Below are 72,089 nucleotides of genomic sequence, written 5' to 3' on the forward strand. Positions count from 1 at the left end.
ACGTAAGGACAGAATGGAACCCCAACCACTCGCCTACACAGCGGGATTTTCGACCATCGCTGGGTGGTAGTCGCACCTTAGTATCTTTATGAACTTTTTAATACTATTTGGTTCCTTTAGATGAGATTTACGTGGGGGAATGTGATGGAACGCAAACTTTAGGGTGGAAGGAGACTTGACAACTCTAACCTCTTTTGCCTTATCAGCAACACAAAGGCTTCCAAATTAAGCAATTCGACGGTGCATGCATGCATTATAACGCCCTTTTGATGTCTAAATTCGGTTGCTTCCCCTATATCCACTCTCCCTTCCCCTTTACTGTCACTTTCCCATGCTGTTCCACTGAGAGCTAGGCTCCTACAGATCTTTGGGACCAAGGTTGTCTAGGGGTCTGTAAGGTGTGGCCAGATCTAGCTTTATACTGTTCCGGACTAAGTATACTGTCACGTTGGGCCCACTGGATAGGACTAAGAAAAATGATTAAATGATACAGGGCAAGGGTTAATTACACATGAAAATTTCACCTGCTAACGTGATGTTAGAATAGCACTTCATGACTTAACCACCATATGTTGCGAGAGCTCCTCCATATTGCAACTAGTTTCATATCTACCATGTCAAAACTTGAACCTTGCTTTTGCACTGATTAACTATGCTTGATCTGAGAGAATATTTTATACCCGAAGCTACAGGTTTAGCCTATGCATTTTAGCTTACCAACTATAAGAATTACCTACGTTGACTATTATTGAGGATTCAGACTTGCTTAAATCTGAAACTAAACTGCAAATATATTGAGAAGGTCTAAATTCCAATAGCTAGATTCAGGACCTTTGCATGTAAGTAGTGCAACATACATGAGAAGCCTGAGGGATGGATGTAATCTGGATCTAATTCAATATCGACAAATGCACAACTATCTTATTGATGCACTTCTTTTGTTTCCTTGTTTAAGAGAGGAAAAAAATAGAATGAGGATGGATGCATCATTGAAAGAGAATTTGCTTACTACATGGCCCACCTCAGGGGACAAGCAATTATATTGAAAGGATAGTCTGGGAGTCTGCTTTATAATATATATAGTAGAGATACTCATATGCTTAGGATGTTTGATTTTGTGAATAATTATTCACTTGATTGAGCCGACCCAAATTTTGCACACGTATCACCATTGTTGCAGATGGTGCATGATATGATGAGAATGATCATAACAGTGGAAGGTCAGTCGTGCACCCGATGATATTTACAGTCCCAATCTTGAGTCAAGCCCAACAAGCTCACCTCAGCAAATACCTTGCAAGGAAAAATTATGGCAGAAGATAGCGATTTCTTGACAGTGCCTTTGAACAACATCCAAAAGAACAAATTCGTCCTTGAAAGAAATGGGACTTGGCATGTACGTTTTTGAAATTTCTCGTCTCAAAATTCTTTTTTTTCTGCCAAGACTTTTTTTGTCTTGAAAGTTAAGCTCTCCTACACAATCAAACAGGGGAGGAGAGGGTCACTTTCTCTTTCTCCTCTCGCTTCTCTGCTCCATTGCATAGTTGAAGAAAGTGCTAAAATCTATCACGCCCAAAGAGATATTTTCTTATTTTCATCTCTGTCCTTGTCCGGTTCACCTCACCTTTTGGAATTACAAGAGTGGAATCATCTTCTAAATTGAACCATTTTGGTTTTCCAGTAATTTTCTTTTGAAACCACCAACAATGACTAACAGACTTTCTTTGGAAGTTCATATAAATGAACCTTAGTTCTAAGCTGTGGCACTAAATTGACAAACTCATACGAATGGTACTAAAAAAATGAAGGGGGCTAAGTCTTCTCCAGCGCTGACTTATATTCTTCTCATGTCAGTTTAATGACCTTTCTTGATTATTTGGCAAAAATTTAAAACAAAATCTCCTAGCCAATTCAATCATCCTCGATCCAGTACAAGAAAACCCCTTCATTGCCATACCAAATTTGCATCAGGTTCTAATGCTGCGTGATTGCAAAGAACCACCCATTATTTTAGCAGGAAGAAAGCACTTTAACATGTTCCATAAAGCTTATTGATACGGACAAAAAAATGAGAACCAATGGTTTTAATAGCAAGGCAGGCTACAAAGCGGCCTGCTCATGCCCAGCATACAAGCACTCATCATGCCAAACATTTAAGCATTGATCCAAACAAGGAGTTCCTGAAATTCCTTTGTATGGCATATATTAATTGAAGTGTAACGTCGGTCAATGGTTGGTAGAAGCTTGGCCTTCAACTTCACAGCCTTTCAATTATTCTTCTGTCGGGAGCATTATTCAGATTGATTGTCTGACTTTTCCTGTAGATGAGATTGATGCAGGGGCCAATGTAATGCCGTCCAACTCCGGCCAAATAAGATCATTCAGAAGCATCTGTCAGTTGATTGCAGCATTCATCCACCGCAATATTCATACAACCTAACTCAAATGATTGCTGAAAATCCTCCACAGCGATGCAAAGTGCCGTTCCAACCATGAGCAGAACCACATCTTTTTATTCAACTTCCGACATGTTTTGACAGCAACCTACTTTTGCAATCATAACCCACTGCCCATGCACCCAGACACATGAAAGATGGAATCCCAGGTTCATGCCAAACCACACTAGGAAAACACAAAATAGACCGACTACCAATCAGTTTCCATGCTTCAAGTTCTTGGCTTGTACCTTGTACTGAAGAATCTAGATGGAAGGAAATAATATAATGCTTTTAAATATATTTTTAATAATAAGGCCTCCAAACATCAGATGGTATGAGGCTGCATTCTTGATGTGTTTAGTAGCTTTTATTTACGTACTGTTGCCACAAAAAATATCATCCCAACATTGTATTTGTACTGTCTAATTCTTCCATTCCTATTTATTTGAGCTCCTTTAATAATCTTGATGAAGTAGGTGGAGCTCAACTCTTTTTCTCACAAAAACTAATATGGTGGGAAGCAAACCTGGCTCAATAATTAGGAGATGACCACAAAACTAACAACAGATCAAGATGTCTGGAGGAATTGACAACATATTTTGGTATGTCATATATAAAAATGTCAGTCATGAAAACCAGGCCTGACTAGAAAAAAGTTTGAGTTTGCTATCTTACCCCAGCATCCAGCACACAACTAAAATAAAAGGTTTTGGAATATAAAGAACAAGCAACGGAAAACAAAAAGGCTCCTGGATTTCACAAAAACATCCAACATCAAGTTTCCTTGGATGGGGCCTTCTTAGCAGCCTCAGCTGCAGCTTTCTCCGCTTCAATTTCAGCAACAATCGCATCAATTTCAGCTTCATCAAGTTGACGAAGACCTGTCTCTCTTGTCATCACAGCAATTTCTATGTTCTTTCCTCCACTCTCAACAACCTTGAAAAAATAAAATAAAATAAAGATGTTGTATATTGTTACCAAACATAGGTAAAGATGAGAAATATAACGGCAACATATAACTGACACGGAAAGTTAATTTAAAATATATGCTGCATATAACATTTTACACAATACTCTCAAGGAAGGAGTCAAAATTAGCAAATATGAGAGGTGCAATATGGGCAACGGTCATGTTAGGGAGCCTTGGGAGAATGCATCGCATGGTTTTGGTAAAAGATGATATAACTGAAACAAGATAGATGGTTATTTTAATTAGTAGTAACATTAAGGATTTAGAGAACAAAGTGGAAAAGCTTGTAAGGGAAGATACTGATGCATGCCTACCACTGCTCATTTGATTAGAAAAAATGCATCAAGACATGATAATTTTACCATCACAGCTCAGTATATTTAGTCAGCTTCAATGAGATTTTGATTATAGAAAAGGTGATGCACAAAATTGCACAATTATGGACCTGAAATATTCGACTAAACTATCCAAGCTCTCAATCATGCCATTATCATGTTATCATGATCATCTTCGAAACCATTAATAAGCATAATCAGAAAAGCAATAACTGTTATTTGCCCAGCCCAGTCTTCGGTTGGATTTTTTTTCTTCCTAACATATATTCGAAAACCATTAACAGCAACTAGTTTAGAGCATGTCAGAATGAGAATGTTGTTTTGGGTGCAAGCCATGGGCCAAAGACAATAATATGAAGATTCTTAGAGATTAATATGAGTTTATCATAAAAAGAGAATAATGACTACTTTCCATTTATGACTGATGCAAGGCATATCCCTCTGTCCTTGCTGCAAATAAAGTGAAAACTGAATTCAATTGGAGATTTAGTCATGGTTGTCATTCATGAAGACTCAATGTTATATATCAGAAGACAATGTGGAATAGAATCAAGGATTAAGTCTTGGAGGCAAAGGATCAAAATCCAGTTGAAGTTTTCTGTTTTTCGAAAAAAAAAAAAAGGGTGCAACTAAAACAAGAAACAAATCATAATGATATTTTAGTTCACAATGGAGAGGCACGTGGAAGAGTTAAGAGTGGATGAAACCTTGCAAATGCTTTCTGGTGTTGTGTGATCATATGTGCATGAGACATGGAAAAAAAAAAAGCAAAATAATGTTCTATTAGTCCTAGCTAGGCACCCATAAGGGCCCATGTGTTCAGAATGACCATCATGAATTTGAATATTAACTTGCTGGGAGAAGAAACACAAAAAAAAAAATGCCAGACAAAAAAAGTACATCAAAGGGCCTTGTTGTAACAGTATCAGAAAATAAAATGCAGTACTACTTGAGGTTGGCCTGCAAAGGTGCAGGTGGACCTTAGGATCAAGAAAAATCGGATTTTGGATGAAAAAAATTATCTTGCCATCCTCTTAAGGGGAAGAAAAAGGACAAAACACATTTTTCAGTGATTAAAAAGTATAAGGATAAAATTTTCTTTTTGGCTCATAAGAGGAATGAGTCTTAGGTAAATGAATCCAGGGTTGATCAGGTGACCACTGAAGGTAGAGTGTCAAGTGATTTGAAAAAATAAAAATAAATAAATAAATGAATAATCAGACCTTTGGGAACAAACTATGCAGGGGTATGCATACTATGCAGAAAATAAGAACAGTAGGAACAAAAAAAGAAAGAAAAAGATACTTAAAAAAGGAGAGTAATAGGAAATCATCAAGCTGTATTTAGTTATGCGATACGAAAAGGTAGATGGCTCCCTAATCCTTAGCAGCCCTCCACGGTGAAGCTATTCATGGGTTAAGTCTGAATGCTGTACTTAGTTTGGTTGGAATTTTGTAATTCCTATAACCACTGCAAGACAGCTTTGACGTTGTCTGGTTAAAATGAGGAACCAGATAAGAAATATGTGGTTAAAAGAAGAAAGGCAAAAGGATCATTCACTTGCAAAAGGTTCATCCACTTCTTCCCCAAGTGTCCCAATCAGCTAGCAACTTTTGCCAACAAATTCAATCTCATCAACAATGCTAGCCTAGAGCAAATGACGAACGAGATTGTATGCTTCCAAACTTGAAGAAAATGATGAAGAAAATACACCCATGAGGATGATAAATTACATCATTGCATCATTCTTTGTCTCCATTACCATTGGCGTGCCAAAAAAATTTAAAAAAAAAGGAAGAATGGCAGCGTAGTAGGACATCACAAAATAGAGCCCAGTGCAGCAACCAAAATTGTACTAATTTGATTAACTCAGGAAGCTGCACCAATGCTGTGTTGAATACCAACAAACTCAAGTTGAAAAATAAGCCACATCAGCTCTTCTCCAAAGGTACTAGCTAGAATTCCTTACCTTCATTGGTGAAGGAATGCTTCCTTGGAGGATGGGATCAAAGGTCAATAATAAATAATAGCTGAAACCTAAAATCCATATGATGTCTAGGCAATTTGGTTTCTACTAAAGCATGTTGGTAGTAGTTTTGATGCACTTACCACCCACGTATATGGCTTGGCATTTGGCTCTTGTTGGATACATCTTTTACGGCAAATGGTGGGAGAGCATCTTCATTTCCAATGATAGATATGTAGGGACTCTTTACCATGACAAGAGCAATTGGAAGAGACATGTCAAGAACTCTAGTTATTGTTCCTTAACTTCATAGTCGAACTCCAAATTCACCAAAAGACAATATGACTTGACATTTCAGAAAAAAGACCTTTTGGAGCATCATCAAATTCCTCAACACTTGGAAGATACGTCCAATCAAGACTGACTACAAATAGTAAAGCAGAATACAGCGAGAAGATTGATGCAGCAAGAACCACTACAATAATGAAATTTTACGAAGATGAAACACTGTTTGGAACCTGCTAGCCCAAACCAACTCATGTTGGTGGCTGGGTCACAAGCCTGCATTTCAACTGCAGTTTACCTTTGGAGCAATCAGGCTAACATATTCACAAATAGATATTTCTCAAACCCTCGATGTTCCATATGTTATCCCCTTTGATGCCTCACATGCCGCTCCTCTTCCCACACCTTGCAGCAGCCCCTCTCTTTACTCTCGATCCACTGGATGCCGGCGGGCAGTGGCTAATCACCTTTACAGTGCCAGAGGATTGCAGGTTGCATAGTCCAAACAAAAGAAAAGGAGGAAGAAGAGGAGGACAGAGGAGGAGAGTGAAGCAACCAACGAGGAAGAAGGTCCCAGATGTGGAATCAAACAACACCTAGTGATGATGAATGGATAGAGTTTTGGAAACTTGAGAACTAGGGCTTATTAAACTTTCTCCCTCCATTCATTGATTTATATTTCATCATCTCCACTTTCAACCCAGTCAGGTGGAAACCAGGACAATTCATTCAGGTTGTTCAATTGGATGACCCCCTGGTCGAACAAGTTTCTGGGAACCCACCAAAGGCTACATGTGACAGATCTAGCAGGTAGACCCAGTCATCTTGTTCAGGTCTCCAAATGATAAGATGCAGTACACATTGATATGGCATGTCAAGAAATAGGTGAAAAGCAAAAAAATATGAATTTTTGAGGATTTCATGTTGGATTTCAACATATCGCCATTTCAGCCTAACTCAGAAACTCTGAACAAAGAATGAGACTATGTTCATAGTGAAACGTATGACCCATAGCGAATAAGCACAAGGTAAATATGACTGACTGAAGTTTTGGGGCTGCATGCAACACATTGCTAGACTTCATTTCATGATTATGTAGCATCGGATAGATCCTCAATCTCATGTTATGAATGCCATGCTAAGAATTTTAAGCCTAACTAAATTTCAAATTGGGCATAGGCTGATGAAAAGCAAAACTGATATAACCAGCTCAACCAAAACATGAATAAATATATATTAAATATGCATAAATACCATAAATATTATATGTTTATACATTTAAACATCATTATACTAGATACCACAATGTTATTTGACTAATGGATAAAATAACATAATCCCTCATAAACCATCCTAATCCAACAAATTAACCTCCCTTTCTGCATCCTATCCCACCACCACCACAAACCCCATTTAGCCCCATCTTTCTATGGGCCCCACTTTCACTTGTCCCACTCTCTCCCCCCTCCCCCACCCTATGATTGTGTCATTGCTGCCACTACCTTCTCCCCTCTCTTCATTTTTTCTCCAACCTCGAACCTACAAGATTGACTTCCAATGATAGATCAAGCATGTAGGGCCCCATCCCCCACTCTCTTATGTTGCAACTAGTACTCATCACCGACACCACTTGCCACATCAACACTCATACATTCATACTCCTCATCTACCTCCCCCTTTCTTTTAACTTGTCAACATTAACATTCATACCCCTGATCTAGTCCTTCATTCTCTCCCCCTCTCTTTGTATCTCTCCATGGGGACCATAGAAAGGACCAACCTATTTGCCAGGTTGATTGGGTCAGGTCAAGTTGATCTTCATCCTAAATATTGAGAGCATACCAAGCTCAGGCTAGAGAATCTAGACCCAACCAAGCCAATCCAAGCTTGAACCATCCAACAAGTCCATCATAGCAAGTAGGCCTGGCCTGAATATATCTCAACCCAATCAACACTAATGTCTGATTGCGAGTTGAAGTAGCACAAAAACTGCTTGATATAGGAAAGGTGGTGGCGTACTGTACATGCTGTGTGCAATTTACTTCAAAGTAAAGTGGGACAATAGACTTTAAGTATGATTTAGATAATTTAGTTTAAGAAAAGCATGGAACACATAGTCACCTTTAGAATGTGTCATGCATCATGTAGTGGAGAGAACGAAGAAAGTAGTAGGAAGGAGCAGGAACCCTAATATTCAAATTTAGTCCAATGCTCAAGGTAGAGGGATGCCTTTTTGTTGTTCAAACCATCAAAGAGACATCATAATTGACATGTTGTAATTAGGATAACCAACAACTAAGTTTCCATTCATTGATTAAATAAATAATCCATCATCAACTCAAAGTTTTCACAGGCAAAAGGAAGGCTTGCCGTACCAGTACCTACCACCTTGTACTCGGTGTACCATTCCATGCCAACACGAAACCGAGATTCCATATGGAGGGCGTCCTAAGTCTCACTATGCCGAGCAGATTCCTGTACTAAATATATACCAACATGTACCAACATGATACAGTAGGGGGTTTGGTACCAATATTGCAAATCTTGGACACAAGGCACACCAAAATGGCAACATCTCTAAGAGACTAGATGGCAAGTGCAAGGCACAACACACAGCACATGCCTTGACCAAGTGAGGTGCAAAAATATCAAAACATCGATGAACATAAAAATAATAGTGAATACATGATTTTAAACATATTTAACAACAAATTATCAATTTACGAATAAAATACAAATAAAAGAAGCATTAAAATTAGGATTTATACACAAATTAGATTAATTTCTAATACCAAAAACATCAATCTCACTTTTGATGAGCATGGAGGAGGGGGGAGGAGGAGGAAGAAGAAGAACAAAAGCTGCTATCCTCTGTCCTGCTTCTGATGGACAAAAACATGGCTACTGCAGCAGCTGAAGAAGATAAGGAGGAGGATTAAGAGCAGCAGCACGAGCACCACCAGCAGGGCCAACAGTGAAGCAGGTATCTCCTATTTCTGATGGATCCACAACAGCAAAGAAGAAGAAGAAGAAGAAAAAGAAGAAAAGCAGGAGTAGGAACACCAGCAGCAAAGAAGATGAAAAATAAAAGAAAATGAAGAAGAGAAAGAAGCAAAGTTGTCCCTATTTCTGAAGGATTGCATATAGAAGAAGGAGAAGAAGAAGAGAAGGATGGCCAGTAGAAACATCGGCAGAAAGGAAGAAGAAGAAAAAGAAAAGAAGATACAGAAGAAGATGAAGAAGCAGGGACATCCTAATTTCTAATGGATCAGCACACAAAGAAAGGATGAGGAGGAGGAGAAGAACAAGAAGTTAGAAGAACAAGAAGGTAGAAGAAGAAGAAGAAAAAGAAGGAAAAAGAAGAAAAAAAGGATGGCCAGCAGCAGCAGAAAAGAAGATAAAGAAGAAGATGAAGAAGCAGGGGCGTCCCCTGTTTTTGATGGACTGACATGGAAGGAGGAGGAGAGATGGATGGAGACTTATCGCGAAAGAAGCATCTGCGCAAATCCCTCCTTTCTTTATTCCTGTGTTTTGCCCTTTGTTTTAACACATCAGCAGGTGTACATCAATGACCAAATGTTAATTTAGATGCCCACATCTTCTAGGATTTGGCAAGGCACACCTCAACGTGCATCTGCCCTTCGAAAAAGGTGCATGCCTTGATGTGCATCTGCGCTTCGGAAAAGGTGCATGCCTTTAACACCTTTCCAGAACCCAATTAAAGGGGCCCCACCTCAGAAGAAGTGAAGCACTGGGGTGGGCTTCGCCTGCACCTTGCACCACGGCTCATCTTTCAAAACACTGTCATAACCTTGGATCTTTGATGCATAACACCTCTAAAATAAGTGTAATTAAAAGCTAAGGTTGCGTTGGCATCACTTCCAGTTTTCAGCTTTCATGAAAACTAAAACCAATTTTTTCTTTTTCTTTTTTTTTTTGAAAACTGAAACCTAAAACTTGTTTGGTGATCACTTGCGTTTGGTGGCAACGGCAGCGGCTGGCTGCAGCAACAGTGGTGCTGGCAGCCAGCAATGATGACAATGGTGGTAGTTGATGGCTGGTGGATGTCTGGCAGCAGCTAGTGGGTGACAGAGAGCGGCAAAGTGCCGCTAGGTGTGCTGGCTACATTGGCGACAAAGGCAACGATGGTGACCTTGTGTGGTTTTTGCTTTCAAATAAAAAAAAAAAAGTGACCCAGATTTTTTTTTTTTTTTGTTTAAGTAATTTCTAGAAACTAAGAAAGAGTTTCAAAAAGCAAAAAAAAATGGAAACTGGGTTACCAAATGCCATTTATGCCTCAGTTTCTGTATTTTTGGAAACAAAAACTAAAATCGAGAAACTGGTGGCGCTGCCAAGTGGGGCCTAAGTTACTCAAGCAAGGTTCAGGTGTAGGTCAAAGAAGTGATTTAGGAGTGAAATTCCAAATAAATTCTGAAGTTAGTCGATAAGCATAATAACCTAGGGACTAAGCTTAGGAGTACAGCACTATATGCAACAATTATTGTTAGGTGTGCACATTAGGGGCAGAATGCCTATAAGTTAAATTTTCATAAAAATGTTTTTATTTGTCTTTGATGCCAAATGCTTGAGATGCTTATTCATCTCCATACTCTTATAAATTCTCAACATAGGAATTTTGAACTTCAGCTGATGATGGGGACTTCTCTTCATAAGGATAACTTTGCTTCATGTCTATCAGTGCAAAAAGCCTACCAAAGTTCTCATGGAGCTCTGCAATGCATGTATTATAACTCAAAAAAAAAAAAAAAAAGAAAAAGAAAAACAATGACTTTGATCTTTGTTGCTATATCTACATACTCTTATATAGCTGCATTGAATGGAAGACAAAGAAATTTTCACTTAGACAACAATTGGTGCAATTCAATTATTTGTAACTATAGCTGAATACCAGTTAATGCAAACCATAACAGTTATATATTTGAAACGGTTCCAATGAAATTAATGGATAAGAGTAAAGTAAACCATAAACATAAAATAAGAAGCAAAAGAATATATTGAATACACCACTGCTAAACTACATAACTAGAAAAGGCTCTAAGTCATGCAATATATGAAACTCTGTTGACCTAGTCCATGTTTATTATAAAGAGCTTACAATGTCATAAGTTCTATTCAATTTTTTCCATAATCTTAAAATCATCGAGTCAATGATCTTCCATAAACAGATTCAACATAAGCTCAATTCAATTTTTTTAATGCAACATCAGAGTCATGATCCTGCAAGTGCCACTAGTATACTCAAAAGACAGCAAGCAAACTGCTCAAAATGCAAAAACTCTAAAATAAGCACTTCAATCTGGCAAGTTCACTGCCCTATTCAATATTTAAAACTCTTAACTCGGATGTCAAATTCCGCAAGTATTTTTGTATACTAATCAGAAGACATAATTGACTTCAGTATTTCATAATGGCCACTCTCAGATTTTAAACTATTTGCATAATTTACAAGGGAACAATCCAAAACAATGACTCACAACATCCATGTTGGGCAACATCACCTCCATGCTTTCCCATTCAAATTTCTTCAAATATTGGCAAATTAAGCAAATTGATAACTGAAATTCAAAGCTCTATTCCACATCTTCCCCCTTTGCACTTTCAATTTTTCAATTTAAGTAAAATAAGCATTTGCTCTTCAACTCTGACAATATATTGTTCTCATTTGCATCTTTTTTCTAGACAAAAGTTCCAGTACTTTTCATAGCCAACCACTCTAGTACAAATGATATTACCGAAGAACCATCTAGAATTATTTTCAAATACCAAAACTTTCAAACTTATACTAGCAACACCAAGATTAAGCATGTTTTGAGCATGATCTAAAAACTGTATCAAGTCCGAATAACCATACATCAACATTCATATATAAGGCCTCTATGTAGAAGTTTATCCACCTTTTATGATCCGCCAGAAAACTGAAAACAGGTTCAATCTTCTATTCAGATGTAGGACTGCTAAAATACACTTGAAATACAAAAGCCAATACAAAATTGGTTATAGGCCACTAACCTCTTCATTTGCTTTAGGGTTCAGTATTCCAAACAATAGTAGGCAGCATTCTTTATAATAATTTACTCAGTTTCTCATGCAGATAAAAAAAAAATGTAAAAAGCCAAAAGTACTTAATCTTCCCAATGTGAAGAGTAATTTGTGACATTTTCTCATCAAGCACTAATTCGTAAATTTTTTATTTTCCAAAACCTAAACAAGGAAACATCAAAAGCTTATGAATGACATTTTCTTGAGGCACATCCTATAGAGCATTGAATCTATGTTAATCAAACACAAAGAATTTATTAAAACTTAGCTGTCTCCATTTGACAAGATTTCAAGGAACTAAAGTGAAATTCTAGAAGGCCAATTTGATGCATTACATGCAACCCTCCCTTGCTTCAATGAAAAAAGCACTGGTAACCTTCAATAAGCTTAAGGCAAAATCCCATCCTCTAATTTGAGGATAAAAGATGTATTTCTATGTTACAGGAACCTACTACAGTTTTGGCATAGAGATTGCTCATAGTAAGATTACTAATTTGTAATAGTAATGCATAGTCCTATTATCAAGGACCCAAAGGAACTACTGTGACTAGCAATGGTTTCAGTTCACATGCGCCTCTCATTTTCACAACCATAACCATCAAGCCTTATCCCAACTATTCGCGATTTAAGTTACAAATGGTCATGTGTCAAGAATCCCTAATTAGGGCCACATATGATGCTATTTTAAACTTTTTTTAATATTCTTTCTCACAACTTCCATCAATGTTAACCTAGACCTTCCCCTCCTCCAACATCTTCAGTATGAATTAAAGTACTCTTCTAACTCGAGCCCCATAAATTTTCATTGGTCATGCCTATCCATCCCAATTGACTCTCTATCACTTTATTCTAATTCATACAACTCGAATAAGAAATCTAATGTGCTCATTTCTGAAACTATCTGAGAATTCTTAATTAAGGCCACATATGACGTTATTTTAAACTTTTTCCATATTCTTTTTCATAACTTCCATTTATGTTAACCTTAGACATTCCCCTCCTTCAACATCTTCAGCAAAAGTACCTCCTCTAATTGCAGCCCCATAAATTTTCATTGGTCATGCCTATACTCATTTTGCAACTCAGCTTGTCTACTTTACAATACTCCCATCTTAAAATTCTTATTGCTACCATGATCTCAAATCCCGATAGGGCATCCGGCGATACACCGGAACGGAGTACTATCCAGAGCATCAAGGCAAGACCATCCCATCATTGTCCCAATATCCTGATTGGCATGTCTTAGGACATCCTCTGTTCTAAGTATCAAAACGAGATGGGATGGCAGCATATCCCGTTTCACGGACAAACTGCGACAGCCCCATCCCACAAGATTTAAAACTTTGATTATTACTACACTCGACTTGTTTATCCTGAACCCTTTTTGTTGCCCGACATTGTAAGTGATACAACATTGTAAACTTTATTGTTTTTTTACAAAGATTCTTCTTTAAGTCATCAAGGAATACATCGATCACATAAAACACCAAAGCATGTCTCCATCCAACTAGCTTTAATTCGTATGCATACATCTTCATACATCCCCCACTATTTTTACACAATAGATCCCAAATCATAAAACATGTCATTTTGTGGGATCTATTGTCCAACAGTCTTAAGTGGCATCTTATCTTCACAAAAATTACATTCCATGTCCTCTATTTTTCTATTGATTTTTAAGCCATTAATCTCTAAAGCTTTCTTCCATATATCTAATTTAGCATACTGTTAAATCACCTTTTATTTTCAATGTTCCAAATTATAGTTGACGAAATATATACTTAACTGAGGAGAAATAAGAGGCCACAAATTAAAGTAGGAAAGCATTGATACCAAACATGAACACCACTTGGGTTTGAAATATTTAGCATTAAATGATAACATACAGCAAACTAATGCCTGATAAATAATCCTAGATTTTGGGTGCAAATGTCTCAAAAGACAGATCTCTCCGCAGGTAGCAAATAGAATTCAGTATAACTTGATGCGTTCTTGTTATCACTAAAATAATTCAAAGTCATCAAGTGCCCTTAATCACCTATCAGTAATGCCTAATGCCAGAATATGGTTTCTATTCTTGGAGGGAAGCGTGTCGAGAGCAATTAGGAACTTGAAAAGAGGAAGAAATAGACCAAAAGAATCTGTTAACGCACCTTCCATCAAGATAACAAAATGTTTGATCAAATATTACTATGCAGACATGTTTAAGCAATTCAAAGAGGGAAAATCTGACCATTCAAAGCAAAAGAAGATCCAATAAACACAGCAAATGCCACTACTTTACCTCAAGCAGTGCTCGGATTGCCAGCTTCACTGTCTCCTGCCCAGAAGTCTCCTTGTAATTCTTCTCCAAGAACTCCCTCATAGAGTTGGAGTTCCTCCCGGTGGCATTGGCCTTCCAGGCTGAGAAGGTACCCGAGGGATCCGTCTGGTAGAGGGCGGGCACCCCGGTGTAGGGATCGAAGCCGATGATGAGGGTTGAGAGGCCGAAGGGCCTTACACCGCCACTCTGGGTGAACTTCTGCTGCAGCCCAGCGATGTAGCGGGTGATGTACTCGACGGTGACGGGGTCTTCCACCGTGAGGCGGTGGCTCTGGCACTCGATGCGGGCCCGGTTGATGAGCACCCGGGCGTCGGCCTTGAGTCCAGCGCAGGCCAACGCGATGTGGTTGTCCAGGCTCACGATCTTCCTCACCGATCTGTAAGAAGAAGAGGAAAAGTAGATCAAAACCAAAACCCTAACCCTAACTCCAACCCTGAGGGAAGAATAGGTTTTGAGAAATGGGGAGGGACCTGGAATCTTGGAGCTTGGGGGTGGCCTTCTTCTCGACGCCGAGAACGATGGCGTCGGTGCCGCGGACGCCCACGGCTGCGTTGCCCTTGCGGACGGCCTCGAGGGCGTATTCCACCTGGAAGAGGTGACCGTCAGGAGAGAAGACAGTGATGGCGCGGTCATATCTGGCCATGGCGATGGTGATGCCTTCTCTTCTTCTTCTCCCCTAGCGTTTCTTTGGGTACCTTAAAGATGATTCTTTAAGTCGGTTTCGTTCTCTCTCTGTTACCTCTGAGCTCCGATATTGGTGGCGGCTGGCGGTGGAACTAAAAAGAGAGACGACGGTAGAGCAGGCTTGGGGAGGAAGGCAAAAGGGGCTGACCGGCGAGATGTACGGCGAGACCCTGAATCAATGATATATACCGGAATGCCAAACCCGATATCTCATATGTCCGTAACGGCCGATATCCCATGGAAGCAGGCCTCCCGAGCCGTTGTTCGGTATTCAAAAAACAGTAACCTAGTTATTTTTTTAAAAAAAAAAACCAAAAATGGCAACCTAGCTCTAAGTTGCCTGGAGCTTCATCTCTTTAGTTTCAATTCTCAACCCTTGGATCAATGTTCTCGAGACTGTTCGTTATATTTTTCTTATCGTGCGTATTTTATGTCTATTTTAATCATTTTTTTAATGTCTGGTAGTAATTATTTTTATTAATTTATAAAAAATATTTCTTAAAAATGGTGTAAAATACTAGAAGGATGATACAATATCATCTCCTCTACATTTGTTTCCATTGTTTTGATCTGATAGCTATGTTTTTGTGTTGCTTTTATTCAAATATATATCTCTAGCATCGTTCTAATTAATTAAAGCTTTTCAAAGTTGAAGCTTTTATTAGAATTATACCTCATTTTTTTCTATTTACAACTTTTGCATTCTCAATAGTCAAATTTATCTTTTTCATTTCCAATGCACGAGCATCCAATATAAAAGTATACTAGTTTTTTATCCCACACATTGCTGATTATAAAATCACATCATTAATTATATGATAAAAAATAATTTATTAAAAAATATTCTAGATTAATAGTAAGAGCATGTCCATTCGAAGATCAATAACAGCATATTTTAATCACCTAATTAAATAGACATAAGTAGATTTCAATGCCATCCATTAATGACATAATACTTGCATTTAATACTGAAAACATTGTTAGATAGGAGAATCCTGATATGTAGCACATGAAAAATTAATTTTGATCTACATGGCATTTATGGATGAAAATTTATTGCTGACATGGATAACTTATTTGACTACTTCATTTTCTCTCACTTTCTACTTTCATATATATATATATATATATATATATATATATATATATATATATATATATTATATTACATCTATTTATTATGGATAAAATAAACTGCATTTTTGACTAGTGCAAGCACATCTGTATTTCATGACGAATAAAAAATTAAAAAAAAATTATGTAATAAACAAGACTATTTCCCTATAAACAAAATTGGTGAATCTTCGAGCAACTATACCTCGTAAATGACAAGGGACTACGCTTGTGCCTTCATCAAATCATTAAACTACTCGATTGTCAAGTTGATGGCCTTCTTAATAATATATTGTGATAGGTGAAATAGGCCTACACTAACTCCAAAGATTTTATGGGCAATTCCACTACAGCTCAATTTAAAATAGTGGTTTGATCTTAGGGTAATTTTAAAAGCAAGTCAAGCTTGAACCAAAATGCCGGTTGAAGACATGCTTTTTAACATTGCCAGTCGAGCTCAATCTTGTTATTAAGCGTATGCTTGTGACCAGAGAGTTCAAACTCTCACATCAAGCATATTTGACATCATTTTGAAATTGAAGTTTATATCCATGTTATTTATGAGATAGATAACATTTAGCATTTTTTCAGAGTCCTTCACCTAAGGCATCCATCGACATTATGAAGTACTGAGCTACCCATCATTCTATGCATGTGCTCACCTCTTAAGAAAAATTACATCCTAACTAGGTTTCTCCTTTTACAAAAATAGGAGTATGTAGCTGATGATGGAAGTATCATCGTTATGGACTTGTTTGGTTGACGAAAAGTAAAAGGAAGAAGAAATATTTTTTAAAATATATAAAAAAAATTTTATTTGGTTGAAGTTTTAAAAAAAGAGAGAGTGGAAAAAATATTTTTCATAGGAAGTCACTTTTTATATTTCATGAAAAATAAAAATTTATGGAGAAGATGGGTTTTGACACTTCCCGTAACATGAGAAGTGGTGGGATTTTTTTTTTTAAATATCCTTTTAAGATCCATAGCTAAAATTTAGTAAAATATCAATGGATGGTTAGGATGAAATACTGAATAGTAATATAATATTATATTAATATTATTCTAATATTTATATAAATATAATATTAATATTTATTATATTTTAATATTACATTAATATAATATTTTTATTAATGTTAATATAATATTTATATTAATATAATATAATATTTATATCTATATTAATAAATTTATTATATTAAAATATTTATATTATATTAATATAATATTAAAATATTCATATTATATTAATATGATATTAATATTATATTAGCATAATAAATTATTATGATCTAATATTATATTATAATATATTATATTATATTTATATTAATATAAATATAATATTTATATTTATATGAAGTTTATGAGAAAAAATATATGGTTTTATATCTACTAAAGGTATAATAGATATTTTATATAATTTTTTTAGAAAAATAAATACTCGTCCAAACATAAGCTATTTTATAATAAGTTACATTCTTATGGTCAACCAAACATACCAAAATCCTATTCTTAGAAAGTAATTTTCTGAAAAATTATTTCTTAGGAAGAAAAATTTTTCCTGCAAACCGAACGAGTCCTATATGATATTGTAAACATTGTTTTCTTTCACATAACTATGGTCATCCATTAGGATGACATTGTGGTTAAGAGGCCCCTTTAGCTTGGGCCATCTCAAATCCAAGCCCATACTAAGCTAAAATCCGAATCGGAACCCTCATAAATCTTGATCGGAGAAATTCTTTATCCACTATTTTCGGTGGAAAAAAAATACATCGCTTCACTGAATTGAACCATATAGTGCAATTAAATTTTTTCAATATACAAAAAATTATAATAATCAATAAGATACCATATAAAGATATAAAAAATTATATATTCTTCAGAATATCATAAAATAAAAAAAAATGACTATCATTATTTTTTAATATCTTATATAATTTTCTATGAATCTTATGACACTCTGAATAACATTATGGTATTATGTTGCTTGGTCTGGTATCCGACGATATTTTATTATTATGATATTTTATTATTATTTATAATATTATGATTAAATAAGAAAAAAATAAAATAAAAGATGATCACTTGAAAAAAAATATTTTTTATCATAAAATATTTAAAAAAAGATTATATTAATATTTACTCCATGCTACGTGGTTGATCCGATGAAGTGGTGCCCAACCTATGCGATGGATCTCAAAGCACCGCCAAAGTCGGCAAACGGCGGCTCCGTTTGTTCTCACCAAACGCTATCCTGTCCCCACTCGAGGCCCCACCTTCATCTCCTTCTCTCTCCCTCCCGTGCCTAGGTTAGCTCCGGCCAAAGCTTTACCTCCTCCGGCCGAGAAGTAAACTGGACGGGCATCTACTTCCACATCGGCGGGTGCTTACACCCCTGCCCGCCCCCGATCCCATTCATCTTAAGACCCCATCAAATCCGGAGCCTTCCAGCATAAAGGGCAAGGGCGGAGGCCGGAGCCTGTCACCACAGAATGCTACCAGAGGCCGTGCGATTGGGATCGGAGCGACCTCCATCACGCCGTCGGACGAGCCACGGAGGACGATGACAGGGTTGAAGGGAAGGAGTGGTTGTCGCCAGGAGCAGCGGATCTTTGTGTCGGCGGGAAGGGTCTCAACCTCCTGGAGGAATAATGGCGTTCTCTAGCCACAGCGTCACCGGCAGCTGGGAGTGGCGCAGATCTAACCGGAGCCAATCTAGGTTATGGGAGGGGAGTCTCTGCAGCTGGAGGTAATCTCCGTTAGTTTCCTCAAAGTTGACTCGTTTGACTCGCTAGTCACCTGCAAAGCGAGAGACGTGGCACGTAAAGAGAAGGCCTTCGTACGATGCATTATAGATGGGCCATCTAAAGAATATTTTTTTATTCGGGACATACCATGGTGCTATCGGCATTGCGAATAATAACTTCGCCAGGAGCTCCCACCCCCATCCGGTCTTCCTCGGAGCTCTTTCCATCTCCATTCTTGTGCCATTCCCTTGGGTACCAATACTAACCCCATCTTCCTCCCTGCTTAAGTTCTATTCTAAGGGACTCGATAGAACTTGAAACGAGGAATCTTTATATGGCTACGAGTACCTGTTGGATTATGAAGTTCAGTTTCCACATTATGATTTTTTTTTTTTTTTGGGCATTATTAGAGTAGATATGGATCACCTTCCCACTTGTAAGCCAGTTTATATCGTGTTTTCTTTTATCTCGAGATTAGATTTATCTTCCGTGACAACGGAACAAACAATTAAGCTGTAGGGAATATAATTTTTCAGAAAATTTATTCTTCTAGATTTTGGATTTTCTGTACCATGTCATTATCAACAATATCAAGACTATTATTATTTATTTAGAAGTTCATATATATGGAGTTTTGCGTTCAAAAGGGTTGATTGCTTTGTTAAAGAGACTGATCAAATCTGATGCAACATTCAAAGAAGCACGAGAAGAAGAAATAAGCGAATTGGCTGGTAGTGTTTCAGTAGCATTGCTAAGTACAATCTTATGAACAATATCTGAGTGTGTCAGCAAGAACCAACCATCAAGATGCCAATCTTTTACCACAGTTCCTCAACTGTAGGCATCAAAATTAGAAATTTTAAGTCACAAGAGTTCAGCGTGTAAGTTCTGCAGCCGTGCTTCTAATGTAATTGCTTGTAACTTTCTGAGATATTACTTGTTGCTGAAGGAATTTATGATGCTTTAAAAAATGTGGTCCTGAATAATTGAAAGCTTAAACATTTCTTTATAATGACAAATTCACTGTCAAACATCTCTCTTAGTCAGGGAGAGAATGGTAGATACCATCAGCTTGCTGTCAATTGGTTTTGTCAGATATGCATCCATCCCTACTTCCAAGCATTTGGCTTCATCAGATGACATTGCATGTGCTGTCACTGCAACAATTGGGATATGCAAACCAGTTCCTGCCTCGATATTTCTAATTGTTTTTGTTGCTTCATAGCCATCCAGCTTGGGCATCTGCAATTCTCATTGACAAAACCAAAGTTTATAATCTGCACTCCGTTACCAGCAGAAGAAATTAATTTAAGTATCTACATTTTTTGTGCTCTCAGCATCTGGACTTTTTGTTTTAAACAGTACCATATGTTCTTTTCCATTTTTAGAAGTACAGAAGCAAAGTTGATTGGTTCACATGACTAGAAGAGGAAATCACATTATTGGATCTTTTTACTCTGTTTCCAAAAAACACAAGCACACAAAACTCTTTTGTTCTCTCGAAGGATCTTATTTTTGATTCACATGTATAATCTTTCTTGAGGATTCCAGAAAGAGCAATATTAGAACTGAATATTGCTTTATTGTGAAGAACTGAAGATAGGATAATAGACATACCTTTTACATCTACAAACAAAAATATGAATTAGAAACTGGCTGGCTGTCTTTTGAAGATATTATTGGGAGAGTGTGATCTACCTTTTAGCTAGCTGCTTTAGGTATTAAGATTCCTAATGGATATTTGAAATTTTGACATGATAAATTTATCCCTTCTAGTATTCTTTGTCCTAGAGGGGCTATATCTTAAAGAAGGAAATGTAAAATTCATAATAACTGTTATCACATCACACAAACAAAGACAATATACAGAGTGATTTACAATCCCAAATTATTTAACTTATGGATTACCACGATTAGATCTCTGATCTTATCTGACTCTGGTATTAGCTCACAAGCAATTTCAATTTCTAGAGCACTTGTTTTTTGCGACATAGGGAGGGCTACAAAAAAGGGCTAAAACAAAACGGAAATGTTCAATCAATAATTCAGATGCTATAAATCTGAGAAAAGAGAAAAAAGCCAATAGGGAAAATTAAATAGAAAAATAGAAAGGTAATCAAGCAATCACATTTATAACCTAGGAAAAATAGAAAGCTAATAGAAAGGAAGGTTTTGAATGTGTAACATAATGCTTATCATGAGAATGATACCTGACAATCCATTAGAACCAGATCGAATGATGTATATTTTTGCAGTTCACTCAGTCCTTCGGCTACATCATCTTGATGAGTTGAATTTTGTCTTTTATTCTCTTCGGCACATAACATGCATTTTATAGCATCTACTGCCTGCATTCCATCACCTACAGCTATAACTTTGGCTCCTTTTTTCTCCAACATGGTCGTTGCAACTCTCTGTAGTATTGGGTTATCTTCGGCAAGCAGTATACATAAGCCTCCAAGAGGATTTTGGTCTGGCACTAGTGAACTTAAAGCTACACAGTCATTCTTATGCACACTATAATGCATATCTTGATTTTCAAGGAGCCTTGAACCTCTATAAGCAAGTTCGACTGACCTTTCTGTGCTCAGTTGTTTTTCCATTCCTTCGGCATGGGTATTACCTGGTGATGCCATGCTTGTTTTTGCAATCATTTTCTGTTTGATGTCTCCTTTGTTGTACAAAGTAGGCTTGACATTCCATTGGTATTCTTGCTCTATCACACTTTCTCCTCCATCATGCGGCTGATTCAACTTAAGAAAGGCATCTTCATTCCCAACCACTGCTTGGGGTTTTATGTCTTGCAAGTTATCTGTTATTGAACTGATCATGTTCTTTTTATTGTCTTTGTTATACCCATACCGACATGAATAATCCATGATTATGCCTCCATGCTTGTCAGTTTCAGTGAAATCTTTTGACATATTTATTAAGTTCTCTGTTTCCAACAAAATGTTGGGTTTTTTTATAATTTTATCCAGGGGAACTCTTTGAGTAGATATTTTTTGTGAATTAGAATAGGAAGGTTGATGGGATTCTGGATTTCTTTCTGTTATTTCTTCTTCACTGTAAAATGTATTAATTTTTGAATCTCGGTTATCCATATCTGATATGTCAGAAACATCTGAACTGATAGCATCAAAATGAATGGAATCCAAATCATGGCTTTCATGCAAGTCTTCGTCCATGCTTGAGTTTAGCTGATTACTACCTTTTTCGTTTTCAAAGTTTCCCTCATTTACAATGGCATGCAAGATATTGGTCATCTTGGTCTTGTATAATGGTTTGTTTATCATCAAAAAGTGCCCTTTCCGTCGCAGCTCCACCTTGATGGCGTTGGAGGTATCATGGCTTAACATCCATGCAAATTTTGCTTTTCCACGGTATTGATCTAAGAAGATCAGCTGCTGCTTCCATATGTTTGTACTTTGGTCGAGCAGTGATATGTCCACCACGATGAGGATATCTAGACCTCCCATTTTGTGAATACTGTTTTCCCTGGGAACAACTCTAATTCTGCTCAAGTTTATTGGTTCACTTGTTGACCACTGCATATTTTCCTGGAAAACTTGCTGAAGGATTTGTGTCAGTCCATTCCATTCAGATGCTTCCCATGTGAAAAACCCCTTTTCCCTCAACCACTGGGACATAATAGATCTGCTTTGCTTGCCATGTAATGCAAGCAAGACCTGCACAGTAACTTTTAGAGTTACTTTCAAAATGCTGGTTACATTGGGGACAACCTGGGATATATTGAATGTAGTTCCTGTAAATATTGTGGGGAATTTGCCTCTGTTGTATACTGTCATTAAAACTTTTGGAGCCAAAGAATATTTTTTCCTAAAAGCAACTTTTGATGTGTCCTAAAATAATGATTTTTTTTGTGAGTTAGATATTACAGTTCATTATTTTAGAGTTCTGCACATTTGCTTATGCTTTAGAAATTCATGAATCCATCAAATCATGAAATTGAAAATTCTACTTCCACTGGAATTTTAGTTCATGATTTTCTCCTCCCTCCTCCCAATCATCTTATAATTTTCTATTTTAGACTTTTCTCATTTGGACAACCAAACAGGTCCAAAAATAATTGACTTTCGAAATCTGAAAATTTTGAATTAGAAAGATCAAATCATCAGTTTAAAATTTAAAACCTCCAAACGCACCCTAAAATGTTCATTTTAAAACACAAGAAAAAGTAGATGGACGGTTCCATATGCATCTTCATCATCTTATGTCTACGTTACTATATATGTTGTATGTGCTTCCAATATTTACATCTTTTTGTCCAGAATCCAGTCATTCTTGTCTACCTCTATTTTCAGAATTGGCATATTCTTTTTACTCTTTCCTTCTTTCGCTTCTGAAACTTCACCTATAGATAACAAAAGGACTCCTAGCTAGCTATTTTGCTTTTGTGCTGTTGACACTGACCTTTTGTTTGTGACTTCTATTTTTGACCAGGCTTCGTGGTTATGATTATGGATGCAGTATGGTCTTTTAACTGTTTGTGAATGCTGCCCAAAGGAAGTAAATGATGGAAAAAGAGGGATTCAGCCAGACCGAAGAGGCTGAACACCCTATACAATCTACTATTACTTCTTTCTCCCATGTTTCTTCTTCACCTTCCTAGCCTCTTTTAGTCTCCAGTGTCTTGAATCCTTCGTTGTGTGCTTTCTCTTCTCTAAATATACCTTTATTTTCATTCTTCAGCAGATTTACCGGACAACAGGTATTGAGGTTTTTGGTGTTTGTATGATGCACAGGATTGAAGTGCCTCATGTTAAAATTTGCAGCTATTGCTTCCTTGACATGTATCAAAGTTAGGTCTTAAAGGTGATCCCCAGTCTAGACTAGTGCAACTTGGAACTTCCCAATCTCCTCATAAGTATTTCTTGTGCAGGACATTGAGCCCGTATCCGTGCCTTCAATACTGTCAATATTCATAAAGTATGCCACTATGTCAGCTTTATCAACTGACCTGTTAAAGCTTAGTTAGTAGTCATCAAACATTTTTTTACCAGTCCAATGAAAATTGTGTAGAATCATTTTATTTGCTCCACCATATCTGTTTTTCATTTTTCTTTTTCTTTTTTTTTTTATTTTGGATGTAGCTATTGTATCTGAATTAACAGGTTAGCATTTTCTAACAAATTGATACAACCTGTTTTTCCTTCATCTGGTGTTCTCCAAATCTTCAAATTTTCACTAGATAGATATGCTTGTTTGTGAGCTCAGCTGCTCTTTTTTTCCATGGTTTTTCAACATTTTCTTTTCCTACACCGCCCCCCCCCCCACCACACCCCCACAAAAGGAGAAAAAAAAAAAAAATCTTGTAAGCTGCTTAGCCCAGTTTATATTAGTTCTTGGTCTTGAACTTCCACTGGTAATCAAACTTGCCTGCTACTAAGATGTCATATCATTCTTGCTGCAGAATTGAACAGTTGTAGATTCTATAGATATTGATCCTACTCCACCTAAAAGGAGCAATAATTTCTATCTTGTTTTGTGTTCTCTAACAATTTAGTCGCATATAAGTCATATGCATACACAAAATGGACTTTATTAGGTTTGTTTGCATGTAATGCCAGGCAGAAGGAAGCATATTAGCATGTATATAACTTCTTGTGGTTGATTTTTTTTCTTCTTATTTGAATGGACTCAACCATCTTTATTCAGTTGTTATATAATTACTGCTTAGTGGTCAACAATCTTACTTAAAAAAAAAATGTTGGTATGTATTTTGTGGACAAAAAGTAGATTTTGATGAGCAAAATCAGTATGCTAGGAAGATGAAGAAGAATTGATGTATTAGACTACTTACCTTCAAACTATATTTGCCAAATTCTGTCTGGAAGCTATTTACAGTGCAATCTTCAGGCATCCCAAGGAGCAAGGACAACTGCATCAAGGTCCCCTGCCCATCCTTCTTCACAACATTTATTTCTCCACCCATCTTGTTTACCTACGAACCATCATAAGGTACAAACTTCAATATCTTCCATGAGAAGAAAAGTTGTGTTTCATGACAGAAGTAGAAATGAACATTTTCGTATGCTATTTTTTAAGTTTAACTTGCAAAGAAGTAGATCTTTGATGGTATTAAGACATGGAATACAATTCTCCATGCTTAAATAAACATTATTAGTACTTTTGAATTAGTGCAAATCTTTCTTTGGACTAGACCTCCGTGATTTTACAATCTCAAAATTCAACAGATTTCAAGACTCCAACATTGTATCTCCAAGATTATGTCAATTATTAATGATGAATCCTCTATCTGTTTTCGGTTTATGAGGTTTTAATGCAGAACACCTTTTTTATGGAAAATTTATGTCTATTTGTTGATGGCTTTCAATAATGTGAGCAAGGATTGAGGAGCTGGCCATGCAGTCCATGATGAGCAGCATTTGTTGTATGAACAAGGAACCGACACTAGACACTTGCAGTGTTGAACTGCTTGGTTAGGAGTGGTATCATTAGATGCCAAATGACACTGTACATTTTACTTTGTTTTGCTCAGTATCTAGCCATAAGGTGTCTAAGAACCTTTTTTATGTTATTTGCACGTAGACTCGTGGAGAGGGATTTCTTTGTTGTGGGGGGACTTGATGGATCTTGAAATTCATATATAAAATAGTAACTTATCAGCTTTCAACTAGAATGTATCCTTTAATAGTGATTGACTTGATGACCACAAAAAGTGCTTGAGTTGGAAATTTCGTCATTATTTGTCTTTCATATGTATTAACATGCATATACACATTTGTAATTAATTAAGGCTAGATAACTACAATAAAGTAATATTTTGATTTTGATGCATCAAACGTTGCACACCTAATTAGCAATTTTTTTTTTTTGATAAAGGCATTAAATCCTATGCCAAGATAAAATTGGTCATGCAACAAGGTGTATTGGCCAATATTTTTTTATCAACAACAGCATATGCTATACTGGCCAGTGACTTGCATGGGTACTGATACTAATTTGACTGCAAGTATTTGCTGCTACCTAATGATGGTGCTATTTGAATATCATCAATCTTCATACCATTTTGACAAGAAAAAAGGGTTGATATGAATGGTTCAGCCTTAATAAAACCTTGGTCCCCCACATGATCCTGAAAACCCCGATTTCAAGATCTCTCTCTCTCTCTCTCCCCCCCCCCTAGAGTTCTGATCTCCATCCCTCTTTGGCGTGCTGCATCTCAATCTCTCGATGAAGACCATCTCATCCCCTTTCCAATTTGCCTTCCATCATAGAAAGCTCCTGTTGCAAAGAACCAGAGCCCCCTGCCGCTCTCCTGGAACCATGATGGTACCGACTGCTCTCCCTCCCTCTCTCTCTCTCTCTTCCTCACTCTATCCTTCTTCCTCTCCCTGTTCAGGTATGCCCTGATGTGGTACGGTGCAGACATATACCATGCTGAATTGGTCGTTGGTCGGTACGATCCTTTGTACTGGTTCATTGAACCCTGAGTTGTAGGCGACGGTAGGATAAGCGACTTCTTACTACTTGGGAAGGCTCTTTCAAATAATTATTTTTAATGAAATACTACTCATAGAAAATGCTTTTTTGTTAAGGAAAGCATTGCTATTGTTGGTTGCTGTGGAATTGTTTTCCTCATTAAGAAGTGTTTTGTTAGTTCAGAGGTGAGATTTTGTTAAAACATACAGAATCAACTTTAAATCATGTTTCGGCTTGGATATTGGTAATGCTGCCTGCATTTCAGCTGTATCCAGTTTCATTGGATTAAATGATGTGAAACTCATGATTATGCTTGGAGTTTCTTAGTGAAATGGCAAAATTTGACAGTACTTCGTTTGGGTTTCCAGGGATTCTATGATTTGGAACTTCAGTTCCTTCCTTTTTTTTTTTTGAATCTGCAAAAATACTTTGGAATGCACGAATAATATTTTAATTCAAATCAGTCATGCTGGTAATGTTTAACTCACCAAGTTGCGCACAATGCACAGGCCAAGACCAGTTCCTCCATGCCTGCAAATGATGACAAACCACACACACAAAAAACATTCTTATAGTAGAGATACACTATTTCTTTAACCTGTGATCTCTGTACTTATTGAATGCTGATGTTAGACTCTATTGAACATACGGTAGTGGTAACAAAGTATGCTGTAGGGTATAGGTTAACGTGCTTACATTCGTGTAGTTGATGGGTCAGCCTGCTCAAAGCTTTCAAATACTGATTCCCATTTGCTTGGATCAATTCCTGCAAACAATTAGATTACAAGTCGCTAGCTTTGTCTCAAAACTCACTAGGAGATGGCTGACATGAGGAAAATAATTGCTTACCACACCCTGTGTCTTCAACTTCAAACCACAAAGTGATCTTGTCATTTTTCTGGTATTCCTTTTTCACAATACTCTCATGTTGCTTTGATCTGTTTCTGAGAGCGCATTGTGACATCTTTTGAGCTTCAGAACACTCAGGCCTACTCGAATGATTTGAGCCATCACACCATCCACGCAAAATAATATGGCCTTCTAAAACCCATTCAAATATGCTGTCTGTTAATGTTCTTATAAGTTTTTTACATTGAAAGGTTTGTTAGACTTGTATGTGGCCTTATAGACTAAAATAATAACAATGTTTTTTTTTTTTTTGTGATTTTCTGAGAATTTCTATGTGAAAAATGTCTTTAATTAAGTTGACCTATTTTGTGATTTTCTGAACGTTTCTTCCTGGAATGATGTTTGTTTCATCTTTTTCATTGAGATGCAGCAATCCACTATGTCGCTTCTTGGTTAGCTGGTTACTCTTCAAGGATTCAAGTATTTTGCTTTTAATAAAGTAATACCTTTCCTCAGGACAATTTAGATGATAAGATTTCTTGCAGCTTTACTAAATCTTCGTGATCCTAAATTCCCAATTGTAACATGTCACCTTTCTTTTGTTTGCAGAATGTCAGTGGCAAGTGCATCTTTCAAATTGTTCATGAACACATGAGACATTGTAATCAATATTTACAAAAGAATCAAATGATCATTACAAATTATTTGCTTCAACTAGCCAAGTAGCACTCATGAAGTTTATATAAACTGTAAAACCTTGAACTCTCTTCTTCTTAAATGTGTGATTTCTTACTCTTTCATGCGTTTTTCTTTTCCACATAAGTCTCGTTTACATAATTCTATCAGATCTCTAATGTTTCTTGACTGATAGTTATACTTTAGAGTTTAGACACTACTTAACTGAGCTCAGGTTCACTGATGGCGACTCACTTGACAATCTGACTACCAAAGCTTGTAAACAATGTCTCCATTTAGTATATTACTTGCTGATGTTTCCTACATGCATAATGCTTTTTTGTTGCTGTTCCATTCTCCATGTATTGACTGTATTAAAGATTGCCAACAATTTTTGTTGCTTGTCTTTTGCTTCTCTTATCTTCCTTTTATATTAGTTATCATATGTAGCGATGTTGTGTATTACTAATCCATCACCAGCTTTATAAGTTCTTGAAGAGTTGCTGTGAGATTCTGGTGCCGTGGGTCTTCAACAAAAATTGCTTGCTTTCACATCCAGTTGGCCTTGCTCAAAAGTTGGCATTTGTTCCTTGTGTTCTTGTTAAAAATCTTTATCCACTGGAAACTAAGAGAACAAAGATTTTTAACTAGACAAATGGAACTATATGAACCTTCTTACAGCACATGGACTACTGTGGATGTTTCAACAATTTTCTGTGGAACTCTTATACTCCCTGGATTTTGCCTTCCTAGATTTTAAAAATATGGTGAAGCAAGATGCTTTTACAAAAATATCGCTATGATTCCTGACAAACAACATGAACATTACAAAAAGTGTTATGCTAGGCAATCATGCGAAATATGGTCAAATATCTACTTATCTGAATTGGTTTAGCACAAATAATCATTTTACAGTATTATTTCTTAGTCACATAAAAAAGAAAAGGAAACTGGTGAAATCAAATTTTTATCAATACTATTAATGTTGATTCGAATTATCTTTGGAGTCTAATCATTATTTTTTGGGGGCAGGGATACACAGCTAAGGTCTGCATTGGAAATGCAGCACAGCATAGATTATTGGACTGTGAAATGGAGCTATGGGTCCTTGCTTATCTTTTCTTGGGGTTGAGTATTATTTTTATCTTGTTTGTTCTATGTGAAGCTGTTCTTTTTTTTCCCCCTTTATTATCTAGGACTTTTCTCGGATGAGGATGGAACATTCAGTAACTATCTTCTTTTATTTGGATAGAAGTTGGTAGAGGCTAGATAGAGTTAAACTTGTACATAATTATCTTGATAGGCCATGGGATTTGAATGTGGCCCCCTTAGTAAATAGAAGGAAACGGAAAAGTTGCCATGCATGAAAAAAAGCAGATAAAATTTGGAACTTCAAAAAATTATGTAACTAAAATTTTGCTGTTCACCCTCCAACTTTGTTTCATTCCATTATTCCCATCCTCCAGCTATCTTGCTTTGATGAAAAAAACATGTACCTCTTTGAGATGAAGGATGTCTCTATTTCTAAAAAAATTCTTGTATAGTTCGTCAATATCAAGAGTATATGCTCGTGGTTAATGCTGAGATACTTACCTGATGTGAACTTTATGGAATTGCTTATGAGATTGGTAAATATTTGAACAATTCTTGCAGAGTCTCCCCGAACTACTTTTGGCATGTCATCTGCAAAAAAGGGAAAATTAGGCACACAACAAAGTTATATGATAATGCAAATTGAGGCAGTGCCCCGAAAAATCAGAAGTTAATAAATGTGCAGCTAGCTATACTTTGTTCTTTTTATACACAATCTTTCAACTCCTTCAGTTGCATCTTTTGATCAGGCAAATAAAATATAATATGTAACATTGTATGTGATTTTCAAACTATCTTTGGCATCAAAAGCAATTTTCTTGTTATTTGTATCAGCACTAAGTAATGCAGCTCCCACGGCCAGGCAAGTTCATCGTCTGTTATTAAAAATCAGTTAATTGGAAGAGTTGTTATTTGTATCAGTTAATTGGAAGAGCTGTTTCTGTAGATTCTAACTCATACATAGTAACATTAGGGCATAGAAGAAGATTTTGATATCTCTTATCACATGGTCAGGATATTTCTGCAACACTTTTAATTGTAATTGGCAAGGTTTGAAATCCTATGGGATGGGGTTGTCCCAGATTTTTCATTAAATGAGACACCATATTGTCCCACCCCATCTTGACAGTGTTGTTGGGAAGGATCCCTCACGAGTGCGGAATACAGATCCTCCATTTAAGATCGCAAACACTGATGATGATGTCGATGCCACAATAGGAAGGAAGAAGAGAGATGTACAAAGAAAATCAAATACGTGGATCAGCCCAAGACTTACCTCCACGGAACATGCAAATTTCACTATGAAAGAAAGAACAAATACAAGAGATCACACCCTCTCAACTCTCATACATCAATCTCTCTGTCAACAAGTTGCATAAAAAAAATCCCTACAATGCTCTTAAAACCCCTAAGAAGACTCTCTGGCCGCTTCTAGCCTGTCTTAACCGTTACCAGATCCTCAGCCAAGCTCTAAGCTGCTACTTCTTGCCCACAGGCTGTCAGACCCCTTTTAAAAGCTCTAAACCGACTCTTGTTAAGATTCTGACCACCTGATCACCCCTGCATGCGTTTGCAGCCATCCAATCGCGCTCGCAAGCAATCGTGGCCGCTTGATTGCACAAATCCACGCATGGACCATGCATAGACCGCACGTGGACCGCTTGAGGTGCATGGTGGACCACACCTCACCCTCTCTCTTGGACCGCACGGTGTTCGCACGTCCCGCACATGGTGGGCTGCACGTGCTGAGGTCGTGCACTGCAAGCCGCACGCGTCGCGTGCTTGCACGTTGCGGGTCGCACGCTGCGGGCCTGGGCGCCCGTCTTGGGCTTCGCTGCTGTGGGTTTTTCTGCTGTGGGTCGAATTTCGAGGCACCAAAGCCTAACAAATGGTTTTAATCATGCATCTTGATAGATATCCTCTGTCTCTCTCCGCTTCTTTTTTTTTTCTTCTTTCTTTCCTTCTTTTTTTTTTTCTTCTATCTTCCTGCCCTTCCTTTGATTTTTCTTTTTTTTTTTCTTATCCCTTCTTTATTTCTTTTGCTTCTTCTTTCTCTTTCCTTTTTCCTTTATTTTTTTTTCTTCTCCCTTCCATTTGTTCTTTCTTTTTTCTTCTTCTTTCCTTTCAAATTTTCCTCATCATCTTTCCTTCCTATCTTTCTTTCCTCTTTCTTCTTTTATCCCTCTATGGATGGATTTAACTTTTTGGAGTCTTGACTCTGTCCCGGTCTTGTTTTCTCACACGAATTGGGTGGGATGGCTTGGATGCTTCCTATCCTATGGAGATTTAAAACCTTGGTAATTGGCTCAGCCTATGGTGATTTCGCCTTTTTGAAGAAATTATAAGTAGTTCAAATTTTTTGGAGCATGTACCTTTATCTCAAAGTTGGAAAAGTTTTATGGCACAATAAATAGAGAAAGTAGATGAGGCTGTTCAAGCCCATAGATTTGGTAATTTGAAAATGGAATAACTGAAATATTACTTTTGTGAAATTTTTTATCGAATCTGGTCAGAAATATTTTCTAACAGCTAACATGTTCAACTTTCATACTTTCTGTATCTAGTAGGACTAATTATTTTTAGATTATGATGTTTATTTGTTATCAAACTTTTATAAAATGTTTTCCAGAGGTCTAATTAGAAGTTGGTTAACATACCTGAGAGATCTAGTATGGTCTCCACATTATGGTTAATGCATTGTACTGAGAACATGTCGACAAGTCCTTCAAGTTCTCGCCCCAAGTCAAATTCTGCTTCTTCAAGTACTAACTTTCCAGATTCAACCTGCAATGACATCATTGACTATTATGAAATGACTCGTGTGACTCTGATTTCATCCTGGATAATATATGAGGACATTACCAGAAAGAATAATCAATAGTGAATGTGCATGGTATAACAGTCTTGTCTGTTGGTAATAATGTAAGTGGCAGCACTTCTTAACAAAAGGCTTGATGCATGTTCAGTATTTGAAAGCCGAGTTATACTTACCTTCATATATTGCAGAGACAACTCCACCATCAATTTTTTTTTATGAAGTTCCTCTTCTATTAGTTTTTCTTTTTCTTTTCTTTCTTTTTTTTTTTTGAGAATATGATGGGCATGCTGCCATCTGGGTTCAAACTTGGAACCTCTCCTCGGCACAGTCTTGAGGAGAGGGGTGCCAAACACTGGACCCAAATCTGTCACCTTTTAATTTTCCTTCTAAATTTATTTACATTGGCTTCAAAGAGCTCCCAAAGTATGCCTTTTTATTTATTTGTGCAGTTGTTAACTAGGGCTAGTTTAATAACTTCAATCTGTATATCTAATATTTCTTGATAATGGTTAAAGCATTTGCATTCATTAATTTTATAAGTTCAGGTGTTGCTTGGTCATGTGCTTGCTTGTCCTAGGAATCTCAAAAATACACCCATTTCCTAAGTGCACCTGCTGTTGATTATGGGAACTATATGTCTCTCTCTCTCTCTCTCTCTCTCTCTCTCTCCCCCTCTCTCTCTCTACACATATATGCATACACACACATATACTTGTGTATGTACATATGTACGTATTTACATACATATTTTGTGTATATGTATGTATATATATGTATTATGTATATGTATATGAACTTTGCAATGAGGGCAATAAAGTGGATCTTCATAGTTAAGAAAAATAGTAGGACAATGTATGCAAAAGTTCTGGTTCCATAATTGCAAGTTGAAGAAAATTTTGTAACAATGCAGTACCTTTTTTTTTTTCAATGAGAGCATGAATTATGCAAGAATCCAGATAATGGAGCAATCAGATTCATCAAAAATAAAAGTCCCCATTAAGAAACAGTATTATTTCAAGCTAGAAATCAAAAGGATTCCATTGAAAACTCAACACAGCTGTTACTCTCACATTACTTGTTGATATCCATACTGATTGTTTTTTCCCTGATTTTCTTTGACATGGATGTTTACTTGATCAATTGGTAGGTACCACTAAGGATTCCCTTTCCCCTATTTCTCTTTCTTGAACTGATTATGCATTGAAAAATCATTTGTTTTCTTGCCAGTAAGATGGTTTGTACCAGTTTCTCTTTCATTAAAATGATAGTATGATTTAGGATGCCTTTTTCGTTATAAGAGGGAAAAATTGCGGTGGAAATCATTTGTACCCTTAAGTGCTTCTAGATTTAGTCTGTTATAATGACAAAGGAACTTTTGGATGAAATAACATTAGTTCCCCAGGTGTAACATTGAAGGACGTCCAAAAGGTGCATAACTGTAGGCCTTCACTCCATTTTTTTTTTCCTGAGAACAATTTTCCTAAGTTCTTTTTTTTTCAAACAATTGATTGCATAATTGGAATCCAAAATAGAAACTTGGTTGCATAGTAGGTATGCTCAGTCTTTTAGAACTAAGTCCGATCTCCAGAATTAATCATGTAAAAAGCTTAGAAGATTGTGTTATTCTAATATGCTTTGCTGTGAAGCAAATTTAGTAAGTGGCTAGTAATGAGTTGGAATGAGAAAACAATAGAATTGAAATGATTATGAAGATGATTCATATATAAGATAAACAGGTATACTTGTATTCTTTTAATCGAGAATTTCAGAAACATAAGTTCTGATAATACTGTACTACCAAGTAATGCTTAGAAATGTGTACATTATGGAGCAACAATAATATAATGTATCAGGAAATATGTAGCTTCAACATAGAATACTAAAGTAATTTATGGTAAGTGCTCTCTCAGTTCTCTGTCTCTCTCAGTGGACCAAATTGATAAATTGAATTACTTTTACCTTACTGAGATCCAAGATATTATTCAGTAGCCGAAGTAAAGCAGTTGAGCACTTGCGAATCTGTGTAACTGTAGCAAATTGCTCATTTGTAAGGCAGTCATCGTATATAAGAATGTCCAATAACCCAATTACTGCAGCCATTGGTGTTCGCAGTTCATGACTGTAGGATAAAAGAACAAAAATTTTAGTAGATTTACAAAAAGTGAAGAATTAATCTAATAAACTATTACTTATTTGAACAACTAAGAGAGAAAAGAGTTTACAAGACAACAAACAGATTAAGCTTGATAATTTCTCGATGTCATGATATTACTGGAAGTAAAATATGTTCCAGTCAAGGATTCAGATCCCAGCGAGATGTCCCACAGAACATCGGGATGGGGTACCATCCCATATGTCAGGACAGGACCATCCCGCTAGCATCGCAGCATCCTGATCGGGATATTTTAGAACATCCTCTGTCTCAACTGTCGGGACGGGATGGTGGCACGTCCCATTCCATGAAAAAATCGGGACAGCCTCCGTCCCACGGAATTTAAAATCTTGATGCTAGTATGACCAGAACTAATGTAAAAAGGATGATCCATATTCAAGTGAGATAGAAAGTAACAAAAAATGGTAGAAATGGTGATAAGGTGCAAGAAGGATACCATCCAATAGGAAGGCATGGAGGTGAAACCCGTACCCAGAATATCGAAAAGCAGCACAGAAAAAAATAGAAAGAAATATGTGAAATGAAAAAAAAAAAATCTATCATCAGAAGTTTCTAGGTTATGTAGTGTGCGCTTGAGAGAGAGAGAGAGAGGCTCAATAATTTGGATCAGAAGTCACAAATTCAAGATTTGGTTATTTTCTTGAATGACAGAAGTACACAATTCAGCGAAATTCAAAGAATGGAGAAATGAATACAGCAAAATTACGGGCAAATTTAGTAAATTTCTGTAATGATTCACAAAATATTCTCAAGAAAACATGGATAACATATAAAAATTATGAAAAAAATACACCTTTTTGAAAAATGAAATAAAATAAAACTGATAGAAATATCCATAAATAATAGGAGATTTTTTTTTTAATAACTCAAAAAAAATTGTTACTCCATTGGATGAAGCTCGATAGTAGTTAAGACAAGCAAAATATGGGTAAGAAAAGTGTCTAATATTTGAAATATTCTCCTTGAACTGCTAGGAGTGAACATGCCTACATACATTTTACAGAAAAAGACAACATTCTAGAGAAAAAATTGCTATTTTTAAAACACCCTCATAGAAGAGGGATATGATCGTATCAGCATCTTTCCATGCATTTAGAATTTTGACTGTTGAATTCTTTGGATTTTGAAACCATCTAGAAGATTTGATTGGGAATACATTTCCAATTTAGAGAAAAATTGCTAGTTTTAAAATACCCTGATTGTAGAGTAAGATAATTGTATCAGCACTTTCCACACATCAAGAATTTTGACTGTTGAATTCTTTGGATTATGAAGCCATGTAGAAGATTTGATTTGGAATATATGCTCCTTTTGCATAGATTATAAATTGCTCATGTCATTCCTATAAGGTCATTGATGTTAGATTAGCAAATGTAGCAAATGATAGTTGGATTCCATTGATGAGAGGTAATTTAAAATTTTATGGAGTTCAATAAGCAAGACTTTGAATCTTTGGTTTCAGTTTTGTCTTGGTCAAATTTCTGGAGGTTTTGGAAGGATTTTTTGTGATTATGCTCCAACTCCAAGTTTTGGAGTTTCTGTCAAGGGAATCAGGAAATTTTCAAAAGAAGTTGGTAAAAAAGAAGAAAATAAAGAAATCAAGAAAAATATCACAAAACATTTCAAGAAAAATTATTACACGATTTTGTTTACCTGTGCAGTTTTAGTAGTTTTTGGCTAAAGTTAATACTATATTGAAGGTGAAAGTTTAAACAATACCAATAATATTGTATTAGAAAATACATATTATTTCCTGAGTAAACTTTAATTGTTCAAAATTCATAGTTTAGTAATTATGATGCTTTTAGTGCTTAGTGTATTGACGTCTTTTCCTTCATCATTATTGAGTAGAACTCAACTGTTATTGTTTTGATGATGGTGATTTTTAGTTGTTGGCATTGGTTAGCCTTTATAAAGTACTTGTCCTGTTCAAATCTCATCTGACCTTGACCCAAACATTCAGAATGATTCTTATAAATTAAATAGATGTTTTTAATAAAACATTGGTTATGCTGATATCATTGGAAACAGGCTGAAACACAAATAAAAAGGGTCAATTTCAGATTGTCTCTCACTGCATATGATGCATTTTGTCTAAAACATGTTGGCCTTACTGGTTTCAGCTGAAACTGGCCAAAACCTAAGAAATACGTAATTTTCAGATTGCCCCTAGCCAATACTGATTGGTTTCAGTCAACACTTCAGACCTTATTGATGAGAATACCACATCCAGTAGTAGAAAGCAAATTGGATAAACATCTCTCACTATAAGAGTTGCAAGTTATTATGACAAATTCCAGTGAGTGTTGGATGGTAACATAGGTTACATTTATGTGGTAACTACAAGCAGAATAATAGATTATTAATTATAAATTTAATGGGTACTCCCATATATGTAGATACAATGTGTATAAAAATGAAAAGCAATTAACCTATTCCTTTTATACAACATTATGTCTAATAGTACAAAAAATTTCTGGTACAAGTGAAATTGATACATTATCCTTTTAAAAACTGGAACATCAACATGTGTTCATTTTAAAAAAAGGAGGGAGTGGGGGGGGTGGTGGCGCGGGGTGGATTGGAAATTGCTTAACTACAAGGTAAAACAAATTTTAAAAGTTACATGATAATGGTGGTTGTGCATATTTCCATATTAAATGGTATTTTATGTAAAAGTTCATTCTTCCTCAGGACATTTAAGTGCTAATATTGCCATTTCCCTATGTCGGGTGTAGAAAGGAGCCTATGTATTTGCATGACCACTGCAGATTTTACCCTACCTGCACTTGAAGCCAATCCTCTAGCAGTCATGTGCAATAAATAATTTCCAGACCTTTTAATAGTAATAGGGAAATCATATTTGATATTATACTGCAAGATGATCATGAAACATCTAATCACCTCATGTTTGCTAAAAACTGACTTTTGTAGTTGCTTGATGCCTCTGCTCGCCTTCTTGCATCTAACTGACTTATTAGTTCTGCTCTGAGTTTCATTGCCTTTGAGACACCACTTGTCAGTATCAATATGCAGACACAGCCAATGGCAAGAAAGCAAATAGATGCAGATATCAGTATAACCAATGTTGTAAAGCCTATTTGGTCAACCTTTCCGAGTATGTATTTCCTTGGAATGATGATTACCCCAACCTGCAGAAAGTTTCAATTACAATAAAACTTTCATGGAAAGCTGGAAGCATAAATTGCCAGTGATGTCATCTTGTGCAACAAAGAAAAGAGACTGGCGAAACTTATCTTATAATATGAACCCTATTGAAGGTATGTTACACGATTTCTTTCTTCTAATTTGGAAGATTTTCCTTTAATCAGTCTTATAAACACCTATATCATACCACCAAAAACTGTAGTAAGAAAAGCCAATTTGAATCAACCAATTCCATCAGTTTATGGTACTTCATCGTAAACCCTTTCATGTTTTTCCAATCTTTTTGTTTTCCAGTCAAATGTACAGTATAGTTATTGTTACTTCCCCATGTAAAACATTTAAATAATAATGTCTACTTACAAACTATAACAAGTCTTAATTGGATACCCATTGATAATTATTTATTAGGGCCTTTTGCAAAGTTCATGCTCCTCATTCTCTTTCATAGGGATGCAAGAGGGTTAGGTTGGATGGTGTTTGGCACAGCCCAAATCTGATCCATGTCCGAATGGGACAAAAATTTGAATCCGAGCCTCCTCCACTCCAATTTGTGTTTGGTTGGATCAGGTTTAAGATTTATTTTAAAAAATCCATTAGGTTTTCTTGGATAAATCCAGTTGACAATAACCCAAAAAACAAACCATTGAGAGCGTGAGTAGATTAGGTTACTTGATTGTACCCTGAAAATGTCATGCAAGGAAAAAAACAAATGTGCCAACATATACACAATCTCATAACTTATTCTGTATAAGATTAATTGAGAACCATATTTAAGTTGCTTTGATAAAAGACAAGTTGATGATTGGTTACATAAAGTTATAACTACAGCACATTATTTACTTGAAATTTTTGGATGGTTGGCTCTATTGAGAAATGACATATTTTGTTTGCTTTTGGCTGTCTTTAGTTTTCAAAGGGTCATACATTATCCAATATCCTATCCAGATTTGAATTGGTCCAACTTTTAAATCTGAGCTTGAAGATGACTTTAATTTGGACCAGCATCGGTTATTTTCAGGTCGTCTCCAAATAAAAAGGAGGCAGTTTGATGCTCTTGCAGCCTCCTCTTGCACTTCTCATTTCCAACCTAAAATTCCCAGTTTAGAGGCAACTGGGCTTTCTCCTTAACTGGAAGTCTTTTAAGGCTGTTATCAGAGAGTTTTGTTTCAAAATAATGACTTTCCTAGGCTCTTTTTTTTTAAGAGAAGGTTTTATTTTTAGAAAGATAAGGTTCAAAAGAGAAAAAATGGATGATGATCAGGAGAAAGAACATGACCTTCGAAAATTCTGCTCGGAGCTTAAAACTCCGATTTTGTTTAAGAGCTTTTATGAAATTTCATGGGACAATGAAACACCTAATGTCATAAATCATAATGTTTTTTTATGAAAATTGTAACTTTTTGTCTCAAATTACATAAAAAGTTATGAAATATCATGATTTTGTGGTTCATGCGAGTGGCCCCTCAGTTTTTTTTCTCCTTTTATGCTTGTTCCTCCTTTTCCATTTCTTTTCTTTTATTACCTGGATAATTATTTTATGCTGTTTCTTTACATACATGTTGAAATAAAAGTTGAATCACTTGATATGGCTATTCAAACAAGGATACTTGAAGAATGTGAAGATATTCTGGTATAAAACTCCTCTTACTAACAATATAGTGGCAGTATTAAGATTCTAGCAAAATAAAAAGGAAATCGATAAGTAGCATCAAGATTGTTGTCACTGATAAGTCTCAGTTATTGATGTAGGCAATCTAAAGATGAAGAATGTACAATAATCTCAAAGGAAAAACTTTTGTCTTATCAGTGCATTAAGCCATATTATACCAGACTTTGCAGAAAAAGCCCAGCTGCATACCTTAGAATTAACATACAATTTTTGGTTTTCAGACTTGGAATTCTTACCAAGGGAAGCCTTGTCAGATTTAGGAAAAATGAATCTATGTAATATCGCTGATTACCCAGCAAGACATTCTCAGCATGAACTTCATGATTGATTGGAAACTTATTGCCATATGCTCTCTGTAACCACTCTGCTCCTGATCTTATAATATGATCTTCGAAATCAGTAGCCATCATAAGCTTCCGACCTGTTGTATTCCTCAATAGTGGAGCATCTGTAGATGTTGCAAGTACATAACCTTCCAATGAAGTCAAATACATGTAGCCACTGTGGAAGTCTACAAGTTCCTTCATCAGCTGACCAACGCTTTTAAGTGCTGTTGTGACACCAACGGCTGCCACTATGCTTCCTCCAGAAGGATGCCTGACTGGTAATGCTGCTGAAAGCAGTGGTGAGTCTGTAAACTTGCTCACGGCTACACGCCAAGAAGCAGCACCATCTTGTACTTCTGCGAGACCTGCAATCTTAATCAGATCATCTGGGGGAATTTGCCTCCGATCACCCTTTTTTTCACCAGTGACAGGGTCAAGTCTTTCTCTATACCAAATGGCAGAGGCAGGTCTGTCTCTAGGTTTGTGAATATGGCCATGATGTGCTTTTCCTTGATTGACTGATGAATTTACTAGTTCACAGTAGATGTAGAATGTAGTGTTGCTCCGGTGGTCTCTATGAAATGCCTGGACAAATCCATTTCTGTAACTTATGGTTATTGCATCAAGAGCTGTTCTGCTTGAAAAAAGTGCCCATGTTACATCCCTCATCATTTGGTGTAGCTGTCAAGATCAATGATACTAATTACTTTGAAATGTTTTTTATGGGAAAGCGATTTTGGAACAAAATGATAAATAATGAGTAATATATCGACCTCAGCTGGTTCCTGGGACAATGGTTTCTCATAATGACTGATGACATATTCGGATAGCTTAACTTGCGCCATTGTTATTTCTACAGTGGAATTCAGGATGTTCCACACTCTTAAAATGGGTCGCTGTAGAAGTTCATAGCGAAGGCCATAAGCTAAGCTATTTATAGAGTTCATTGTATAAACCTTTGTAAAATGCCATGTCAGCATGGTCAGCATCCCAATTAAAATAGCGAGCATGACCTGCAATTAGAAGAGAGAAGAATAGTAGGTATATACAACATGTATGTAATTTCTATAAAAGCATATTCATTTTGGTGCAATATAAAGACATTTGAATAAAAGTTGCTGCTGCCTTAAATTTCCCAAATTATTTGTTTACAGTTTGTAACACATTAGCAGCATTAATTGGGTCAGTGTTCTGTATTGAGCAACCACATCTTCAATCAAATTAATGATATGACACAATCATGCAAGAAGTCGTGTCCTCACCAATATCATGCAAAAAAGAGAGGGTAGGAAGGGAGGGAGAGAGAGCTCAGGCAACGTATTCATGATAACTTAGTCTTTATGCTTTTGTACTGTAACAAGCAAATTAGGAAATGTATCATTGGATGAATACATTGGTTCATTGGCAGCTTAGTGGCCAAATTCCTGGATCACACCTTTTGCACATCATACTAGGAATTAGTTATATAAAGATTATGTAGAAATTAGACAAGCCTCAAGTGTACCAGGTCTGTCATTTTACTGACAATTATGTGAAGCAACTTAGGAAAAGATGTAGGACCAAAATATTTGGCCAGCTGGGAACACTGAAATATATGGAAAATAAAGTGGACCCTCAGCATATGGGGTCACTATCTTAAATCTGTTGTTTTATGCTTCCAAAATCATGGAATTCTTTCTTCTTCTTTTTTTTTTGAATGCATTCTACTGCATTTCTGGATCCCAAACTGCAGTGTGCCTGCATCTGCATGGATGAAGTTTATTCACTAACAGTGGGTCACAGGCATGTGTCATGGAGTTTTTTTATCTACAACACTTGTGCCTTCCCAAGGAAGTAATATTTACTTTCCGATTCATAATGATCTTCTTCATTATTCCTTTTCCTAGTATTCAGTCTCATGTATTCATTTGAGGCAAGATATCCAAATTGTTTTCTTCCGGAAATCAAAGCAAGGAGCCAGCAAAATCCCTTACCATGATGGCCAGGCGTGCAACAAAGATGCTGTAGTAGGAGGAGAGACAGCGGGTAGTTTGGTAGTTGAATTCCTCTTCTTCTGGCTGCCCATGGATAATTTTCTTCTGTGGAAGGATGGATGTTCTGTTCTCTGTGCACTTGATGAAGGTCTGGAGCTTCTTGAAGAGCTTTGCCAATGGCTTCATCATTGCTGAAGGAGTCTGATGTGCTCCTGCCATGCTTCATCTACCCAGAACATGAGATAAAATATTCTGCACTACTAAATAGCCATTGTGGTGAAGCAATTGAGCTTTGTCTATTCCCACTTATTGAACATGGATTCTGGAGCGACTTTCAAAAAGCGGTTCTCTCATCTTATTTTTCTTCCATATTCTCTCGGCTATTGTTATTCTTTAGAAGTTGGCTGGCTGGTGGACAGAAATTTAAAATGATAGAGAACATTAAAATTACTGTGATGACCTTGACTAATCTTGGAAGTAAGTATCTTTTCTGATCCGACTTAATTTTAGTGTCAAGGGTGATTTTTGGTTGGAAGGAATTCTCTATTGGATGCTACATTAGGGAGTTCTGACTTGTTGGGTTAAGTTACCTGTGAACAAAGACAGAGAAAGAGCAAAATAACTCATATTTGTTGTCCAAAACTAAACAAAGATCGCATTGGATGTCATTATCATGTGGCCATTTTGATGTCTCCAGTCTATAGCTGACCTTGACTCCACAATCAGATGGATGTGCACAAGATGTTCAGCTGGAATACTTTATATATTTTTTGGTCCATTCAGTATGATTGGTAACATAGAAGATCCAACTACTTTCTGGCGAAGAAGACATACTACCATAGTATGGTAGCATCTGAGTATTTTTGGCTGCTTTAATGTTCTGAAAATAGAGGTACGGGACTGTAACTTTTCATTTTAATTCTCTTTTAGCAGCTCCTAAGACATGCAAACTATCCCACAAAACCTGTTGTAAATATTGTTGTAGCATCTTGTATTCCATATAGTTCATTCATTTATGATATATTACTTGTCTAATAGGATCCACTAAAACTTGATGTGAGCTTAACAGAACTCTCTATTCATTGTCTGCCTGGTATGTGTAGACTTAGCCATCCTCAACTGAGTTTAGACCGTACGATTCTGAAGAACAATCCTTAAAAAAGGATCTTAAACTTTGAATTAAATCTACTAGTAAGATTTTATGATCCTCAGATGTGGAATATGATTCTCAAATCATGTTTTTTATGTTTGGCTACTGATCGCAACTTTAACAAGGGATTGCTTTTCAAGGAAAAGATGGAGCTCAGATCTAGAAAAGAGATCTTAGCTTACATTTTCTTTTTATTGGAATAAAGTGCAAGTTGTCGGTTTATGAGCTACCCATCTGTAACATGATCCAGGATAGGATAAGATTGGATATGATGTCCCTGCCCACTTCAACTTTAGTCGGTGCCAAACCACTCTGCTAGTAACTTGGTTTTTTGTATTAAAAAATAAGTCCATCAAGAACAACAAGGTTGGAAGCTTCTTTTAGCTTTTGATGAAGAAACATAAGTGGGGCCAATGAAGCGAGTGAACCAGAAATCCACTGCTTTGCCAAGTTGCAAGTGCCTCAACCACTTGGGAAGCCAAGAAGTGGAGGCACTGTCTCTGGCAACTGTGATGGAGCTTTTTGGAACACCACTGGGTGGAAACGAGTTCATACTCCCATTTGTCAAACACTCGAATTATTCTCTCTGTCAATGTAAAGCTTATGTAAAACTTTACTTCTATTGAAGCTCTGTTATTGGCATCCAGGGATAAACTATTCCTAGGAGTGGCTTTGGACAAAAGGATATTTGCATTGTCGATGGCTACCAGCACACCACCAAAGTCTCTTGAGACCAATTTTTCAAGAGTTTTCGATCGACGCAGAATGATCAATTGGAAAATTTGCATCTTAATTACTGTCGACAAAAGCTACTTTGCTTTGCTAGGTTGCAACGGCTAGGTGAATAATACGGTAACCCTCGTTCTTCGAAACAATTTGTATGATTTAGGTGCCAAAATGTTTTGCCTTTTTTTTTTGCTTTGGCATGACCCTTATTCTTCTGTGCAGGCTCCTGTGGATGGTCATGGTGAAACTTGGGGTGTACAAATGATTCGGTTAATCGAAAATTGAATAATTATTTTTGTGTTTGGTTTGGATTTTTTTTGAAAATTTCAGTTTTGGCTTATAACCAAATTGAAATTTTTTTAATCGGTTCGATCTTTGATATTTTATTTAATAATTTTGATTAATCAAAAATCAAAATTATTTGATTTTTTTTTAATTTAATATTTATATTTGGATTAAATATTATTTGAATCAGGTGATCCAGTTAGACTGTGCCAAATCCCACGGTACATAACATGCCACATTACCCCTTGTATTTGATCAATTTTCGATTGCACGCCATCCATCGTGCATATGTTCCATAAGAATAGATTCCTGCTTTGAGTTCAGAGTAGTCCATTTTCAAATGTTAATATTTTAAAAATATATTTGTATAGATTTTATTTTATTTTTCTTTATTTCTTTGAGGTCTCATTTAGGTGAGTTAGATTGATGTTATTTTTTTGTATGATGTTCATGTCTAGGAGAACGTATGACAAAATCTCAGAGTGATCTTTTTTTTTTATATATAAAAAAAGATCATTTTTTATGATTTATTTAATCTAATTTTAAATTAGACTTGTTTATCACGTTCTTTTTAAATCATGATCTACTTAGCTCAAGTATAATTCTGCAGTCTAAATAATAAAATTATTAAAAAATTTAATAAATTTAAATCAAAATAAAAAATCCAGCATAAAAAAACTTAAAATCAAATTATTGAACCGAATCGAAATTATTTTGATTTAATTTATTTAATTTTAAACTATTTCAGTTCGCATTTTGATTCTATAAAGTACAAATACGAAAGTTTGATTTTTCAAAATTTTGATTCGGTTTAAATTGAAAAAATCAAGTGCACACTCTCTCCTCCCCTTTTCTCACGGAGAAAAAAAACAAAAAATAAAAGCAAGTTAGAATCTTGTAGCCAAGTGTGTGTGTGCGTGTGTGGGGTGGTGTTTGTGTGTAGAGAGAGAGAGAGAGAGAGTTGTCATTCTTATAGCTCAATATATTGCAGCCGTCTCGTAGATTATTGAATTCGATTGCAGATCTCTGGTAGAACAATAGTTAATCTTTCTGCGATGCAAGTAATACGAGGAACTGAGATATGGATCAAGATTTTTGGCAGCATTCCACCACGATCTGCACCTTTCGGTGTTGCTTGCATCAACAAACAATAATTGTTGTTAAAATTAATAGTGTTGGTTGCTCGCATCAGCACACAAATATTGTTAAAATTTCCGTCGGCGTGCCGCTCTTATCCAGCCCAATTTGTGCAGCCTGCACGAGCTTGTCAGCTTGGCCAAGTACCCCATCTGGGGTTTGTTACCCTCGGTACTTGCGGACCTCATTCTGGAACCTAAGCCATCCTACAAGTTGAGAGATTTTTTGTGCACCGCAGTCGGTGCAGTACCGTGAGCACCCTCCGTGATGATTGGCTCATGTGTGGAGTCGGAAAAATTTTTTTTTTTTTTCGCACACCATATTTCGATTTCATACATGTATCAATTACGGCATGCATTCTGCACCACCACCCACGGTGTATAAAGAAATTCTCCCTACTAATTATGATGCATTCTGCACCACCACCCACGGTGTATAAAGAAATTCTCCCTACTAATTATGACGTAGCATTGCTTGTCTACTGTACTTTTTAACTCAAACGTCAGAGACAAAAGATATAAATATTTAAAATTAGAAATAGAGATACGTTATAAAAATTATAAAAAAGATAAGTTAGACCGAGAGATGGTAGTCATCTATATTACTCTTATGTGAATTAGACATGCCAGACCATAACATAATATTGATGAGGATGTTAGGAAGATGATCAAAAAATTTTAGATGATCAAACAGTTTAATCTGCTCTATGCTTTGTCTCCCCTAAAAGTTTTCCAAATTGTGTTCAACTTGCTCCCATCAATTAGGGATCTTCAATGGGTCCGGACCGAAGACTTGGTCCGAACAGGATAAAGGTTGACCTGTGGGCTTCTCCATTTGCATTGCCATCATCAAGGGCACAGTTCGCTTTTTTGCCCTTTAGTTAATCACCGACCCGCGTATGAAGCTTGGAAAACCAGGCTTACACCAGTTCCAAGCAGTTTGATGGAGGAACCTAACAGCATCCTTTTCCACAGGTGAGTGGAGACGAAGCATTGATAAAGCTGAGGCACCCCCCACAAAAAAAAAAAAAAAAAAAAAGTAGGAAATAAGCATGTAATGGATCATAGGTCTACAACTGAGAGATTTCGGATTATCATATATCATATGTTAAACAGATTGTGATATCCTATTTCTGAATGGACCATGGAGTGCAGGGTTTACCATCTCGGAACCAAAATTTGTATCACTCTATTATAGTATCAATATGCAGTATCGTACAAGATAAAACATACCAAATATCAATATGCTACGAGATTGCATACTGATTTGGTATATTCTATACAGTACGGTACCGGCCTATATGATAAATCTTGATGAAGTGTATATTTGAGGGATCCAACTCCAACTCCAGTACCCTCCAAATTTTTCAATAACAAATAAAGTTTCCCTGCAAAAGTTGCTTGCACCAATTATTCTCCAACAATTCTCTCTCATTAGTTCCTCCCAGTCAAACAGCTACTTTCCCTTCAAAGCAAGCACAAGCCGGTTATATTTCACTTAAGTAGGAGTTTGGTAGAAGATGCACAGCTAACCCCAAATTAAAATGACAGAATGCTTACTTATTTTTGACCTTATTCTCCTAACTGTTCTTTGTACTATATTCTTTGTACTAAGCCCATCAGCTTAGTCCATTATGGCAGATATTATCCTTTCAAAACATAAAGATTACTACATGAATATTTATGGAACTATAACATGTTAACTACGGGATACTACAGAAACTGAGCTGTTGAAATCATGCACAACACAAGAGGCAACAAAAACAAACATCTGAGGCCATGAATATTTATTTAATTTATTTATTAAAGAAAAAAAAATCCTCGACCAACACTTGGCTGCAGATTGCGAAGCTCAAAGCTTCAAGCAAAAGAGAAGAAACAAAAATGGCAGCATTTCGCAGATGCTAATTTCTTTTTACACTATTTTCGCTTAGGCTTCAGTTCAGCAGCTGCTGCTTTTACAGCTGATTTTGCTAAGTATGTGGGTTTAATGGAGCTCTTAGGGTCAAGAGCTTTCCGGATCTTGAAGACAGCCCATGCAGTTCCGATAGCATGCCCAGCAGCATCAAGGCTTTCAGTTGTGAGCTCAGCTGCTTGTTCACCATACCTACATTGACCAGCCCATACAAATTTAATAGCTTAATTCTTTTAAAGAAGTAACTCACCCTACTTTAATGAGGAAATAAGTCTTATAGATTCTGATTCTCATACAAAAGAATAGGACAGCTTGACAACATTTGGAGAGACTGCTCAAAGTGGTAGGTTTGAGATTGCATGGCAGTCAAGCAGGAATATAAACATCGAGCAAACTGGGTTTTGAGATTTGAAAATGCACTAGCTTGAAGATGAATGATCATAGGGGAACTCATATCCAATGGAACGTGAACAAAATTTCGTGCTGCCAAAGAACAAATGAGTTTTAAATGTTGGTTTCCATTTTGGTTCAGGACCCACCTCATGAAGTTCTTGTTTCAAGTTTCAACAGCCTTTCTCCGAACTACCCTTATCTTGGAGGAAGCCAAGAAAGAATTCCAGAATAAAAAAAAATAGAATAGAAGAAGACCAGTTGTTTGACACCCTTTTAATGTATTTTGGATTGTCTAATATCATTATGAATGTAATTTTGGTAGTTTTAGGCTAGACTTTTCAATATTTCACACCATTATTTTAAATTTTAAGTAATTTTCAAATTTTTCATTAAAATTGTGAAAATAAAATGATGTAATAGTGTCTATAGAGGCTAGGCCCTTTATGAAGCAAAAAACGATCAAAATGTGATAATATCTGAAAAATCTGTTTTTTCTTTTTTCAACCTTAAATGATTGCGTTCACCAAAATTTTGAACCATGGTATTGGCACACAAGGCTGTATACTGATCATCCAATCATATGGCAATCTCTTGAAATGAACATGACCACCCTAATGATACTCAGCAGAGCCATGAACCAACTTTCCATACACATTCTTCAACTTTAATGCGTGTGCGCACATTGTGTGGGCATAAATGCCGAGGCCACTACCGCCAGTTACTCTACCCACTTGACTCTTTATGTAGTTTAAAAATTGGACCATTCAATAAGCTCTGATATGTTATCACATTCTATACTGGTTGACTAAAAGGTTCATGATCATCAAGGACAACGGTGACTTAAGCTAGATGCTAAACTAATAGATAACTTGTTTAGTAGCAATTCTAAACAAAGTCAAAAGGACAAAGCTGACAATGCTTAGAACACTCAGTTAAAAGGTAGAGCTAATTTTATCTACATCATGTAGATCCAGCAAGAAGCCAGAAGACCAGAAACTCCTCACTCAAATTATACCTGTGAGATACAAGTCCAGTTGTTGCAACTGATGATGTTGACAAGACATTCTTCCCGGCCACTTCAACAGCATCACAAATCTTGCCTGTTAGGCAAGGAGAGGAACAGAGCAGAAATACTATTAGTTTATGAATCAGTAATCAGCAGAGAGTTATGAAGGAGTAGGATCAAAACAAAATAACACTTGATGCCTCTGTTGATCTCTTCTGACATCCTGGGAGAAAAAGAAAAAGAAAAAGAAAAGGCTATATATAAAATGAGTGACAAAATTACCCAAAAGAAATATAAGCTGTAGCTATGACACTACTGGCTTCATTTTGTAAAAAGTGAAATGAAAATGAATATCTGAGATCTGAACTTGTTCTTTTGTTGAAACTGAATCAAGAAATTTAAACAGCAAAAATAAACTAACCACAAGAAGCCTCACAAACTTGGTCAGATGCCTAGAACCCTCTAAAAGTTTATTATTCACCTAAAAAGAACAAGAAAATCCATGGCCTAACATCTGAAAAAAGATTAAACAGGCAGGCAAGTTGTAATATATATAAGAAAATGACAAATGCCAGAAATCTGCTTTTGATTATTGCTTGGTGATTAAGACTTGGCATTTCACTGCAAGATAATTAATTCTAAACCTCACAAGAAGCACAACTGAAAAGTGAAAAACAAAAAGAATATTTGCTATTGCCAATTCACATGGAAAGTTGGAAACCTTGAAAATTTATTAGCTAGTCAACAAAAGAAGGCACGCAAAAGATTCCTAGGCTTGCGGTAAGGCCTATGGAACAATTTGGACTTCAGTTAAAACAGGTATCCAGGAACACATTTGTAATTGACAGAGTCTACCATTCATTCCAGTTGGCAATATATTTAACCATTTCTTCACATTGAAGGCCATATATCAGTCAAAGCAAGAAATGAACAAACAGTTGTTGCATCTCCATGTTCTCCGCTTTTTTCTGTATCATAACAAGAAGCCCAAGCTGCATACTCTGTCTTGTCAGTTCCCCCTTATGTACACTCATGTAACTTCTCCAATTGTGTGACTTCTAAGCTTTCTTCCAGTGCACTGATTACTAGCTCCATCCTAGTCAGCTAAATCTCCTAACCACTAAGAAAAACTTCCTCTCTTATTCAGGCACTAGGCACTTTAGTGCCCAAAATTCAAATGATACAGCCATCTTTGTGCTTATGTTCACGAAACACATTTTGTTTCCCTGCATATGTGAGTGACTAACAGAAATACTACATATCCCAGTTCATCTAGTTCACTATATTTGACCTGAATATGTTATATATCACATACCATTGGCCTAATGAACTAAATTCAAATATTAATCACCTAATGCCTCTTGGCAATAAGTATTGTTTAGCTGCACAAAGCAATCTGACAGAGGTAGAAGCAGTACTAAAGAATTAAAACTTCTATCGAGTAACTTATATGAGCAGTAATTAATGTTGTTATCTAATATAACGATAAATATTGATATCCAAATTCAACTTCAGAAAAGATAAAAACTTCCATTTAACTAGTTAGCAGGATTTAAATGGAACATGGAGTCACCAAGGCAACCAAAAATTAACTAAAACCTTATATGTATGTAGACAGCCACATAAGTTGCAAAGTGTACTCTGTTCTGATTCAACTATCATATTCTTTATAAACCAGTACTTAGATATCAGCATATATACACTAAGGCCACCTAGACTGTTAGATCAAGCATGAAGAGAGTTTTTACACAATTCTTTGTATAACGTCATTGTAGGCTTGTAGCTGAACACCCACCGACATTTCCTAATGTAGTCCCTGGATTAATCTTTTCTTGTTCTCAATAAAGAAAAATGCTTTTAGTTTCATAGCAACTTACATTCATTCTCATGCACATCATGTTTCATAGTTCATGTAGTGTACATGCTTTAAAATTTTATAAAAGATAGGACATCCTAGTGCACAAGGCTCCTGCCACTATAGGGTTTGGGATTAATGTAGGCAGCCCTAACTGCGTGAAGAAAGGATGTTTCCATGTTTTAAACCCATGACACTTGCGAAATAATGGAACAACCTTATAGTTGTGCCAAGGCCCAACCTCATACAGGGTTTAAGATTATTTTAAAAAAAAAACTTTCACCTCATGTTAGTTTGGGTAAGAGGGTGACCTTTACCAAGGCCCTTTTCAAGCCTTCACAAATATAGGATTTACGCCAAAGAAGGAGATCAAGGAAGAAAAAATGACAGAATTTGTATCTTTATGTTCATTACATTTTTATTTGATTTTCCTATGGAGATTCTTTTCTTGCATTCTATTCTTTGTTTTAAAATGTTTGCTTTTAAAATTTCCCTTTTGAATCTTCATTAACACAAACTCACTTGCAGTAACTTACACTTTGATGGTTGAATAAGCATCAGACAACAAGCTTACCTCATTCCCTGATGGTATGGATGGAATTATCCTCAAAGTGGTAAACTGTGGTCTCAATTTAAATTATCAATGCTTAAACCATGGTCAAAATGACAGTTATATTTCCTAACAGATCATCTTCCAAAGTGCTGACACCAGAGGAAAAGGTGCTGTGTCTCAACATTTATCACCCTTGAAAGTTTCCAGTTCTCTCAGTAAAAGCAGAAAGTCTTGCACTTCACCTTGTTAGAATCATTGTTATGTCATGATCTCTCACCCTCCTCTTTTGTTTACTGATAAGGAACTACTCTTACAAGAACCAAAACCTTTAACAGGGAAAGAAAAATAGGAAGAAGAGACAGCCATCAAAAGAAAGCTAGTTGAAAGATCAGTCACCTTAGCTACGCATAACAAATCGACTAGATAAGTCTTCTTTTGTTTGATACTTTCTTTTATGGTATTTTAAGCCATAATCTCAAATCAGACATAAAGCAAGACAGATTACCTCCAACTATATTGTTGATTGATCAGAGATGAGAATGAATCTTATTTTCACTAATATGATCTGATATGTACTCAGCCGATTCATGTCTTATATCTCAAGGCTTAAGCAACCTTAGATGTACCAGAAAATTTATTGGGAGCTAAATTGAATTTATCACTACAAAATAATATTTTCCGCTCCTAGGATTACAATCAGAAGTAATTGATGGATGGAAGTTACAAATAGCACAAGTTGCAATGTTGCATCTTTTTGTGGGGAATATATGATAAATACCAGTATCATCACAAGGTCATTTGCACTACTTTTCCATGCTCATAACAATTTGCATGCATGAAAAAGAAGGCAGATCAAAGTAAAATGATACTCACCATAATGACCAGTTAAAAGACAAATAAAATGCTAGGATTTACACCCTTCCACAACTCAAAAGAAATGATCTTATGCTCGGCAGATATTGAAACCAAATGTTCGGAAATGCATATTTCATAAACAATAAAATCAAAATAAGATCAACAGGTGACACACCAAATCCATCGAGAGAAGCAAGGACGATTTCTCCTGGCAAGAGTCCAAAGAATTTCTTGCCTACTTTGGAATTTGCAACTGAACTTGTGAAGTATCCAGATACCTTCACGACCCCAGATAGGATTCCAGTTGCCACTTTCTCAGACATTTTGGTAACTCGTTTGACCCTAATCAACAAGTCAATAATCATCAACGTCACTTTCTACACACAAAAAAAAAAAGGAAGAAAGAACACAAATACACAATCAAATCTCATATAACCTATCATAATTAAGACAAAAAAAAAGAAAATGATACCGTCTAATCCTCCTCAAGGTCTCCGGGCTGACCTCCTTTCTCTCGGTGTTCTCCATCCTCTTCTTCAAGAACTCATTCCCCCACTTGATCCGATCGGTAGTCACATCTCCACACCACAGAATCCCCTTCACCAGCTTCCCCGACCCTGCTGCGATGGCCTTGGCCACGCAGCCACTGTAATCCTCCACATTGGGCGCCAATGTCGTCCAGTACGCCTCCGAACGCTCCTCCATCATCTCCTTCTTCGGCCCGGCTTCCATGATCTCCGCCGGCGTGATCTCCATCGCCACCGACCCGTCCAGCACCGTCGACGCCTCCTTTCCTCTCACATTCTGAACTGAGAACCCGCTGCAACTCTCCAACATCCCATCTAATTCCTTCAATAAGCTTTCCTGCCCCTTGGAAGCGAATGTGAGGCCGTAATTGAGGAGGTCGGCCGATCCGTCCTCACCGTCATCAGCGGTCCCCTCGGGAACGTGGAGGGAGAAGAAGTAGTGCGAATCATCGAGCTTCACGGCGGCCTCGTCGCGGGTGAGGGGCCATTGGACGGCGTCGTCACCGGCACCGACGCGGGCGAGAACGGCGACGATGCTGTCGCCCTGGCGGACTCGGAGGATGGCGAGGTCGCCGGAGGCGAGCTCGATGCTGTGGTGCTTGTCGATGAGGTGGAGGAGGGCGCCAGGGATCTCGAGGAGGGTTTCTTCGACGGGGGGTGAGAGGTTGACGGGGTGTTCGGGGTTCTTGGGGTCGCCGTCGGGGTCGGGGAAGAGGTCGCCGACGATGTCGGCCATATCGACAGTGGGGTAGAGAGAGGATGAGGGTTCGGGGGGAGCGGAGGGGGTGGGATTAGGGTTGGAGAGGAAGGGGGAGAGGGCTTCAGGGTTGGTTTGGAGGACATGGGGGTATTGTGGCTGCTGGGAGGCCATGGCTGGTTGTTTGGATGGGGAGAAAGACGGGAGAGAAAGGAAGAAAGAGAGGAAGAGAGGAAACTAACGGAAGGGGATAGAGGAACTTGGGACTGTACCGGTTCTTTCTTTTTGGGGGCAGGGGAGAAAAAATAACGGTCGCGAGAAGCGGGGAGGTTCGTTGCCGGAATGGCTCTGCTCCTATGGCGGGATGTTTAAACTTACCAAGCCCAGGCCTCCCCTGAAGTTTGGGCTATCAGAGTTTGGGCCTTCCAATTACAGGTGGTTTTACCACCTAGTAGATATCACGCGCATCTAATCACATTGGAAGAGAAATTCTTTGTCCACCATCTCAAGTAGAGGAAAAGTGCACGACTTTATCCAATTAGACCATATAGTATAATAAATAATAAGATATATATTTGATATAGGTTAAATTTTTTATAAAAAAAATTTTTTGATTAAAATATTTTTCTTCTTTTTTATTTTATTTTGCTCGTGCTTGGCTAAGATATTATAAATAACAACAAAACATTGTAACAATTAATAGAATGTCATAGAAAATAACATTAGCATAATAATAGTATAACATCCTATGACATCGAACACAGAATATCATAATATTATCCTGGATGTCATAGGATTCATAGAAAGTCCTATAAGATATCAGAAAGTGTCAGGAGGTGTTGTAGAAGGACAGTATCTTTAGTCCCATATAAATTGTAAGTCAAGAGAGAGTATGGCTTATATGGATTAAAACATTCTCTTCCACGTGAGTTGCCTTTTAAAGGATAAAAAGGGGCTCCAAATGACCAAGGCTCATTAAAGCCTTAGACCCATTGAAACCCAAAGATGATCAAAGTCAAAACCAACAATACCTCATGTATGCAGGAGCGGAGTTAACCTAACTATCCAAACCATCCGACCCATTGACTGCAACATTTTGCCCCTTAAAAGGCACATCATATGGAATGGATGATCTCTTTTTATGTAAGCTAAAGTCTCTTTTGACTCACAACCAATGTGGGACTAATGATGTCTTCCCTTTTACACTACAACAGAAAATAATAATAGCATTTTTTTCTTTCTTCTATGACATCTTGAACAATATATATAACTTTCTGTGTCTTTATATTATTTTTCGATAATTGTTTAGAACATCGTAACAATCAACAAAAGGTCATAGAAAATAACAGGACATTATAATAATAGTGTTGCGGACAAAGACTTAGCCCGTCACGTGAGGTATTGTCCGTTCTGGCTCATGGACCTCACGATTTTATCCTTTAAAAGACATCTCACGTGGAAAGAATTTTTTCCTCTTTATAAGTGTGAGTCTCTCTTGACTCACAACCGATGTGGGACTATTAGTGCCCTTCATATTATTAGAACTACAATAAAGCCCCCCAATCAAGGAGGACTCCGACGTGTACAGTTCGAGAAGCCCCATAGTCAGTCGAGGCGGACCTCAGCTCGAGAGAATCGAGGCGGACCTCGATTCCTTCTCGATGCACCATTGTTGCGGACAAGAGCTCGGTCCGTCACATGAGGTATTGTCCGCTTTGGCCCATAGGCCTCACGGTTTTGCCCTTTAAAAAGTACCTCATGTGGAAAGAATTTTTTTCTCCTTATAAGCACGAGTCTTCTTTGACTCACAACCGATGTGAGACTATTGATGCCCTCCATATTATTAGAACCACAACAAATAGTATGACATTCTATCACATCCTATAAACAATTATCGAAAACTAATATTAGTAACACAAGATATCATACAAAGACATACAAAGTCATATATATTATTTAAAATATTATAAAATAAAAAAAATTATTATTATTTTCTGAACTTATATAATTTTCTGTGAATCGTATGACATTTCGGATAATGTTTATAATATCCTATACTTGGTATGATATTCTGTGTCAATAATATTACTTTTTGATAATTGTTCATAGGATGTCATATCATTATTGTTGCGGCCAATCGCCTCGTCGCCCGATCGCCGGGGTGGTGAGCGTGCACCTGCAAAAGGAAGTCCGCACTGACCGAAGGCGGCTCCGGCGGGGACCCTCCGACGGTCAAGTCAGAGAGGTGACTGGGCAACAGTGAAATGTAGACAGAAAGCTCAATCGAGAGAGAGAGAGAGGGAGAGGGGCGAGCCTGCGATTTCGGGAGAGACGGAGCGGATCGATCCTTTGCACTGTTGCCTTCCCCGGTTTATATAGTGGAGCACGGTATGGCACCGTCATTAATGACGTGGACAAGTGAGGAACTGTCAACTCACTGTGGACTGCCAGGGTCGCCGTGAAAATGTCATGTCGCCGTGTGGCTGTCCAATCACCAGGGTTGACAATGCCCTCGGCAGGACAATGCCCCTAGGTAACCGCGCCGCATGTCCGTGTCAGAGCTGACAAGGTCTGGCGGCTGTACGGCGATCGGAGGAGTCGGCCGACCCTAGGTCGGTGGCCAGCAGAGTGGCGTCGGGTTCCTCCGTCGGTCGGCGAGTTTCATGTGAGTCAGCCATCAGACCTCTGGGTTCAGTCGGTCGGGATGGATACGCCCGACATATCCCCAGTCGGCGATGGACCGTTGAATGGCCGGTAGTTAGCCGCTGATGGCATCCGTCAGTCGGTCGCCCCGACCGACGATCGGTCGGTCTATCGGCCAGTCGGAGTCGTCCGTCGGAGCCGGTCGGGCCGCCAGTCGGTCGGTCGGGCCGTCAGTCGGTCGGGCCGCCAGTCGGTCGGTCGAGCCGTCAGTCGGTCGGGCCCTCCGACAGTCGGTCGGGCCCTCCGACAGTCGGTCGGTCGGTCGGTGGGTATCCCCCAACAGTTGCCCCCCTCCACTCCTAAGTCGGGTGGTGAGCTGGCCGATGCTTTCATTCGGGTAGCAATTTCGGACGACTGGGAGTGGATTTGTCGCATGCGTAGATCCGACCGTACTACCGGCTGATCCGATGTCAGATGCCTCATAAATGCCAAGCGATCCGGACGTTTAGTCGGTGTCAGAAGTCACGTCGGCGTCAGGTGTCAGACGCCACGTCTTGTCGTCGTCAGACGTTACGTCGGTGTCAGAGGATCGGACGCCGGGCGATACGGCGTCAGACGATCGGATATTCGACGCCGATCGTGGGGGAGTGGGCCACTGTCAGGCATCCCATCGGGAACGCGAATCGACGCGGGCGCATGAATGCGAAGCCGCGCCCCGCGTGCCGCGTGTCGAGGGTAGTTGGCCGGCGCCTCCGGCATTTAATGTGGGCGGTGCGGCCGTCCTGGGACGGGGCACGCCGAATCTCCCGCCAACCGGCGGGCGCCACGCGTCGCGCATCTGCGGGTCTTCGGTCGGCGCGGAAGCATCTCGGCCGTCGGTCGGCCCTATATATATAGGACCTCCCGAACCCATGATCCACATTTGCCATTTCGCTGGGGAAACTCTGTCCGGGCGATTTCTCAGTCGTCGCGGGCAGAGCTCTCTTGCTTCCGGAGGGATCCATCTGGTTCGTGGTCCCGACTTCCTCTTCTTCTTCTTCTTCTCTTTCTCCTCTTTCTCCTTCATTCGGTTCCGGCATAATGACCAGGAATCCGACTCAGGGAGCTCGGTCGGAGAACCTGACCGACGACTCCCGATCGGCTCCGAAAGATGAGGCCTCCTCGCTTTCGGAGCCGAATGTCGATCGGCTTCAGGAGCAATATCGCATCCCGGAGCAGTTTCGGCTCTCCGCTCCAGGGGCCGACGGTCGGGTCAACAGCCCTCCGCCTGGCGATCTGGCGCTATACGTTGAAGACCTTCGCACGGGTCTTCGGCTTCCAATTTCGGAGTTTGTTCGGAATTTATTAGATTACTACGGACTCTGTCCGGCGCAACTGGCGCCGAACTCTGTTCGTTTAATCATTTCCTTCGCGCTGTTGTGTCAGCTCTTGCCGACCAACCCCCGCGTTTCACTCTTCCGGGCATTCTTTGTGCTCCGACCCCACCCTAAAGCCCGAGGGTGGTGGCTCTTCAACCCCCGGAAGGGTCTTGCCTTCATCACCGATCTTCCATCATCCATTCATGGGTGGAAGAACCAATTTTTCTTTGTTTCCTCCTCTTCTCCTTGGGGCTTTCCTTCTCGCTGGGGTGTGCCCCGGACCGAAGCCAACGACAACAGTCGGGTGGAGGCGGACGACCGGGAGGACTTCCACCGACTGAAAGACATGTCGGTCCCGAAGCAGAGGGAGCTTGTCACCGAACAAGCTCTCTATGATGCCGGCTTGAGTCTGGTCCCCCGAATAGGTATCGCCCGATCCCCCGGCTTTTCTTTTTGTTCGGCTTTTGGTCCGGTCTTTAACATTTTTGTCGGTATTGCAGGGACTCCACCAAGGATGCGGCCGACTGACGCCGAGATTCGACGGTTCGCGACGAGGAAGAGGCCAGCATCGGGGGCCGGCCCTTCGCGCCCTCCGAAGAAACCAGCTCCAGCTCCGCCGACCGTCGAGGCGTCGGCGACCGACCAGTCGGAGCCGGTAATAGCCCTCGCGGCTCCGACGGTCCACACTGAGGAGAGGCCGGTCGAGGAGGCGGCCGAGGGAACATCGGCGGCTTCACCGGTGCGGGTGGAGCTGGATGACGTTCGGAAAACCGAACATCGTCCGGCGGCGTCCGTTGGCGCAACGGGGGGCGCCGGGTCGAACTCAAGCGTCCCCTCGCTGTCGGTCCCGTCGATCGAGGCAGCCGATCGGGGGAAAGCCCCGATGGAGCCCGCGGAGGAGGATAGGTCGGGGAGCCGCACAGTGCCTCCCAGTGCATACTACCCCGAGGGTGCGTCGGCATTGGCCGACCACAACCTTGCGAGGAGGTTGTGCCAAGGGATCCTCCTCCCAGCCGACGTAGAGTCGCTGCGATCTCGGCAGGTGACCGAGATGCTGTCTTGGTTCTACCCGACAATGGTTGAGGTAAGCTTCGCATCACTTCTCCTTTCCCTTAGAAATTTTCCTTGTTATGCGATTCTGACGAAGTTTTTTCCATCGGCAGCTGATCTTCACGATGTTCGAACTGGAGGCCGGGTATCGAAGGTTCGGCAATGTCCGGGCAGCCTTCAAGGAGAGGTCGGCGGCGGCCGAAGCTGAGAGGGCAATGTTGGCCGACCAACTTCAGCAATCGGCCGACCGGGAGGCCAAGTTAGTCGACGAGGTCTCCCGGCTTGGTTCCGAACTTCGGTCGGCCAAGAAGGAGGCCAGGCACAAGGGTCGGGCCGTGCATCGTCTCCGACGCGAACGAGACGGCGCCACCGCTGAACTCCAAGGGGAACGCGAGCAACTTCGGGTCAGCCTGGAGAAGCTCGCTGAAGCCGAAGAGGAGCTCTCCATCGCCCAGATCGACGCCGAAATGGCGAGGGTCGAAGCGGAGTCGGCGAGGGAGTCACTCGCCCGCGCGGAGGACGAGGCAAGGTCGGCGAAAGAATCGGCCGATCGGGCGGTGGAAGACTTCCGGGCTTCCGACCAATACCGGGAGGAGATGCTCGAGTCGGGCTTCGCCTCATACCGGGTCGGGTTTGAGGACGGTCGGGATGCCGTCCATGCCTTGTACCCGAAGTTGGACGTCAGCACCGTCATCCCGCCGTTAGCCGAGGAGGAAGGAGCCGAAGGGGAAGGAACCGAGGAGATGGCCGACCAGCCGTCGGGAGGCGTCGTCGTGGCGGAGGAAGCCGTCCCGGAGCAGGTGCAGACCGAAGTCCCCTTTCCGACTGAAGCCCCTCCTTCGGCCGCCGACCCAGCGCCGCTTATGGCTGACACGCCGATCATCCCCAATCCTCCGTTGGTCGAAGAGATCGACTAGGACAGATGATCGGGCACTGCCGACTACCTTTACTTTTTTTTGTTTTCTGAAAAAACATATGTAATCGGGCTTCGACCCGACTTTGTAATTTCCTTTCAGCAATGAATGAAACTTCTTCCTTTCTGTTTTTGTTTGTAATGCCGAACACTTCTGCGATGTCGAACGTTAGTCGCTAACTTAAGTAAGTCGCCAACTCACGTAAGTCGGTAGGACTTCAACAACTTGTGCAGCCCTGAAAGTAGAGTACGTTCCGACTTTAGGTCGGCTTCCGATAGCCGAAGTCATCAGTCGGGTGCATCTGTTGAGTCGGGAGCCGACCGAACCTGGTAAAGGTTCGGTAGTCGGGCTTCCATAGACGTGTTCAGTCGAATGTCGTCTGGCGCAGTGTCGGGAAAACAATAGTAAGTCGGGTCCCCATGCTCTTGCGTCGGGTTCTGTGTCTTCCGACATACGGTAGCAAGCCGAATGTCGTTCAACCGGCCGTAGGTCGGTCGGCAAGTCGTGGATGCGACTAAGGTCGCATCGTGCGATAGACGGTGGTAAGCCGAATATCCCTCGACCGGCCGTAGCCTGGTCGGAAGTCGCGACGACAGTCGCGTGGGCTTTTAGCCTCTCTTTGGTTGGAGCCCGATCGGCCTGTCGGCCGATGGCTCGGCCCAAAAATTCGATCATAGAAGGAGTATGAACTCCCATCGCAACAGATGCATCGGCCTTTGTCAAGGGCGGATGTGTTGCCGAAAGTCGAAGGAGTGCAACTCCCGTTGATAAGAGTCCGTCGGCCCTTGTGAGGGTCCGACGCATCGTCGAAGGAGTGTCGACTCCCGTCATTGTAGATGCATCGGCCCTTGTAAGGATCCGATGCGTTACCGATGATAAGGTCGTCGGTTTCAGGTGGATGCTAGGTCCACGTCGATACGTTGGGGCTGAGCGCCGATCACTAGTCGAAGAGTTAAAACTCCGAACTTTCAAACTGAACTTGTATTCCGACTATTGAATTACAAAATTCACTGGTAATACAGCTTCAAGTTGTCGGCGTTCCAAGTCCGGAGAATGGGCTTCCCCTCAAGGGTCTCCAGCCGATAGGCTCTCGGCCCGAAGGTGTCTGCAACCTTGTAGGGTCCTTCCCAGTTGGGAGCCAGCTTCCCTTGGTCCAAGGGCTTCGAGACTTCCGCCTTCCTCAAGACCAAGTCATCAGGCCTGAAGAGCTTTGGTCTGACCTTGGCGTTGTAATACCGGGCGACCCTCTGTCGGTATGAAGCCATTCGGATTTGAGCCACATCTCGTAGTTCGGGGAGGAGGTCCAGGTCGGCCCTCCGACCCTCGGAGTTGTCCGGCTCTTGGTACCGCTCGACCCTTGAAGATGGTAGGCCAATCTCGAGCGGGATCATCGCCTCTGTCCCGTAGGCCAGGCTGAACGGTGACTCCCCGATCGGGACGCGGGGGGTCGTTCGGTAAGCCCACAGAACGGAGCCCAGCTCGTCGACCCAGAGACCTTTGGCTTCATTCAGTCGGGTCTTGAGTCCGTGGAGCAAGGTTCGGTTGGTCACCTCGACCTCGCCGTTGGACTGAGGGTGCCCGACCGAAGTCAGTCGGTGCCTGATGTGGAACCTGACGCAGAAGTCTCTGAAGTCTTGGTTATCGAATTGCCGTCCGTTGTCGGTGATGATGGTGTGCGGCAATCTGAACCTGAAGATGATGGACTTTTGGATGAAGTCCTCCATCTTCCGCTCGGTGATCTGCGCCAAGGGCTCGGCCTCTACCTACTTCGTGAAGTAGTCGATGGCGACAACGATGAACTTCCTCTGGCCCGACGCTGGCGGGAAAGGGCCGAGAATGTCGACTCCCCACTGGGCGAAAGGCCACGGAGCGACAATGGGAGCGATTTGGCTGGCCGGTTGGTGTTGAATATTGGCATACTTTTGGCATGGCTCGCACCTCCGGACTAACTCTGCCGCATCCTTCTTCATGGTCGGCCAGTAGTAGCCTTGTCGCAGGACCTTGAAGGCTAGGGACTTGCCCCCCAAGTGGTTCCCGCAAATTCCTTCGTGAACCTCTCGGAGAGCGTAGTCGGCGTCGGTCGGTCCCAAACACCTGAGCAAAGGGAGGGAAAACGACCTTTTGTAGAGTCGGCCGTCCATGATCACATATTGCGAGGCCGACCATCGGAGTCGCTTGGCCTCCGCGGGATCTTCGGGACTGATCCCGTCGGTCAGGTACCGGACAATCGGGTCCATCCAACTTGGTTCGGACGTTAGCAGCTGCACCTCTTCGACCCGATCGATGCTCGGCTGCTGGAGGTTTTCGACGAATGTCCGACCCAAAGAGTCGTAGGCCGACGTCGCCAATCTGGAGAGTGCGTCGGCACGGGCGTTCTCCGACCTGGGGATATGGGAGATCTCGAAATACTCGAGGCGTGCCACGAGGTCCTTCACTTTCTGAAGGTACTTGATCATGGTCGGATCTCGCGCCTCGAAGTCGCCTTTGACCTGCCCCACGATCAGCTGAGAGTCGGAGAATGCCCGAAGGCCGTCGATGCCCAGCTCCTTCGCCATCCTCAAGCCAGCGAGGAGTGCCTCGTATTCGGCTTGATTGTTGGAGGCCTTGAAGTCGAACCGGAGGGCGTATTCGGTGACCACCCCATCCGAATTCGTGAGCAGGAGCCCGGCCCCGCTTCCCTGAGCGTTCGAGGCTCCGTCGATGTGGAGTACCCAGGTGGAGATCGGGTCTGGCTCAGAGACCGCATCTCATCCCGGGTCTTCAGCTCCCGACCCTTGGTCGGTCGTCGGGCATTCGGCGATGAAGTCGGCCAAGACCTGGGCCTTCAGGGCAGGCCTTGGTCGGTACTGAATGTCGAACTCGCTAAGCTTCATCGCCCACTTTGCGAGTCGTCCAGATGTGTCGGGTCGACGCAATATCGCCCTCAGGGGCTGGTTGGTGAGTACCACTATGGCGTGGGCCTGGAAGTATGGTCGAAGTCGTTGCGCGGAGACGGTCAGGGTGAAAATCATCTTTTCCGTCTCCGAGTACCTTGCTTCGGCCCCGTGGAGTACCTTGCTGGTGTAGTAGATGGGCTGATGAGTTCGGCACTCATTTTCTCGAACGAGCACCGAACTGATCGCCTCAGAAGACGTGGCCAAGTAGAGATACAAGGTCTCCCCGACCTGCGGCTTTACGAGCAGCGGCGGGGAAGCCAAGTACCTTTTCAGGTCTTCGAAGGCCTGTTCGCACTCATCCGACCAAGAGAAACCATTCGCCTGACGCAGAATCTTGAAGAACGGGAGGCACCTTTCAGCTGATCGGAAAATGAATCGGCTAAGAGCGACGATTCTTCCGTTCAGCTGTTGGACCTCCTTCTTGGTGTTCGGATGACGCATGTCGAGGATTGCCTTTATTTTCTCAGGGTTGGCCTCGATCCCTCTCTGAGAAATGAGGAATCCGAGGAACTTCCCTGAGGTCACCCCGAAAGCATATTTGGTCGGGTTGAGCTTCATTCGGTGTCGTCGAAGGGTGCGAAAGGTCTCCTCGAGATCCTGAACGTGGTCCGGGATCTGCGTGCTTTTCACCAGCATGTCGTCCACGTACACTTCCATGTTGCGCCCGATTTGGTCTTTGAAGACCTTATTGACGAGTCGCTGGTAGGTGGCGCCGACGTTCTTCAGTCCGAAGGGCATCACCCTGTAGCAGCAGAGGCCCTTGGGAGTCACGAATGCGGTGTGCTCCTCGTCTTCAAGTGCCATCCGGATCTGGTTGTATCCGGCGAAGGCGTCCATGAAGCTGAGCAGTCGAAATTCGGACGTCGCATCCACCAGTTGGTCGATCTTCGGAAGTGGGAAGCTATCTTTTGGGCAGGCTCTATTGAGGTCGGTATAGTCGATGCAGATCCTCCACTTCCCGTTGGCTTTCTTGACCATGACGACATTGGCGAGCCAATCGGGATACGTGGATTTCCGAATGAAGCCTGCTTCGAGTAGCTTGTCCACTTCTTCGTCGATGGCCCTCTGCCTCTCTGGGGCGAAGGACCTTTTCTTCTGCCTCACCGGCTTCATCGTCGGGTCGATGTTGAGTCGGTGAGTTATTGTTTCTGGAGAGATGCCCGACATGTCTGCTGCCGACCAAGCAAATATGTCGGCGTTGGCCGTCAGCAGCTCCGTCAGTCGGCGTCGTTCGGTGTCGGGCAATTGAGACCCGACCCAAACTTTTTTGTTGGGATTTTCTCCTATCGGGATCGCCTCGAGCTGCTCGACCGGCGAACCCCGTTCTTCCTCCTCCCGTTGGTCCAGCTTGTCGATTGTCAGAGGATCCTTCGACTCGTCGCTTTGAGCGGAGATTTGGAAGCATCGTCGGGCGAGCAGTTGATCTCCGCGCATCTTCCTGATTCCGTTTTTGGTCGGGAACCGAACAAGGAGATGGTACGTCGAGACAATCGCCTTGAGGGCGTTCAGTCCGGGTCGTCCAAGTATGGCGTTGTAGGCCGAAGGAACTTGGACGATCGCGAAAGTGAGGGAGACCGTGCTTTGCCGTGGTTCGGTGCCGACCGTCACGGGCAGGGTGATTTCTTCCTCTGTCGTGACGGTGTCTCCTGCAAAGCCGATCAGGGGCACAGGGACCCTCCTAGGTCGGTCAGTTGACAGTCGCATTCGGGAGAAGGTCGAGTAAAACAAAATATTTGTCGAACTTCCATTATCAACAAAAATTCATTTTACATCATAATTGGCTATTGTCGCCGACACAACAACAGCGTCGTCGTGGGGAGTCTGGATGCCCTTTCGTCTGCGAAGGTGATTACGTCGTCTGGGCGTGGCCTTTTCGTCGGCTCCCCTCCTGCAGACGTCTCTGGGCCCAGCCGCTTGGAGATCATGTTGATGACTCCGGCCGTCGGCTGGTTGGTCGCCGCCTCTTCAGTCGGTTGGGGGCGTCGATCGGCAACTGGTTGGGTCGGCGGACCCTTCCGGAATTTGCCGAGGTACCCCCGGCGGATGAGGTTTTCAATCTCATCCTTCAACTGGATGCACCGCTCTGTGTCGTGGCCGTGGCTTCGGTGGAACCGGCAGTACTTCCGACGGTCGAGGCCTTTTGCCTTCAGAGGCGGAGGCCGTCGCAGGTATTCCTCTCCCTCGATCTCCATCAAAATCTGCGCACGGGGAGCGGAGAGAGGAGTGTAGGAGTCGTACCTGGGGCGTACCGGCCTCGGAGTCTGCTGCCGGGGTGGCTTTTGGATTCGTCGGGGTGGTGAGACCCGACTATCGGTCGGGGGCCTTCTTGGTTCGGCGGGCTCCCGACCTTTCCTCCGCTTCTCTTTCGGGCCTCTGGGCTCGGCCAAGCGTCGGTCGGACGCTCCTTCGTCCGCACGCATATACTTGTACGCGCGCTCCAGTAGCTCGGCATAAGTCCGGGGGAGGGTCTTGTCCAGAGAATAAGTGAATCGGGATGCCCTCAAGCCCCGCTTCATGGCTGAGACAGCCATATCTTCGTTGAGGTCCCGGACCTCGAGCGTGGCCGCGTTGAATCGCGCCACGAAGTGCCGGAGCGTCTCGTTTTCGCCCTGCTTGAGGGAGAAAAGGCTGTCCGACGTACGCGGCGGCTTTCGACTGGTACTGAAATGGGCCACGAACGAGTGCTCGAGCTGCCCGAAGGAATGGATACTACCCGATCGGAGACCGGAGTACCAAGCCCTGACAGCCTTGCGGAGTGTGGCGGGGAAGCCGATGCAAAAAAGAGCGTCGGTTGCCCCATGGATCGTCATGAGAGCTTTATAGCTCTCGAGGTGGTCGACTAGGTCGGTGGAGCCGTCGTATGGCTCCACGTGCGGCATCTTGAACCGACTGGGAATCGGCTCGTCGAGGATCAGTCGGGAGAGAGGTTGGGCGGTCTAAAAGTCGACGTCGTTGGAAGACTTCTGGCCGTCCGTCTGCAGCTGGGCGAGTCGGCGGTCGATTTTCTCGAACCGTCGCTCATAGTCGTCCGCTCGTCGATGCTGGGAGACCCCAGGAGTGGAGTCTCCGAAAGATTCTGAAAGGGAGGCCGACGGTGTGCGCGGCCGTTTCTCCTTCCTTGTCCGTTCCAACGGGGAAGGAGAGGGCCGCTGGGACCGTCGGTCGTCGCGCCATGGTCGTCCCTCCTCTTCCCCGTGGGAGCGCTGTTGGGGGCGCTCGCACGGAGGCGACAGGGATCGGCGCGATCGTCGGCGGCTGCTCCTGGAGGGCATAGGTCGGGCCGCCGGTTGTTGCTGGAGGCTTTTGACTGCGTCGGTCAGTACGGTCATCTGCCGTACGATGGCCGCAATCTGGGCCTCCGTGGTCACTGCAGGGCGCGGAGAGCTAGGCTCCGCTGCCGGTGGGATCGGGGAGGCCTCTTCCCGGTGGGAAGAGCGCCTGGCCGACCCAGTGACTCTCGATCGTTGAGCTCTTGTCTTTGTCATGCTGTCCCCTTCCTGGCGCGCCAATCTGTTGCGGCTAATCGCCTCGTCGCCCGATCGCCGGGGTGGTGAGCGTGCACCTGCAAAAGGAAGTCCGCACTGACCGGAGGCGGCTCCGGCGGGGACCCTCCGACGGTCAAGTCAGAGAGGTGACTGGGCAACAGTGAAATGTAGACAGAAAGCTCAATCGAGAGAGAGAGAGAGGGAGAGGGGCGAGCCTGCGATTTCGGGAGAGACGGAGCGGATCGATCCTTTGCACTGTTGCCTTCCCCGGTTTATATAGTGGAGCACGGTATGGCACCGTCATTAATGACGCGGACAAGTGAGGAACTGTCAACTCACTGTGGACTGCCAGGGTCGCCGTGAAAATGTCATGTCGCCGTGTGGCTGTCCAATCACCAGGGTTGACAATGCCCTCGGCGGGACAATGCCCCTAGGTAACCGCGCCGCATGTCCGTGTCAGAGCTGACAAGGTCTGGCGGCTGTACGGCGATCGGAGGAGTCGGCTGACCCTAGGTCGGTGGCCAGCAGAGTGGCGTCGGGTTCCTCCATCGGTCGGCGAGTTTCATGTGAGTCAGCCATCAGACCTCTGGGTTCAGTCGGTCGGGATGGATACGCCCGACATATCCCCAGTCGGCGATGGACCGTTGAATGGTCAGTAGTTAGCCGCTGATGGCATCCGTCAGTCGGTCGCCCCGACCGACGATCGGTCGGTCTATCGGCCAGTCGGAGTCGTCCGTCGGAGCCGGTCGGGCCGCCAGTCGGTCGGGCCGCCAGTCGGTCGGTCGGGCCGTCAGTCGGTCGGGCCGCCAGTCGGTCGGTCGGGCCGTCAGTCGGTCGGGCCCTCCGACAGTCGGTCGGGCCCTCCGACAGTCGGTCGGTCGGTCGGTGGGTATCCCCCAACAATTATTATGATGTTCTATTATTTTTTATGATATCATGTTGATTATATCATGTTCTGCTATAATATATAATATATGACATTCTGACAAAATATGAGCAAAATAAAATAAAAAAAAAAAATGATATTTTGGTCATAAAAAATTTGAGAAAGAAAACTAAGCTACATTAAATATATATTTTATTATTAATTATATTATGTGGCTCAATCTAATAAAGCGGTATATTTTTTTTCGATCGGGGGCTGTGAACTAAGAATTTCTCTAGCTGGTGCCTTTCTGGTATTTTTTTTTTTTGAATATTTTGGGTTGTCCTCGTACCAACTTTTTACTCATGTAATCTTACATGGCATTGATCCATCCTCACAACTTCCATACAGAATTTAATGGACCAGTTCCATAGCCGTGGCCATCCATGTCTTGCTAGGATACAATTGGTCTCTAGATATCCCAGGGGGCACCATCCCATATATAGCATGGGCTCTTATGGTCTATCACAGGCCATCATGCAGCACATCTTATAAAAAAAGTCTGAACTAACATCAGCACACAGTGTGAGACTTGGAAGTACTAACATCGGATTTGGATTATATCTTTTTTCATGTAAGAATCTTCGTTCTTCTTTTTCACGAGATGAACTACTAAATCATATTTTGCATAGCTTTCAAAGCACTTCAATTTATCTTGTAACATAGATCACAAAACTGATATCGTATTTTGAAAGTTGTTCAAGATGCAATCCAAAAATTCATCTCGTAAAAGAATAACCAATCCAACCATTCTTTCGCAACGAAAGACACAACCCGAACCCTATCAGCAAGCGGCGTGCTGGGACCATCGAAACACTCAGAGTTGAATGGTAACAATGGTGGGTACAATGTGGCTTTGATTTTTCTTTTCACGATGGCTGGCCCGACAAAAATTACTGTTCACATAATAACGTATAGTAAATAGTGCGTTAGTTTCAATACTTGGAACGAAAATGCTCCATGGTCCATGGTTAACACTGTGCATGGACAAGGCCTGGACGCCGCAGGCGGAGACAGATATTGCTGCTTGAGCTTGACTTGTTCTATTTTCTCTTGCTCTGATAAAACTCCCTTTAGTACTAAGCAAGCTTTGCGAGACCACAGATAGTAGCTATTCAACTAAGATGATGACAATTGGTGCGCAACAAAACAGAGACTTGGTCTAATCTTCTTCAGATTCTGGAGAATTACATGCATCTCATTGCCTCTGACCCAGCTTTTCAGAACAATGTTCATGCATTGTCGGAATAATGATTAAATAGACACGTATTACCATTATAAATAATCTATGCCACTTGTATGCAAGGAAAACTATTGGTACACGTAGCAATTTGCATCCAAAGGGTGAACGCGTGGAATAACAGGCTTCCTTTTTCCACACCTCTTTGGAAACTAGAGATAATGGGAACAAACAAAAAAGGAACCCTCTAAATTCTCACTTTGGATTTGACTCCCCGTCATTAGGCTTATCTGTCGAGCTAATTGTCACAACAACTAGGGCTCCAGCAAACTCCAACACCAACCTCAACAAGAACATCCAATGCAAAAAAACAGATTAATCTCAGGGCATATACCATAGAGATGTGGCAAGTATGGAAGTTAGATTGAAAAATGCATCCTTCGAAGTAAGCTAGATTTGAAACATTTTGCACATAACAATATATTATACAGGAAACAAAATGCACATCCAACATCAGCTGCTTTACATTTAAATTTATAGGAGAATCATGGAAATGCATGAAATTAACATCTGAATAAGTACAGATAAAGATGTACCATATATGAAACAGAACGCACATCCAGCTTCCACGGAATTAATATTTGAATGGGAAAAAATTCTTGTATTTTACTAACTTTTGGTGAAAAAATTGCTAGATGCTGTGAAATTGCAACAGGGGTGAATCTTCTAAGCTGAATATATTGTAATTTGCTTGTGCATTGACTTCTCAATTGCATATAGTGAAATGAATGTGATATAATTGGGTCATGCTATTGACTTCTTAATTGGATGTAAGCAGGCTAGGCAACTGTAAGGCAAGGATTCTATCACAAACATTAACATACACCTTATTGATAAATTAATAGTATAGATGGATAAGCAGAGGAAAGAAATTACAAAAATAGAAAAGATGGATCAAATGCAAAACCTCAAGAGCAACAGTAATGTCATCATAGATTAAGCAAAAAATATCACCAAGTACAAATACTCTCAGACCACCTGATATTTTGGAAAAGAACTTGGTCCAACGATAAGCTAATCACCAATACAACTGCAGAAATGAAGGTTTCCCAATTGATCATTGAAACTAGAAGATCACAACATTGCGAGCGTCAATTATTAAAGTTTGGATTCTAACTAATATATATATACAATAAAAACTTCATTTTATAAAGGCATAAAGACTAGCCTCTCGAAATAACAAACATTATTAGGAAAGAAGTGTACCCACTCTCTAAACATCAAAACTACATATATCTACAATAGAAGTATAACAACAGCAGAACTAAAAAAGAACCTGCATCTAAACCATTAAATTTGGTAGGATCACCAAATCGCTCTGTCTCAATCAATCATCAACTCTTTTCATCAAGGAGCATAGTCACTTGAGAATCACTTGAAGACATAAACTGTCAAACTTAAATCAGAAAAATCTGAACACAAACTTAGGAATCATGTATGCCAAAGTAAAACTTCAAATCTGCATGGAACACCATCCAAACCATCTCTTATAAAGCCATTGACAGGACTTCTAGCAAACTCTTAACTATACAACAATAGTATAATAAAAAGATTTAAAACTCTACTATATTATTTTACTCCAATATCCTAGTCAAAAGTTTTTTGTAGGTTACAAATTAGTTAAAACCTTAACTTCAAAATTTAGGCTTTAATTTTTTTATAAATTAGTTAAAATTGAAGCATATATAGATGTTTCCGTAATGATAACTACCAACTAACGTGGTTATTGTCACAAAAGCTGTATGTTTAACCATTCTAAATTCATTTAGCCATCAGGTTCATGTCACAGGAAGAATCCACCATACAAAATATCTAACACTGCAAGAAACGCAAACTAGATTGGGATGAAACAGTGTGCGGTCAGCTAAATTATCACTTGCTATAACATTCATGACCTGCATGTTAGCTTAGCGGTCATAGCTCCCTGTTCACTCTTCGTAGACAGGTTCCAGGTTAAAGATCCGGCATTTGTCTTCAACCACCTTCCCTTTGTTAGAGTTTATTTTAAAAATAATTAAATAAATAAATAAATCAAAAATTTTTATCCCCTAAATTTTAATTATTTAAAATTATTAAAATTTTGTTTTTAAACTTTCCGATTCTTTCGGAAGAGATGTGACTTTTCGAGAGAGAATGTTGATTTCGGAAGAAATATGATGTTTCTAAAACATCATTTCTCTTCCAAACCATGATGCCTTTTCGATAATCCGAATAGAATCTGCACCTTCTCAGTAATTCGGACAGGATCTATAAATAAACTCTGAATTCAAAGGTAATAAAAAATTCTCAATCTTCTTTTGTGTTAGTGTTTTTCTCTATTTCTTTCTGGATATCTGAAAAAAATCTCTTAGATCAGCCTCCTCAACAATCGTGTTCATTTGTACTCGTAAGAGGAGGATCAAGCTGAGCAAAATCATTTTACTTTGAGAATGAAATCGCCAAAAATCCATGCGTAGGGGCCAATCACATTCTTAGGATAGTTTCAGAAGCCTCAATTTAAGTAAGATCTTTTCAATTTTTTATCTCCTTTAGTATTCTATTTTTCATCTAAAAAATTATATGACCAACAATAACAATTTTTAAATATTTTTGATAGACCTTTTCCGACACCCTCTTTAGATACAGGCAGGAATTCCTCATGAGAGAAGATCCTAGATTCGACTTTCAAACTAGCCCAAAAATTTGTGAATGTGTTAGACTCCCTGCTAGCCTCGAAAACGAAAAAAAAAATATTTTGAACTTCACTGGTTTGATTAAATTTTAGTTGTGGACTACTTAAAATTCTAAAAGTGAATGGCGCACGCGCTCGGTAGCGTGACTAAATTTTCTCATGCAAACATCCAATATCGTTTCACGGACAATGGCAGGCACAAGCTCCTCTAATTGCTAAAATAAAACACCAACCAAGCAGGTGATCAAATGTCCATCATTTGCAAAACTAGTCCTCCGATCATGCCAAGATGGCAGACAATTCATCAAACACCAAAACAACGTTCCATCGTAACAATCAGGTAACAGAGTTTCAGCTAAGTCGAGTGGCTACACTCTTTAGAAGACCACTCTAGCATACAGGAACCAATCTAACAACGATTATATACAACACAAAAAAGCCTCCCAGCTTATTAGCAGTAGTTTAGAAGATTGGTTTTCTAGACAGCAAGGAGTTCTGTTTCCGCAGAGGCTGTTGGATTGGAGAGCATATGGACCACCTCCCTCATGGTTGGGCGTGCCACGCTTTGCTCCTCCACGCACAGCATCGCGACCTTGAACAGGTTGATGATCAAATCCAGAGGGCATGGCGAGAGCCTGCGATCCACTACAGAAAGTACTGCAGCAGCGTCAGACGTGTCCGCGATCTCCGATGTTGTCTTCCGGATCCACTGGGCAATGTCCACACCTTCACCGAAGGCGGCTGGGCTGACAGGCCGACGCCCGGTTATCAGCTCCAGGAGCACAACACCAAAGCTGTAGACATCGCTCTTCTCGTCCACCCGAAGAGTGTATGCATACTCTGTTCCAAGGCAACATCAGGATGTTAAAATTAACTACATCCCAGTTAATATGCCAACACGCCTTTTGAGCCAATACGCTAACATGTAATGATATCATATCAATTCCTTCCCAAAATTCCATAACGGACGTCAGGCTCGGGGAACGGGACTCCGTTTCCAACCCGTTAAGGCGCGCACATCCCTCCTTGGACCCCAGCGAAAAGTGGTCACCCAGACATCCTTCTATACGGAACCGCGGCCCACTGTCCAAGGCAATTTATTTTGACAGCACGACGCAACCATCGCTTCGAGCAAAGCGACGAAGAAGACACCGCATCAATCCCACCGTAGATATATACTCCTAATACCAACTCACTAGAAGCTCTCACTCTCTACAGAAATCCAAAAACTTTTAAGAACCCATCGGGACCCACAGTCAAAACTCAAAAGGCCCATTTGTCTGCAACTAAGTTGACTTCTGACTTCCTACTAAAAGCCAAAACTACACGCAAACAAAAAAATTGGAAAGAGAGGCAGGTGGTAACAGTAGTTATAGAGGGAGTACCTGGAGCGATGTAGCCGTAGGACCCAGCAATGGAGGACATGCACTCGGACGCGCCAGAGTCGTGAAGAAACTTGGCGAGACCGAAGTCGGCAACGTGTGCTTCGAAGTTGGAGTCAAGCAGTATGTTGTTGGACTTCACATCCCGGTGGATTATCAGCGGCGAGCAGTCGTGGTGGAGGTAGCACAGACCCCTCGCCGCCTCCACCGCGATCCGGCACCGCGCCTCCCACCCCAAATGCGCCCCTTTGCTTCCATGCAGCATCTCTCCCAAGCTGCCATTCGGCATGTACTCATAGAGCAGCAGATTGGTCTCCCTGTTCGACACGAACCCGAGAAGGCGGACGATGTTCCGGTGCCGAATTCGGCCTAAAGTCGTTATCTCCGCCGTGAACCCACGTCGTGCTCTCCGCCGCCACGGCCAACAAGCCGCTTGATCGCCACCTCGGCGCCGCTCGCCATGCTCCCCGGTAAACGATCCCGGCGCTGCCCTTTGCCGATGACGTTGTCTTCTTTCAGGCACTCCATCACATCCTCCGCCGTGAAGTTAAGCCGCTGGAACGCGGTCATCTTCCAGGCGTCGGGACGGCCTCTTCCTTTCCACGCCCTCCATCCTTGGGCGCCGCCACGCCCACCAGAATTATCCCAACTAAGGGTACCACCACGCACACGAAGAACCGCTTCCAGTCCCACCCCCGGCCCCGGCCGGAACCGAGCCCATCACGAGCCTGACCCCGAGAGAAGCCGCACGGGACCGGACGTTGCAGCGGGCCGCCACAGAGGTCGAGGTTGCCGATGAACGAGCTCTCGTTGAACACCAAGAACTGCCCCTGGGCTGGGATCTCACCGGAGAGAAGGTTGTAAGAGAGATCGAGGGCGGTCAAACTCTGCATCCGCTGGATGTCCGCCGGAATCTCGCCGGAGAGTTGGTTCCTGGATAGATTGAGGGTGTTGAGATTCTGGAGCTCGGTGATCGCGTCCGGGATCACGCCGATCAGGTGGTTGCGGCTGAGATCAACAACCTCGAGCGTCCCGGCGCACCGGGCGAGATCCGGAGGAATTTCTCCGGTCAAGTTGTTGCCTCTAAGGTAAAGCCTTGAGAGCTGCTTCAGATCGCCGATCTGGGCGGGGATCTCTCCAGAGATCCTGTTCGATTCAAGGGAAAGCGTTTGGAGCCCGCGGAGGTTCCCGATGGCCGGCGGGATCGGGCCGGAGATCAGTTGTTGGAGAGGAGCAGCTCGCCGAGCTTG

At 40.7% G+C, this 72,089-nt stretch overlaps 3 protein-coding genes, 1 long non-coding RNA gene and 1 pseudogene across 6 annotated transcripts; 1 reads left to right on the forward strand and 4 right to left on the reverse strand.

Annotated features, from left to right (window-relative positions):
• Nucleotides 1-3,024: 3,024 nt before the first annotated feature.
• LOC105055087 (proteasome subunit alpha type-7) lies at nt 3,025-15,213 on the reverse strand. The gene is made up of 3 exons (XM_010936798.2): nt 14,848-15,213; nt 14,339-14,753; nt 3,025-3,374 (listed from the first exon to the last, which is right to left on the reverse strand). Exons 1-3 carry the CDS (start codon nt 15,018-15,020, stop codon nt 3,213-3,215), a joined length of 750 nt encoding a protein of 249 aa, XP_010935100.1. The 5' UTR covers nt 15,021-15,213; the 3' UTR covers nt 3,025-3,212.
• Nucleotides 15,214-18,385: 3,172 nt separating this feature from the next.
• On the forward strand, nt 18,386-43,438 carry LOC105055084 (uncharacterized). Of its 3 annotated transcripts, XR_012135820.1 has the most exons (8): nt 18,386-19,179; nt 24,808-24,909; nt 27,674-27,992; nt 37,025-37,282; nt 39,060-39,631; nt 41,051-42,029; nt 42,935-43,139; nt 43,236-43,438. It is a non-coding gene; the product is annotated as an uncharacterized lncRNA (long non-coding RNA). The 3 variants fall into 3 exon arrangements; XR_012135819.1 differs by having other exon boundaries at nt 39,060-42,029; nt 43,236-43,437; XR_012135821.1 differs by having other exon boundaries at nt 18,387-19,179; nt 27,853-27,992; nt 39,060-42,029; nt 43,236-43,437.
• Nucleotides 19,575-41,361, reverse strand: LOC105055085 (histidine kinase 1). The gene is made up of 13 exons (XM_010936797.4): nt 41,138-41,361; nt 39,938-40,177; nt 39,075-39,845; nt 36,906-37,153; nt 33,788-33,947; nt 31,668-31,794; nt 29,512-29,601; nt 27,244-27,435; nt 27,091-27,160; nt 26,883-26,925; nt 24,752-24,892; nt 21,138-22,616; nt 19,575-20,169 (listed from the first exon to the last, which is right to left on the reverse strand). The coding sequence occupies exons 1-13, from the start codon at nt 41,354-41,356 to the stop codon at nt 19,954-19,956; spliced, it is 3,996 nt and encodes a 1,331-aa protein (XP_010935099.1). The 5' UTR covers nt 41,357-41,361; the 3' UTR covers nt 19,575-19,953.
• Nucleotides 43,439-46,259: 2,821 nt separating the features above from the next.
• LOC105055083 (protein EARLY-RESPONSIVE TO DEHYDRATION 7, chloroplastic) lies at nt 46,260-52,467 on the reverse strand. Its single transcript, XM_010936795.4, has 4 exons — nt 51,484-52,467; nt 51,187-51,353; nt 47,758-47,842; nt 46,260-46,541 (listed from the first exon to the last, which is right to left on the reverse strand). The coding sequence occupies exons 1-4, from the start codon at nt 52,407-52,409 to the stop codon at nt 46,355-46,357; spliced, it is 1,365 nt and encodes a 454-aa protein (XP_010935097.1). The 5' UTR covers nt 52,410-52,467; the 3' UTR covers nt 46,260-46,354.
• Nucleotides 52,468-69,757: 17,290 nt separating this feature from the next.
• LOC140852967 (uncharacterized) overlaps nt 69,758-72,089 on the reverse strand; it is a 3,641-nt pseudogene continuing 1,309 nt past the window's right edge.

This window comes from Elaeis guineensis, chromosome 12, assembly GCF_000442705.2.
Source record: "Elaeis guineensis isolate ETL-2024a chromosome 12, EG11, whole genome shotgun sequence".
Lineage (NCBI taxonomy): Eukaryota > Viridiplantae > Streptophyta > Magnoliopsida > Arecales > Arecaceae > Elaeis > Elaeis guineensis.

Coding starts and splice junctions, on each gene's coding strand:
- LOC105055087 (XM_010936798.2), bottom strand. CDS start 15,020: ATGGCCAGATATGACCGCGCCATCACTGTCTTCTCTCCTGACGGTCAC. Junction 14,754..14,847: donor CCCAAGCTCCAAGATTCCAG/GTCCCTCCCCAT, acceptor TTCTTCTTACAG/ATCGGTGAGGAAGATCGTGA. Junction 3,375..14,338: donor CAATCCGAGCACTGCTTGAG/GTAAAGTAGTGG, acceptor TATTTTTTCAAG/GTTGTTGAGAGTGGAGGAAA.
- LOC105055085 (XM_010936797.4), bottom strand. CDS start 41,356: ATGGCAGGAGCACATCAGACTCCTTCAGCAATGATGAAGCCATTGGCA. Junction 40,178..41,137: donor TTGCACGCCTGGCCATCATG/GTAAGGGATTTT, acceptor TTCTAATTGCAG/GTCATGCTCGCTATTTTAAT. Junction 39,846..39,937: donor TGTCCCAGGAACCAGCTGAG/GTCGATATATTA, acceptor TGATCTTGACAG/CTACACCAAATGATGAGGGA.
- LOC105055083 (XM_010936795.4), bottom strand. CDS start 52,409: ATGGCCTCCCAGCAGCCACAATACCCCCATGTCCTCCAAACCAACCCT. Junction 51,354..51,483: donor ACCTTGAGGAGGATTAGACG/GTATCATTTTCT, acceptor CTTGTTGATTAG/GGTCAAACGAGTTACCAAAA. Junction 47,843..51,186: donor TGCTTCTCTCGATGGATTTG/GTGTGTCACCTG, acceptor CTTGCCTAACAG/GCAAGATTTGTGATGCTGTT.